At 37.0% G+C, this 72,089-nt stretch overlaps 2 protein-coding genes and 2 pseudogenes across 2 annotated transcripts; 3 read left to right on the top strand and 1 right to left on the bottom strand.

Moving 5' to 3' along the window:
- The first annotated feature begins 4,127 nt into the window (after positions 1-4,127).
- On the top strand, positions 4,128-5,509 carry LOC133243898 (olfactory receptor 4C3D-like). The gene is made up of 2 exons (XM_061410623.1): positions 4,128-5,046; positions 5,463-5,509. Exons 1-2 carry the CDS (start codon positions 4,128-4,130, stop codon positions 5,507-5,509), a joined length of 966 nt encoding a protein of 321 aa, XP_061266607.1.
- Positions 5,510-20,121: 14,612 nt separating this feature from the next.
- LOC133243926 (olfactory receptor 4A15-like) lies at positions 20,122-21,045 on the top strand. The gene has a single exon (XM_061410635.1). It carries the CDS (start codon positions 20,128-20,130, stop codon positions 21,043-21,045), a length of 918 nt encoding a protein of 305 aa, XP_061266619.1. The 5' UTR covers positions 20,122-20,127.
- A 17,311-nt stretch (positions 21,046-38,356) lies between these two features.
- On the bottom strand, positions 38,357-39,293 carry LOC133243929 (olfactory receptor 4C46-like; annotated as a pseudogene).
- Positions 39,294-57,961: 18,668 nt separating this feature from the next.
- Positions 57,962-58,880, top strand: LOC133243897 (olfactory receptor 4A47-like; annotated as a pseudogene).
- The last annotated feature ends 13,209 nt before the right edge of the window (positions 58,881-72,089 follow it).

Genomic DNA, 72,089 nt, shown 5'->3' with positions numbered 1-72,089 from the left:
ACCTATGTCAAGTTCATAGGTAAGTATTTTTTTTATTTTCCCCCCAAGAAATCTCATAATTAGAGACTCTCAGGTATAAATGGACCTTAAAATCTTATAATCACCACTCATCCACACTGATATGACATTTAAATCACTTTTTCAGCTTACAAAACATTAAGAAAGATAGACTCAAATAATACTATCAATTTATAAGTAAAAATATTTTGAGTCCTTATTTCTTATGACATATTTACATTAGAATAATAATACAGTTAGAATTAAATTAGAATAATTATGCAATTCAAATTTGCATCAAAATTTTTCTCCATTTATGTTACAACTCATGTATGTTTCAATGATACTGCACAAGTTTTAAAAATATCTTTTAAAACCTATATATTATAAACAGTGATGCAGCAATGAACATTATGTATAATATCATATATGAAACGAGTCGCCAGTCCAGGTTTGATGCACGATACTGGATGCTTGGGGCTGGTGCACTGGGACAACCCAGAGGGATGGTATGTGGAGGGAGGAGGGAGGAGGGTTCAGGATGGGGAACACATGTATACCTGTGGCAGATTCATTTTGATATATGGCAAAACCAATACAATATTGTAAAGTTAAATAAAATAAAATAAAACCTATATATTAATCAAAGAGACACACTATATTTTAATTATCCATTTCTCCACTGTTGAACATTCTATTTTATTCTCGTTTCCCACAGCTCTGAAAATTTGTGTAGAATATAACTGTAAACAACTATTTTTATCTGTTAAAAATATTTTCCATTAGAGTGTCTTCCTAGAAAGAGTATTGTTGAACCAAATAAAAGTCAAAAAGTTATTTTTTTGTCATTATTTCTAAACCTTATTAATAACATCTAACTCTTGCTTCTTTACTCTATAACTTTTTTTGCTCTGTTGTGGGGTCTCACTTTAGAATAAGGAAATAAGGTGAAGCCATTGCACTTTGTTTCCACACAGGTATGAATTCTTCATCTTGGATAACTAAAAAATGAAGATATTCATCCATTTGTTTTTGAAAACAAAAATATATTTTCACAGAATACATTTTATTATATTTATGTTTTCTCTTGTCTTTTCTTTGCAAAATTTCTGGCAAGTTTCCCATCCCATTAGTCATCCAGTAGACTGTAACCAGGAAGGATGGATGACTGACCCTATAGTAAGATGGGAGAAGGAGGCGTAGGAATCATGTAGCAGAAACATAAAGGAGTGAGAAGGTCAGCATATCATGGATGGATGAACTGCGGCTATTTGGTAATGAACCCTCAGACAGCAAGTGTAATGAACAGAGAAACACCTCGTGACAGTGTGTGGGAAAACGTATGTTTATATACACTGTTTTGTTCCAAGAAATATTTGTTGAACATGTGAGCTTGTAAATAGATACTCCCTGAAATCTCAGTTGGTAAGGAATCTGCCTGGAATGCAGGAGACCACGGTTGGATTCCTGGGTCAGGAAGGTCCGCTGGAGAAGGGATATGTTACCCACTCCAGTATTCTTGGGCTCCAGTATCCCTTGTGGCTCAGATGGTAAAGAATCTGCCTGCAATGCAGGAGACCTGGGTTCGATCCCTGGGTTGGGAAGATCCCCTCGAGAAGGGAAAGGCTACCCCGGTATTCTGGCCTGGAGCATTCCGTGGACTGCATAGGTATGGCCTAGAGAATTCAATGGACTGTGTAGTCCATGGGGTTGCAAAGAGTCAGACACGACTGAACAACTTTCACTTTCACTTTTTTTTTCCCACTTCTTAAGTAAATACTTTATACGTTTGTGTTAGCCTCTGTATACAATAATATATGTGTAGTTCTTTATCTATCTTATCTAGCAATATATTATTTCTTTCTCTTCCATACATTATTTTATTTTTTTTTAGAACTTTGAAAATAAGGATTTCCTTTGCTTGAAAGATCCTTGTGTACTGAACACGCCTAAAAGAGCTTTTATATCCAAGTCTATAGAAGTTGTAAATTTACTGAATATGATTATATTAAATTATATCATAATAGAATTTTGAAAAATAGAAGTATCAAATAATGAACACACTATCTTGAAAATAAATTAATCCAGGAAATATTATTTCCTATAGGCAATTAAAATTTTCATACTAACATGATACAATGTGTCAGAAACTAAATTTCAGGAGTTCACCTTCCTTTCAAATGTTTATTTCTGTTTCTTATCAGTTCATTTCAGTTCAGGTGCTCAATCATGTCTGATTCTTTGCAACCCCATGAACTGCAGCACGCCAGGCCTCCCTGTCCATCACTATCTCCCGGAGTTTACCCAAACTCATGTCCATTGAGTCAGTGATGCCATCCGACCAACCCATCCTCTGTCGTCCCCTTCTCCTCCTGCCCTCAATCTTTCCCAGCATCAGTCTTTTCCAATGAGTCAGCTCTTCACGTAATGTGGCCAAAGTATTGGAGCTTCACCTTCAACATCAGTCCTTCCAGTGAACATCCAGGACTGATCTCCTTTAGAATGGACTGACTGGATCTCCTTGCAGTCCAAGGGACTCTCAAGAGTCTTTTCCAGCACCACAATTCAAAAGCATCAATTCTTCAGCGCTCAGCTTTCTTTTATAGTCCAGTTCTCACATCCATACATGAATACTGGAAAAATCATATCCTTGACTAGATGGACCTTTGTTGGCAAAGTAATGTCGTGGCTTTTTAATATACTGTCTAGGTTGGTCATAACTTTCCTTCCAAGGAAAGTCTTTTAATTTCATGGCTGCAGTCACCATCTGCAGAGATTTTGGAGCCCCCCAAAATAAAGTCAGCCACTGTTTCCACTGTTTCCCCATATATTTGCCTTGAAGTGATGGGACCGGATGCCATGATCTTAGTTTCTGAATATTGAGCTTTAAGCCAACTTTTTCACTCTCCAGCAGGAAGAAAAGAACACTTGGAATCCTTCTAGGTTTATGGTCATGGGAAGCAGTCATAATTTCCCCATGCATGTTAGTCTCTCAGTCATGTCCCATTCTTTACAGCCCCATGACTATAGACCACCAGGCTCTTCTGTCCATGGGATTCTCCAGGCAAGAATACTAGAGGGGGTTGTCATTTTCTCCTCTAGAGGATCCTCCTGACCCAGGGATTGAACCCAGGTCTTCTGCATTTCAGGGAGATCCTTTACCAGCTAAGCCACCAAGGAAGCCCTATTTGCCTATGGTGAATGGCAACTTATCCAACATTTGCTCATCACCTAATAGGTTTCAGACACTGAAGCCATAGTAGCAGATTCTATGGTAAGAGCCCCAAGTGGTGCTAGTGATAAAGAACCCTCCTGCCAATTCAGAAGACATAAGAGATATGGGTTCAGTCCCTGAGCTGGGAAGATCTCCTGGAGAAGGGCATGTCAACCCATTCTAGTATTCTTGCCTGGAGAATCCCATGGACAGAGGAGCCCGGCGAGCTATAGTCCATACAGTCACAAAGAGTTAGACACAACAGAAGTGACTTAGCATGCAGGCGCACATGGTAAGAGCGGAAACAGTGCTGAAAACTTTTGTGTTTTGAATGGTTCCAAGCATAGTGTCATCAGTGACATATGTGTTTCCTTATGTTCCCTGCTTGCAATACATACTTGTTGATGGTATATTTCTTTCCACAGTAAGAGGTGACAGTTCAAATGTAAATTCACATGGAATAGAAAATAACTCTTATCTGTGTATAGAACTTCTCAACTTACAAGATACATCTGAGAATTATTATTTGTAAGCTGAAGGACAGAGAGAAGGGCTCATGAGGCACTGAGATGACTTTGCAGAATCGCTTTGAGCTGAAATAATAGAAGAATCTAGATTTCGTGTAGACAGAACACTGATTTCTCAATACATTACACACCAAACATTGCTCTATGGGTGTTTAACAGGTGACAGGCACTAGGTGTCTGTAGAGATGGAAATTATCTTGGAAAAAAATTTAAAAAAGGCTTGAAACAAGAACTGAGACAAAAGTGACAAGGACATGCTCCACAGTAAAATAATCATTCTTTCTTTGTTGTAAGAAATTCAGATCAAATTAATTTTGTGGTTAATGGATATCATTATTTTTAAACTTATTTGTAGATAATTCAGGACATAGGAACGTATTACTTCCTAAATGGATGTCCTCACACCTCCCAACAACGTGACTGAATTTGCTCTCTTGGGGCTCACACAGAATCCACATTTGCAGAAAATGCTGTTTATTGTTTTTTTGCTCATTTTCCTATTTACTGTGCTGGCCAACCTGCTCATTGTCATCACCATCTCCCTCAGCCCCACACTTTCAGCTCCCATGTACTTCTTTCTCATTCATTTGTCCTTCATAGATGGCATCTTCACCTCTGTCACCACCCCCAAACTGATAACTGACCTGCTGTACCAGAGGAAAACCATCTCCTGGAGTGGCTGCCTGATTCAAATCTTTCTGGAACACATAATGGGAGGTTCAGAGATCATTCTTCTCATTTCCATATCCTATGACCGCTATGTGGCCATCTTCAAGCCTCTGCACTACACGACCATCATGAGACAGGGGCTCTGCCAGCTCCTGGTGGTGGTGGCCTGGCTCGGGGGCATCGTGCATGCCACCGTGCAGATTCTTTTCATTGTTAACTTGACCTTCTGTGGTCCCAACGTCATTGATCACTTCATGTGTGATTTCTTCTCACTGCTGGAACTCGCCTGCAGTGACACCTACAGGCTTGGCATCATGGTGGCAGCTAACACTGCAGGAATGTGCTTAGTGTTTTTTATCATGCTCCTCATCTCCTACACAGTCATCCTGCACTCTCTGAAATCCCACAGCTCTGAAGCACGGCACAAAGCCCTCTCTATATGTGGCTCCCATTTCACGGTAGTGGTGCTCTTTTTTGGTCCCTGTATATTCACCTATATGCGTCCTGTGGTCACCTACCCTGTGGACAAATTTGTGGCTATGTTCTTTGCAATCCTCACTCCCATGTTAAATCCCATCATTTACACAGTGAGAAACACAGAGGTGAAAAATGCCATCAGGAGTTTGTTGAAGAGGAGAGTGATTTAGGCTGTTCATGCTGCCAAGAAAGTGATTGTTTATATACATTCAGAGGGTAAATGTATACATACATACATTTACCTGTTGTAAAGTGTGAAAGAAAATTAAGAAATTTTGTAGATCATTAAAAGAAAGAGAGAGAGAGAGAGAGAGAGATCCAGGAACTAACACTTGTTGATTTTTAATCTTGGCTAGGCATTATTTTAAGCATACTGATATGTTAATGTACACTGCCAAAGTTTCAGTGTTCATAGGTTCAAAATGGGCAATGAAAAGAACATTAAATCCACAGTTTGATGATTGTAGAGTAAGAAGTTTTTCTCCAGTCTTACTGCTGCTTTTTCAGATTATTTATATATGTTACTTTGATGAAATTGGCTTTTCCATAGGACCTTAACCTCATTTTTCCCCCCATTTTTACTTACCCTGTGGTAAAGCAAACATTGGATAGAAATATTGGGTAAATGCATGGTGAAGAGGGAGTTGAATGAAGAAATAATAGCTAAATTTTCCCCTGCACTATGGATTTATCAAAAGCAAAATGAGTGTCACTGACAAAAGAAGGAAAGAATATTTTACAATCTATCTCTAATTCTCTTTTTAATAGAGAAGTTAAAGCAGAAATTTTGAAATTACTCTTAATTTGCTCTCTTTTTCTTAAATATCCCTATGGCTCACATTTTTTATTGAATATAAAGAAAACATTTTCATTTTTTTACACCAAGACTTGAGGAACCAGTAAACATCTCTTGCAAATCTCAACAGAAAAGCATATGGTCAATTTCCAAACCTGTTGCTCTGTAGATCTGATTCATATAAGTACATTATATGAACCCTTTATTATCTACCAGGTACATTCACTTCAGTTGATTTATCCACAGCCAAAACTGGTAGTTTCATTATCATTGTTCCCAATTTACAGATAAGCAAATTGAAGCCAAGACAGGTTTACTGATTTACTTGCCTCACATCACACATGCTTCTCCCGTAAATTATGTCCAGAACCTATAACTCTAGAATGAAGTTTCCTTACAAACTTTCAACCTAGGCCTTCTAACTCAATTTCTTTCAAAGGAGTTGTCTGTGGTATGTTTTTTCACATGGATAAGAAAATTATCTGTGATCTTAATGATTTACCTCTTTTGTGACGATGGTGTTAATGTGTTGTAGCTTTGTCTCACATGTTATGATATACCTCAGCAGTACAAGTTTATTCATTTTTTGAACGTTCAAGTTATACCACTTCACTTTTACAAAGAAACATTAGTATGGTAATGGTAATCTAAAATGGAAAATAATCTCAAATAGAATATATATATATATATATATATATATGTATTATACATATATAGATATGTATATTTATAAATAAATTGCCTTGCTGTGCACTTGAAGCTAACCCAACATTGCAAATTAACTGTGCTTCAATAAAAAAAGAAATATTTAAAACCTCACCAACATTTGTATGATTATGGAGTCTTGTGTTGTTGGATTTTGTAAAAACAAAAATCCCATTTTTTTAAATTCGTAAAATCAAGTACTAATGTTGTTCTTCATAAAAACCAAGTGCTTAAAGTTAACTTCAGAAAACTAGGAATACCTGTAATGCTCCTCTATATACATGGTGAATACCAGGTCATCCTACATTATTAATAACTATAAACCTAAGTTTCTCTGACTACATCACAGAAACCCATTTTACTTATCACAGATGTCACTTTCTTAGACTCAATTATGAACTGGAGCTATTTATTCCATAATTTAAAAATACACTAATGCTTGAACATGGTACTGGTGTAATGGTATTTAGTAAATTGTGCATAATTATCTCAAATTCATAGGAAACAACACTTTTTTTCACAATGTCTAGGCCTGGAAGGTGATAGAATCAGCATTTAATCTATTAAATGGTCGTTTGAAATTTCTGGTGAGAATTAAACCTTTCAACAAATCAAGACTAAATGATATGTGGTTTATTATGAGGAGGAGATAAGAAAAGATGAGACTAAACCAAGGGCAGTGAATAGAAAAGTCTTGAGTAAATGTTTCTACTCTAAGACCAAAAGAAAGATTTGAAGATGGAAAATAAGACCAATGATTGTGTTTTAGGGGGCTATATCAGAGGCTCAATGGAGGAATGAGAAAATTAATGCTGCATGAATTAATATTTTTCAACAGAAAACTTGGAAGGTGTCAGAACTGATGAAGGATGTGTAGGCTATATGGAATCTCAGTGGGTGAAGTTTTGCTGGTTGTAAGTTTAAATCTCATTTTGAAATTCCTTTTCACTCATTCCTGATAATATCTCCTGAGGAGCAACTACTGTGTGACTACTTTTGATTCCTTAAATATATATATATATATCAGTCATAGTTATGTTTCTCCTAAAAAGTTAATGAGACAGAATGTCTGGATCTGGTGTATAAGGATACTTTGTTTTAATATGGAAGTTTTATTTGGTGAAAATTTTAGGAGGCATTAAGTGAGTGAAGTGAGTTCACTATTGTTGAAGGCCAACTATGAGACATACATTTTGACAGGTTCTTTACAAACTTAAACTCTCTTATCATAGGGACAGGTATTAGTTGATCGAGTTTCACTCCATTGTATGCAAGAGGGAAATGAAACTCAATAAAGTTAAGCAAGCATATGAAGTCTCTTAGAGTTGGATTCCTGTATTCACCCCACTTCACAGAACTCCTCCTGTCATGATGTGAAAAAGTCAAAACATGGATCTGACCACTGGCCACATTGTGAAGACTGTCATTGAGGCATTACTCTCTTCTGGGGGGTGGTGCGGGGATTCAGTTTCACTTTATTATTCTCTCTGCTGACCTTCAATTACCAGGCTACTCTCTTGACCCTTCTCTCTTGCTGGTATTCATGCTCAGTCACTAAGGTGTGACCCCTCCAGTGTCAAGGAAAAGTCATCTGATGATCTCTTTTCTGAAGACATATTACCTTCATGGGCATCATGAAAAATGGACTCAATAAATGGAATTCAAATGTCTGAGTTTCAAAGGAAGTGCCACTTGGGTGAAAGAAACACTTAGTTGAAAACAAGCAACTCAGTCATTGAGGAGACTGACATTCTGTTTGAGCATGAGATTATCACCTTGAATAGTTAAGTAAGTACTGTGTCCATAGGGCTTCTCACATTGCTATGCCATAGTGTTAACATGTATTACTGATAAAAAAAAAAGGGGGGGGGCCTCATGAGAAATTCACTTTCAGAAATTTTGATTATTTAGTTTATCCACACATAATTGTTCTGTTTATTCAGTGAGACAGAGAGTTATGGGACCTGCGTATACATGTTGAAGATAAAGGGTTATTTTTATGTGAAAATAAGATCCCAGAGGAATAGATGGATAATAATAATGTAAAATAAGCAGAGTGACAATATACAGCCTTGACGTACTCCTTTTCCTATTTGGATGTCCAGTTCTAACTGTTGCTTCCTGACCTGCATATAGGTTTCTCAAGAGGCAGGCCAGGTGGTCTGGCATTTCCATCTCTTTCAGAATTTTCCAGTTTATTGTGGTACACACAGTCAAAGGCTTTGGCATAGTCAATAAGGCAGAAATAGATGTTTTTTCTGGAACTCTCTTGCTTTTTTGATGATCCAGTGGATGTTGGCAATTTGAACTCTGGTTCCTCTACCTTTTCTAAAACCAGCTTGAACATCTGGAACTTCATGGTTCACATATTGCTGAAGCCTGGCTTGGATAATTTTTAGCATTACTTTACTAGCATGTGAGATGAGTGCAATTGTGCGGTAGTTTGAGCATTCTTTGGCATTGCCTTTCTTTGGGATTGGAATGAAAACTGACCTTTTCCAGTCCTGTTGCCACTGCCGAGCTTTCCAAAATGCTGGCATGTTGAGTGCAACACTTTCACAGCATCATCTTTCAGGATTTGAAATAGCTCAACTGGAATTCCATCACCTCTGCTAACTTTGTTCGTAGTGATGCTTTCTAAGGCCCACTTGACTTCACATTCCAGGATGTCTGGCTCTAGGTGAGTGATCACACCATCGTGATTATCTGGGTCATGAATATCTTTTTTGTACTGGAAGAATCACAAACTAGAATCAAGATTGCCGGGAGAAATATCAATAACCTCAGATATGCAGATGACACCACCCTTATGGCAGAAAGTGAAAAGGAACTCAAAAGCCTCTTGATGAAAATGAAAGTGGAGAGTGAAAAAGTTGGCTTAAAGCTCAACATTTAGAAAACGAAGATCATGGCATCTGGTCCCATCACTTCATGGCAAATAGATGGGGAAACAGTGTCAGACTTTATTTTTTGGGCTCCAAAATCACTGCAGATGGTGACTACAGCCATGAAATTAAAAGACACTTACTCCTTGGAAGGAAAGTTATGACTAACCTAGATAGCATATTCAAAAGCAGAGACATTACGTTGCTAACAAAAGTCAAGGCTATCATTTTTTCAATAGTCATGTATGGATGTGAGAGTTGGACTGTGAAGAAAGCTGAGCACTGAAGAATTGATGCTTTTGAACTGTGGTGTTGGAGAAGACTCTTGAGAGTCCTTTGGACTGCAAGGAGATCCAACCAGTCCATTCTAAAGGAGATCAGTCCTGGGTGTTCTTTGGAAGGAATGATGCTAAAGCTGAAACTCCAGTACTTTGGCCACCTATTCAAAGAGTTGATTCATTGGAAAAGACTGATGCTGGGAGGGATTGGGGGAAGGAGTAGAAGGGGATGACATAGGATGAGATGGCTGGATGGCATCACCAACTCAATGGATGTGAGTCTCAGTGAACTCCGGGAGTTGGTGATGGACAGGGAGGCCTGGCGTGCTGCAGTTCATGAAGTAGTGAAGAGTCAGACACGACTGAGAAACTGGACTGAACTGAATAATGTAAAAATATAATATTGTTAGTAACAGGTAAGATGAAAAATATTTTTAAAGAGTGTGATAAGGTAAGACTAGCTGGATATAGATCTGTGTATTTGTTTGCAGCACAGCAAGAGTTTTGGTTTGGTCTGGGTTTAAATAACCACATTATGCCCCTTTCTTTTATTTATTTATTTATTTTTTTTTCCCTAATGCGTATTTGAAATGTAGGCACTATCTATTACCACAAGATAAAAATAATTTCTTTTGGGGTGAACATTTCTTTCTGTTTTTTATACATAATGCATGAATACACGTAAACACATACATAGGTAGTATATTTGTGGTATTGCTATTTTAAATGAGGAGGTACTTAAGAAAACAGAATTTTGAAGAAAGGAAATTTAAGGGACAATAGTGGAAAAAAAAAAAAAAACATTGAGGAATACTGTCTTAACTTATATCTAAACCTTTAGGTAAGACCGCAGATTAACTTTAGAATGCTAGCAAAGGTCATCCAAACATAGAGGTTCGAGCATCACCGGTGATGATAGTATTCAGTAAAACTGAACATCTGTCCTCAGACTTCCCAGTAGCATGTGTTCAGCTACATTAACGAAACAGCTTGAATCCATGAAGTGTGTTGTAAATGCAGGGTACTGATTTTTATTTATTTTATTTACTATTAAAGGTAGAAAAAGAATGAAGACTATAACCCCAGCATTTCTAACCTGAAAACATGTCTTTTGAGAATACTAATTGCTATGCAGTGAGAAAGAATTTAGTTCTTAGTTTTATGTTTGAGGAACATTTTAAAATCCTTTGCAACATCAACTCTCCTGAGGATAGATATGACATAATGGTATTAACTGTCTTGAGAAATGTAAAGATCACCAGATTAGGAGACAGAAATATTTAACTCTGAAAAATAGGGAAGAAAGGATGCAGGGCTGTTGCTGGCCATGTGATGGGTGGGTCCCAGGTCCACTATGGGCTCAAGGTGTCCTAGCCAGCCTGATGGCAAGTGGGTGGGGCTGTGTCCTTGCCCAGCTAGCTGCTTGGTCTGGAGTTTTTCAAGACTGATGCCACCTAGGTGGTGAGTGGGACTGGGTTCCACCACTGAAATCCTAGGTGAGGGTTACAATACGATGCTCGTCAGCACCATGTCCTTGTCATGGGATAGCTGGCTAAAATGTTTGTTACTAGTATTTATGTTTCAAGGTGAATTGTAATTTTTCCCCACCTCTCTGGGAGGCTCTGCCCAATATCAACAAGCTGTCTGACTCAGGTTCCTCTCAGAGGTCTATTTCTTCTTGGACTATATGTGATTTTGTGTGTGACCCATAAGAAATCTTTGTTTTCTACAGGCCTTAGGTTCTCTGAAAAATAATCCTTATTGTCTTTCAAAGTCCTACAATTTAGGGGGCGTCTAGTTTTCCCCTGTGGCACAGATAGTAAAGAATATGCCTGTAATACAGGAGACCAAGTTTGGTCCCTGGGTCAGGAAGCTCCCCTGGAGAAGGAAATGGCCACCCACTCCAGTATTCTTGCCTGGAGAATCCCATGGTCAGAGTAGCCTGGTGGGTTATGGTCCATGGGGTCGCAAAGAGTTGGACACAACTGACCAATTAACAGTTTCATTTTTTTCACTTTCCATGTGTAGGAACCCTGGGCTGAATAGTACTATGTGGGGCTCAGATGCATATGCTCCTTTGGGAGAAGCTCTATAACCGGATTGCACCCCTTAGGTGTGTTGCCTGCCTGAGGTATGAGACTTAACTCTAGCCTGTATATCCAAGTCCTATTGGTCTTTGTGTAGTTACTGCTTTATGCCTTTAGTAACAGAATACCGGCTAGTCTTCAGGATGTTCTCATCAACAGTGGCTTCAAAAATAGTTGCAATTTTAGGGTTTCTATGGGAGGACATGAATTCAGTGTCTTTCTATTCCACCATCACAGCCACTTCAACTTCTCTGTCTGTCTTGGTGCCAGTGTCACATGCTTCAGATTACCATAATTTTATAGTATGTTTTAGAATGAAGACCTGTGATCATTTTGGTTATCTCGAGTCCCTTGACATTTCATATGAATTTTAAGATGTATTTTTTTATTTTTGCCAACAAAAATTTTGGGGACTTTTCACAGAGATTGTATTGAATCTGTAGATCTTTAGGTCATCTTGTTATCTTAATAATATGAAATATTCTAGTTCTTGAACATTTTTTCATCTATGTATACCTTCTCTAACATCTTTTGGTGATGTTTTGGAGTTCTTAGTGTGCAAGGCTTTTGCATCCCTGCTTATGTTTACTCAATTATAATAGTTTTTATCAATGCTGTTATAAATGGAATTTTTTCTTAATTTTTTTCCTTCTTTGTATTATTCAATGTAGAAATTCAACATCCTTTCATGGTAAAAATAATTTTTTTCATCAAATTTGAAGGAGAAAAAAGTACTTCAACATATTAATATAATAATTAAGATTGTGCAAGACAGACACACAGCTCACATCATACTCAATATCGAAAGTTTGACAAGCTTTCCATTAAAATCAGGAACAAGGCAAGAACTTACACTCTGACTACAACTTTGCAGCATAGTATTGGAATAAAAATTCTTGTTAAGTGTTTAGTGTTTTTACATATAAACCAGTTCATCTCTGAAATAAGATAATTTCACTTAATTACCGTTTACTTAGTTTTCCTGCCTGTAAGAGTGCTTCTAATGGAAGCCATTTTCTATCTTTTGGATATCATCTGAAGCACAACTTTTAGGTTTGGCCATGATTGATTACATTGCTCATGGTAGAATGGATGCCTCTTATTTCTATCACAGAACTCCATGTCTAGTCTTAGAAACACTGAAAAAGACATGCTGATTAAAAAAAAAAAAATTGCTTTGGGTAGTATACTCATTTTCACTATATTGATTCTTCCAATCCATGAACATGGTATATTTCTCCATCTATTAGTGTCCTCTTTGATTTCTTTCACCAGTATTTTATAGTTTTCTATATATAGGTCTTTAGTTTCTTTAGGTAGATATATTCCTAAGTATTTTATTCTTTCCGTTGCAATGGTGAATGGAATTGTTTCCTTAATTTCTCTTCCTGTTTTCTCATTATTAGTGTATAGGAATGCAAGGGATTTCTGTGTGTTGATTGTATATCCTGCAACTTTACTATATTCATTGATTAGTTCTAGTAATTTTCTAGTGGAGTCTTTAGGGTTTTCTATGTAGAGGATCATGTCATCTGCAAATAGTGAGAGTTTTACTTCTTCTTTTCCAATTTGGATTCCTTTTATTTCTTTTTCTGCTCTGATTGCTGTGGCCAAAACTTCCAAAACTATGTTGAATAGTAATGGTGAAAGTGGGCACCCTTGTCTTGTTCCTGACTTTAGAGGAAATGCTTTCAATTTTTCACCATTGAGGATAATGTTTGCTGTGGGTTTGTCATATATAGCTTTTATTGTGTTGAGGTATGTTCCTTCTATTCCTGCTTTCTGGAGAGTTTTTATCATAAATGGGTGTTGAATTTTGTCAAAGGCTTTCTCTGCATCTATTGAGATAATCATATGGTTTTTATTTTTCAATTTGTTAATGTGGTGTATTACATTGATTGATTTGCGGATATTGAAGAATCCTTGCATCCCTGGGATAAAGCCCACTTGGTCATGGTGTATGATCTTTTTAATGTGTTGTTGGATTCTGATTGCTAGAAATTTGTTAAGGATTTTTGCATCTATGTTCATCAGTGATATTGGCCTGTAGTTTTCTTTTTTTGTGGGATCTTTGTCAGGTTTTGGTATTAGGGTGATGGTGGCCTCATAGAATGAGTTTGGAAGTTTACCTTCCTCTGTAATTTTCTGGAAGAGCTTGAGCAGGATAGGTGTTAGCTCTTCTCTAAATTTTTGGTAGAATTCAGCTGTGAAGCCGTCTGGACCGGGGCTTTTGTTTGCTGGAAGATTTTTGATTACAGTTTCAATTTCTGTGCTTGTGATGGGTCTGTTAAGATTTTCTATTTCTTCCTGGTACATATACACAATGGAGTATTACTCAGCCATTAAAAAGAAAACATTTGAATCAGTTCTAATGAGGTGGATGAAACTGGAGCCTATTATACAGAGTGAAGTAAGCCAGAAGGAAAAACACCAATACAGTATAATAACAATATATATGGAATTTAGAAAGATGGTAACAATAACCCTGTGTACGAGACAGCAAAAGAGACACTGATGTATAGAACAGTCTTATAGACTCTCTGGGAGAGGGAGAGGGTGGGAAGATTTGGGAGAATGGCATTGAAACATGTAAAATATCATGTATGAAACGAGATGCCAGTCCAGGTTCAATGCAGGATACCGGATGCTTGGGGCTGGTGCACTGGGACGACCCAGAGGGATGGTATGGGGAGGGAGGAGGGAGGAGGGTTCAGGATGGGGAACACATGTATACCTGTGGCGGATTCATTTTGATAATTGGCAAAACTAATACAATTATGTAAAGTTTAAAAAGAAAATAAATTTAAAAAAAAGAAAGGAAAAAGAAAAAAAAGCACAATTTGAGGGTTGCAAGTGTTATTTGGAGCATAATGAGAACTTCAGCCTGAGACAGCACCTCCGATAGCTGAGAAGCTGCTCCAAAGAAATGGGAAGGGATGGTCATTATACATATGATTTAGGTGAAAGGGAGTTCATGCAACCAAGCATGTATTTTTGCAGAAGGTTTCTGCTAGTCACAAGGACCAGATCTCACCATGAAGGAACTTAGTGCTTTTCTAGATATGAGGAAAATTTGACTCATAAAATCAGTTCCTGAAAGTATCTAACCATCTGAAAACCTATTCTCAGTTTTCTCCTGAGGACAGAGTGCCTCACTCTCCATCCTGAACTCCCTTCAGAGTGTGTTGAAGGCAGAAGCATGTGATTTAATCCTTGTGGAAGTAAATGACAAATGTCCACCACAAGTACCAATTTGTAGTTGATAAGACTGCAACTACTTTATTAAGCTGTCTCCTTCTTTGTTGTCAAATCTATTGTAATAATATAAAATCCCTGCAAGGGAAAACTTTTATATGATTTCACCCATTTTATTAATTGCCATGACCTCACACATAGCATGGTGTGTGTGAGATTTAGTCACTAAGTCGTGTCTGACAACTTGCAATCCCATGGAATGTAGCCTGCCAGGCTCCTCTGTCCATAGGATTTCCCAGGCTCCTTTTCCAGGGTATCTTTCCAACCCAGGGATGGAACCTGGTCTCCTGCATTGCAGGCAAATTCTTTATCCACTGATCTACCAGGGAAGCCCCACCCATAGCATAGTTTACGTACTGAAATAGGCACACTAAATTCAATTTAATAATTGGTTACACATTTATATATCTATCTGAACTGATAGCAAATGCTTATATACTCAACCAAACACCAACGCAGAATGAATTGAGTACTAAAGAAAAAGAAAAAAAGGCTTCCCTAGGGGCTCAGATGGTAAAGAATCTTCCTGCATTGAGAGAGACCTGGGTTCGATTCCTGGATTGGGAAGATCCCCTGGAGGAGAGGATGGCAATCCACTCCAGTATTCTTGCCTGGAGAATCCCCATGTACAGAAGAACTTGGCAAGCAGCAGTCCATGGGGTCACAAAGAGGTGGACACGAGCGACTAAGCATGCAGGCAAAAAGAAAGAAAATCTTGCTATGGCAAGTGGGAAAATACATGATAAATTATTCTCCAATGGAATAAAATGTTCAGGCTGATATTTTGCTGTTGATGTCAGTAATCTGAAAATGTAACCATTTTTTTTTTTACCCTTGTCACATTTTTTAACATCAATGTGTGATGTGGTTTGTAGTATCTTTACATACAGATTTATTTTTTAAATTTAGTTAAAAATCCTAGTGATTTTAATTAATAAAGAATCAATCTTAAACATATTACAGTTTGTTCTATGATTTAATGTTAAATATTGTAAATGAATTTCCAGTGATCTTCAACTCTATTGGGAAAAAGATGATATCCTTTTAAGAACTGATATAAATTTTTAAGTAGGTCTTTTGTAAGGCTTAAAGCAGACATGGAATAAAGACAGCACAAGAATATCTTTCAAACTCTCAAGTCAACTTGTCTGTCTACACCAACTTGAGAGGATGAGAGGGACTAAAAAAATGACGGGTATTTTCTATTTTAAAGTTAGTAGGAGAAGAAATTACTTGAGATAAATTTCCCTTAGAAATAGCTGGTTTCTTAGTATGGAAACACAGAATTGGCTGGTCTTTCCAATAAATTATCTTAACATGATAAGTATTTTTTTTCTCCCCTGTGCACTGTGGAATTTCTTTTTAATTATCTATAGTATAAATAAAAACAATTTTTGAACAATCAGAAGACTCTTTGGAGAAAATGCACAGATAGTTGAAGGAAATAAAATACTTCTTTAAGTAATAACACAGCTTTCAACTTCTAGATGAAAGAATTCCAAGATTTATGAATAACTTAAAAAATCTTTCTTCAGACTGTGAACAAGCCTCCACAATATAAGACTAACTAACGTGAATCAGGCTTCACAGTTGTATAATTTTCATTATTAGTTAAGGAATTAAATTGTTTTGAAAGAAAACAGATTCAGATTCTAGTTTTATCACTTAAAAATTTGTGACCTTACTTGAAATTAATGAGATGTTCTGAATCTTATTTTCTTCAAATGGAAAATGGGGATTCCTATTCTTGTTACTGTGAATGTTAAAAGTGATACATTGAACTGTGAGTATATGACTGGAATCCACTGTAGGAGTTTCAAGCAATGCAGGGATATAATGGAACAAGAATTAAAGAGAACCATTGGACTGCTTTAGGATAACAAGTTGTCAGAAGCCAGAATTTTCATGGACATACTTGAAGGAGGCTGCCAAAGTGACCAGGAAGGAAATGGGGTAGGGACAATCAAATCTATGATACATTTTGAAAGCAGAGACAACAAGCTTTGCTAAAGGTAAGGATAAGTCATGGGAGATCAATAAATGAATAAATAACACAGTGAGCTTTCTTGTCTGAGCAGTGACATTGAACAAATGCAGTAGCATTTAATGAGATGGAGAACACCTTTTTACTGTGCAACCCTTTAAATTATGTATCTAAAGTGATGCCCAACTGCAGATGTCCAAAATTGGAGATGCTGCTGCTGCTTCTAAGTCACTTCAGTCGTGTCTGACTCTGTGTGACCTCATAGATGGCAGCCCACCAGGTTCCCCCATCCCTGGGATTCTCCAGGAAAGCATCCTGGATGGGTTGCTATTTCCTTCTCCAGTGCATGAAAGTGAAAAGGGAAAGTGAAGTCACTCAGACGTGTCTGACTCCTAGTGACCCCATGGACTGCAGCCTATGAGGCTCCTCTGTCCATGGGATTTTCCAGTCAAGAGTACAAGAGTGGGTTGCCATTGCCTTCTCTGAAAATTGGAGATATTGCATACAAAATTTTTACAATTATTATAGAGATGAGAACAATATTGGACTGCATCAGTATTTATTGGTCAGGAAATGGGAACATCCAAATAAAGATTTTCAGAAAGAAGTCTCAGTGAGTTCTGAGATAATCTAGGGGAGTGATCTTCTAAATTCATAGTTTGATCTTTTCACAGTGAATCCTTCTGTTAGTGCAGGAAATCTGGGTTTTATTCTTGGGTTGGGAAGATGTCCTGGAGCAGGAAATGACAACCCACTCCAGTATTCTTTCCTGGGAAATTCGTTGAACAGAGGAGCTTTGAGGCCTACAGTTCATAGGGTTACAAAGAGTTGGACTTGACTAAGCAGCTAACACACACACACACACACACACACACACACACACACGTATTAAACCCTTTGTGACTTTATAAATGATGTACCTTTTCATGGAATTCCTTTGCCATCTTTTCTTGTTCTATCAATTTTACTTTAAAACTCAACCAAAGTGTTGCTTATTTTTGGAAGACTTCTCTGATTCTGTCAACTTGCCTGTCTGAAATTATGTGACAAATTATGGGGCACACTTTATCTGCATTTGAAATAAGCTTTAAATGACTTATTCTGAAATTTTCATTCATCATATCTGGAAATCAGTTCAGATATCATCTTCAAAGACAAAGCTTAAACTGAAAGATCTGCCATCCTTGAAAGACATGATTTAAATAGGAAAATGTTTACGTATTACATTCCTGCCCAGACTGGACTTTTCCCTTTTGTTGATATGATCCAAGTTGTTTCTTAAGATTTTCTCTCAGAGGACAGGGTTTGATAACTCCTGTTCTACACAGTGATTATCCTGGTGGTATCCCTGGAGATAAAGAGTCTACCTCAAAATTATGATTAAGGTCCCAGTGAATTTAATTAGACAGAAATCACCCTTGGAGATGCACCCATTGAATGACTCAGTCATACATGATGTAGTTAAATGTAGACAAAGTGTTTATGGTGCTTTGTGCTTACCTCATAGAGTGTTTGTAGCAGTAATCACATGACAGTTTCCTCCTGAATTGAAATCAAAATGTAATAAAGTTTATATGTGAAATTATTCTCCATCCTTTACAAACTCAAAGTTGAACAATGCTGTAAGAAGACAGGAAAGCAGAACTGATTGAGACTCAAAATCTTGTGAAGGCTATTTCACTTTCACTGGTATAAGAACAAATAGCAAAATTTTATGTGAAGCAATACATCACGGTTTGATGCTTTCTCTCTCTCTGATTAAAGTGTTGCTTTAACATGTTTGTTACCAAGACAAATTCCCACAACTGAGAAAATTCTGAGTTTCTTTTTATAATCAAGATTCAGAGCATTCAAGTAAGAGTGCATTTATATTAATTTTGAAAACCTCAACAACTTGAAAAGTAATACTTCTCTGACTGACTGAGATGAAGTAGGCTTTCTACAGGCGTGGAGTTGGTCACATGGAGCCAGTTCAGGCCCGGTGATGGTGCGTGTATCTCGCTGTCTGTTTCCAGAGGGGGCATCAGTGCGTGAAGGATGAAGAGAAGGCAAGAGAGCCTAGAACGTGGGCTGAACACCATTCTCCTTATGCAGGTAGCCCAGAAAGTGCATTGAAACACAAAATGCTGAACAAAGCTTTATGTTTTCCAAGGGTACATTGGTGATATAAGAATTAACTTTTTAAGAGTTTTCCTTTGTGATTTTCATGTCAGGAATCATTTGTGAGTATTAAATATGTGAAGATTGATTCTATTCTGTAACACTCTTTCTGGATACTTTTATATTCTAATGATCTGAAATCAGTTTACCTTTGCGAGGACATTCTTAAAGATTAATTTCAGGTGTAATTATTTGAGGATATTATCATGGGCAGATATTTGTAAGTCAAAAGATAGATTCAATTAATATGTTATCTAAATGCTGTTTGTTCATCTGTCAAAAAAAAAAAAAAATAGATAGCACCTGTAGACCTGATTGAATAATTTTCAAGAACCTAAGCTAATGCTCTAATAAGCAAGCCATTTCTTCAGTTTCTACTTTTCTGTTCACAAGTGAGCTTCAGCATTTGATCATATGTTTTTTTGCCCATTTAGGGATAGTCTTTACTTACTTGTTTATATATTTATAATTTTATTTCATTTATTAGCTAATTGTTTAGAAGTATTTATTCAATTTAGATATAACTTTTTGTATATCAGTTAAAATTTAAATAATTTCCACAAGCTATTTTTGTCTATTGTTGTGGTATCTTTTCCTAAGTCCTTAGACAAATTTGAAATTGTCAAGTATATCTATTTGGGATTTTGATGATTGATTAAGAAGATTCTTCCACACCAAAATGTAGAGAGTAACATCCTTTATTATATGGAAAGTAAATATGAGGTAAACTTTGCTTTGTTTTTCCATTAAACCTTTAATTTGTGTTTATTTTTATATAAGTTTTCTCTATATGTACAATTAGCTTCCATATGAAAAGCTAGTTTTGGCACCTGATTTATTTAATAATATGTCATTTTCCCACATATGTCTCTAGTCACTTTCTTCTGAATTAGTCTGTAAGTTTGTTGATGTTAGGAATAATGCTTTAACAAGCTGTGTGTTGTAATATCTGAAAGTATTGGTGCTTAATAATCCATACTGCCTAATTCTTGAAACAACAAATCAGTTCACGATTTCAGGAAGCCACTATCAATAATGTGTACATCCAGGGGATTATGAGCTGAGATCTGCAATAAGACAAACAGAAGTGCCCATGGAACAAAGTAACAATGTGACTGAGTTTGTCCTCTTGGGGCTCACTCAGAGCCCCTGGGGTCAGAAGATTTTATTTGCTGCATTCTTGCTCATTTACATTGCCACAATGATGGGCAATGTACTCATAGTCATCACTGTGGTGGCCAGTCCAACCCTGGATTTCCCTATGTACTTCTTCCTTGGAAATTTATCATTTCTGGATGCTGTTTATTCTACTAACTTCATTCCGAGTATGATTAAAAGCTTCATTTCTGAGAAGAAAACCATTTCCTTCCAAGCTTGCATGGCCCAGCTTTTTATGGAGCACTTATTTGGTGGTGCTGAGATTTTACTCCTGGTGGTCATGGCCTATGACCGCTATGTGGCCATCTGCAAACCCTTGCATTATTTGACAATCATGAATCAGCGAGTGTGTGTTCTGCTACTGCTCTTGGCCTGGGTTGGTGGGTTTTTGCATGCTGTCCTTCATCCTCTTTTTGTTTACAACCTTCCATTCTGTGGCCCAAATGTCATGGACCACTTTTTGTGTGACATGTACCCTTTGTTAAAACTAGCCTGCACTGACACTCATATCATTGCCCTCACAGTGCTGGCCAATGATGGGGCCATCTCTGTGGTCATCTTCATGCTCTTACTCATCTCCTATGGGGTCATTCTATGCTCCCTGAAGAATCTTAGTCAGGAAGGGAGGCTCAAAGCCTTGTCCACATGTGGCTCCCACATCACTGTGGTGTTCCTCTTCTTTGTGCCCTGTATTTTTATGTATGTGAGAACTCCTTCCACTTTACCTATTGACAAATTCTTGACTGTGTTTTACACTGTTGTCACCCCTATGCTGAATCCTCTAATCTATACTCTGAGAAATGGAGAAATGAAAAATACTATGAAAAAGCTCTGGACCATAAAAAGAAAATGAGGCACATGGGAAATGTATCACATATTTTCAATCAAGACTTCCTCTTCCCAGGACAGACATGTGTGATTATTTAATTTAGTAAATGTATCCTCATGTTTAATAACTTGGGCATGATGAATGTATTTATTATAAGAATGCTTCCAATGATTAAAATATGCTTTTAAATATTTCATAATTTTCTAGTTCAATGGATATATTTTGTTGAAAATATTTTTAAGATATCCACAATTTCTTTGGGAAAGATGTATTGTTTGGGTTAAAATGTCTCTTTTGAGACTACAGGTTTATATTCTATATGATGAGTTAAGCTATAATTAATACCATACATTTATTTAATTAGGGGAAGATTTTCACATGTTTATCTCTTAAATACTGTAATCTTATTCAAAATTAATAGAGTTCATTACAAATAGTGACAGACTCTATTTCTTGGGCTCAAAAATCACTGCTGATGGTGACTGCAGCCATGAAATTAAAAGATGTTTGAGGAGGAGCCAAGATGGAGGAGGAGTAGGACGGGGAGAACACTTTCTCCCCCACAAATTCATCAAAAGAGCATTTAAACGTTGAGTAAATTCCACAAAACAACTTCTGAATGCCGGCAGAGGACATCAGGCACCCAGAAAAGCAACCCAACTTTTTGAAAGGAGGTAGGAAAAAATATTAAAGACAAAAAAAAGAGACAAAAGAGGGAGGGACGGAGCTCCGTCCCAGGAAGGGAATCTTAAAAAGAGAGAAGTTTCCAAACACCAGGAAACCTTCACACTGCCGAATCTGTGCCGAGCTTTGGAAGCACAGAGGGCAACATAACAGGGAGAAAAAATAAATAAACAATTAAAACTTGCAGATTGCGAGCCCTACGGTAACTCCCCCAGTGGAGAAGCAGCGCAGACGCCTGCACACGCCATTAGCAAGTGGGGGCTGGGCAGGGAGGCGCGGCGCGGGCTGCATCACTGAGAGTAAGAATCTGGCCTGAATACCCTGAGCGCTATCTGAGCGAAATAATTTGGGCTAGCAAACCAGACTGTGGGATATCTACCACGCGAAAAGCCAGTCCTAACCTAAGACCGCCAGGCCCGCACACGGAACAAAGGACTGAACAGAGAGAGCCGGCTGCAGACCTTCCCCCTCCGGTGACAGGCAGCCAGAGCCAGAAGGGGGCAATCGCAGCCCCAGAGAGACATTATCTATAAAACTGTAAGCAGGCTTCTTTGCTAACTAAAACTTCTTGGGGGTCTGGATGGTCAAAATCTGCCTGAGAAGGTGTGCCGGTTTTACACCCAGATAACCGAGTGGCGGGGAGGCGTTAAGTCGCAGCATTGGCGCTCGCCAAACACCTCATCACCTGAGCTGCTCGGACCTGGGAAGAGCACAAAACGCAGGCCCAACTGAGTCTGCGCCTCTGAGGACTACCCGAGTGCCTGAGTCTGAGCGGCTTGGACCTGGGAGGTGCATGCAACCCAGGGCCGGCCTCGGATTGTTCCCAGCAGAACAACCTAGAGCCCGAGCAGTGTGGGCAGGGTGGCTACATGCGCTGTGAGTGGGGGCAGACCCAGGGTGGCTGAGGCACTGCGAGCCCACACCAGTGTTATTTGTTTGCAGCATTCCTCCCTCCCTCCCCACAGCGCGACTGAACAAGTAAGCCTAAAAAAAAAAAAAAAAAAGTGTCCTCCACCGTCCCCTTTGTGTCATGGCGGAAACCAGATACTGAAGAGACTAGCAAACAGAAGAAGATATAACAGAGGGAAACGCCTTGGAAGCTACAGGCAATAGACCAAAACCCTGTGGTTACTACTGACTACATAGGAAGGGGCCTATAGATCTTGAGAAATATAAGTCTGACCAAGGAACTAGCCAAAAATTAACTGAACCCACAACAACACCAAGAAAGTCCTAGATATATTTTTATTATTTTTACGATCATTCTTTTTTTTTAATAAAAAAAAAATTAAGTCCTCTATTGTTCCTTTAATTTTCACTTTTATAACCTATTACTTTGCAAAAAAAAAAAAAAAAAAAAAGACCTTATTTTTTTCTTCTTCAGCAAACTTCATATATATATATTTTATAATTTTTTGACCTTGTTTTTTTTTTCTTCTTTTCTTTAACATTGTATTTTTGAAATTCCAAACTCTACTCTAGACTTTTAATTTTTGCTTTTTGGTATTTGTTATCAATTTTGTACCTATAGTTATTTTTTATATAATTTCTGTGACTTCTTTTTTTCTTCTCTGTTTCTTTCTCTTCTTCTTCTATATAACATTGTATATCTGAATAATATCAATTTTGTACCTGTATTTTCTTTATAATTTTTGTGACATTGTTTGTTTTTGTTTGTCTGTTTTCTCTCTTTATTTTTCTTCTTCTTCTTTTTTTTTTAACATTGTATTTTTGAAATTCCAAACTCTACTCTAGATTTTTAATTTTTGCTTTTTGGTATTAGTTATCAATTTTGAACCTGTACTTTCTTTACAATTTTCGCGACCTTGTTTGATTTTGTTTGTTCGTTTTTTCTCTCTTTCTTTTCCTTCTTCTTTTCTTTAACATCGTATTTTTGAAATTCCAAACTCTACTCTGGATTTTTAATTTTTGCTTTTATGTATTTGTTACCAATTTTGTACCTTTAAGAACCCAATCTTCAGGACCCATTTTTCACTAGGGAGCAAGAATACTGGCTTGACTGCTCTCTCTCCCTTTAGACTCTCCTTTTTCTCCACCAGGTCGCCTGTGTCTCCTCCCTAACCCCTCTACTCTACCCAACTCTGTGAATTTCTGTGTGCTCCAGACGGTGGAGAACACTTAGGGAACTGATTACTGGCTGGATCTGTCTCCCTCCTTTTCATTCCCCCCTTTTATCCTTCTGGCCACCTCTGTCACCTTCCTCCTCCTTCTCTTCTCTGTATAACTCCGTGAACATCTCTGAGTGGTCCAGTTGTGGAGTGCACATAAAGAAGTGACTACTGGCTAGCCCACTCGCTCCATTATTGATTCATCTCATCTCATTTGGGTCACCTCTAACTCCCTCCTCCCTCTTCTCTTCTCCATGTAACCCTGTGAACCTCTCTGAGTGACCCTCATCGTAGAGAAACTTTTCATCTTTAATGTAGATGTTTTATCAATGGTGCTGTATAGAAGGAGAAGTTTTGAAACTACTGTAAAAATAAGACTGATAACCGGAAGCAGGAGACTTAAGTCCAAACCCTGACTTCAGGGAACTCCTGACTCCAAGGAACATTAATTGACAGGAGCTCATCAAATGCCTCCATAGCGACACTGAAACCAAGCACCACACAAGGGCCAATAACTTCCAGGGCAAGACATACCAAGCAAATTCTCCAGCAACAAAGGAACACAGCCCTGAGCTTCAAGATACAGGCTGCCCAAAGTCACCCCAAAACTATAGACATCTCATAACTCACTACTGGACATTTCATTGCACTCCAGAGAGAAGAAATACAGCTCCACCCACCAGAACACCGACACAAGCTTCCCTAACCAGGAAACCTTGACAAGCCACCTGTACAAACCCACAGCGAGGAAACGCCACAATAAAGAGAACTCCACAAACTGCCAGAATACATAAAGGACACCCCAAACTCAGCAATTTAAACAAGATGAAGAGACAGAGGAATACTCAGCAGATAAAGGAACAGGATAAATGCCCACCAAACCAAAAAAAGGAGGAAGAGATAGGGAATCTACCTGATAAAGAATTCCGAATAATGATAGTGAAATTGATCCAAAATCTTGAAACTAAAATGGAATCACAGATAAATAGCCTGGAGATAAGGATTGAAAAGATGCAAGAAAGGTTTAACAAGGACCTAGAAGAAATAAAAAAGAGTCAATATATAATGAATAATGCAATAAATGAAATTAAAAACACTCTGGACGCAACAAATAGTAGAATAACAGAGGCAGAAGATAGGATTAGTGAATTAGAAGATAGAATGGCAGAAATAAATGAATCAGAGAGGATAAAAGAAAAACGAATTAAAAGAAATGAGGACAATCTCAGAGACCTCCAGGACAATACTAAACGCTACAACATTCGAATAATAGGGGTTCCAGAAGAAGAAGACAAAAAGAAAGACCATGAGAAAATACTTGAGGAGATAATAGTGGAAAACTTCCCTAAAATGGGGAAGGAAATAATCACCCAAGTCCAAGAAACCCAGAGAGTCCCAAACAGGATAAACCCAAGGAGAAACACCCCAAGACACATATTAATCAAATTAACAAAGATCAAACACAAAGAACAAATATTAAAAGCAGCAAGGGAAAAACAACAAATAACACACAAGGGAATTCCCATAAGGATAACAGCTGATCTCTCAATAGAAACTCTTCAAGCCAGGAGGGAATGGCAAGACATACTTAAAATGATGAAAGAAAATAACCTACAGCCCAGATTATTGTACCCAGCAAGGATCTCATTCAAGTATGAAGGAGAAATCAAAAGCTTTTCAGACAAGCAAAAGCTGAGAGAATTCTGCACCACCAAACCAGCTCTCCAACAAATACTAAAGGATATTCTCTAGACAGGAAACACAAAAACAGTGTATAAACTCAAACCCAAAACAATAAAATAAATGGCAACAGGATCATACTTATCAGTAATTACCTTAAACGTAAATGGGTTGAATGCCCCAACCAAAAGACAAAGACTGGCTGAATGGATACAAAAACAAGACCCCTACATATTTTGTCTACAAGAGACCCACCTCAAAACAGGGGACACATACAGACTGAAAGTGAAGGGCTGGAAAAAGATTTTCCATGCAAATAGGGACCAAAAGAAATCAGGAGTAGCAATACTCATATCAGATAAAATAGGCTTTAAAACAAAGGCTGTGAAAAGAGACAAAGAAGGTCACTACATAATGATCAAAGGATCAATCCAAGAAGAAGATATAACAATTATAAATATATATGCACCCAACACGGGAGCACCACAGTACGTAAGACAAATGCTAACAAGTATGAAAGGAGAAATTAACAATAACACAATAATAGTGGGAGACTTTAACACCCCACTCACACCTATGGATAGATCAACTAAACAGAAAATTAACAAGGAAACACAAACTTTAAACGATACAATAGACCAGTTAGACCTAATTGATATCTATAGGACATTTCATCCCAAAACAATGAATTTCACCTTTTTCTCAAGTGCACATGGAACCTTCTCCAGGATAGATCACATCCTGGGCCATAAAGCTAGCCTTGGTAAATTCAAAAAAATAGAAATCATCCCAAGCATTTTTTCTGACCACAATGCAGTAAGATTAGATCTCAATTACAGGAGAAAAACTATTAAAAATTCCAACATATGGAGGCTGAACAACACGCTGCTGAATAACCAACAAATCACAGAAGAAATCAAAAAAGAAATCAAAATTTGCATAGAAACGAATGAAAATGAAAACACAACAACCCAAAACCTGTGGGACACGGTAAAAGCAGTCCTAAGGGGAAAGTTCATAGCAATACAGGTACACCTCAAGAAACAAGAAAAAAGTCAAATAAATAACCTAACTGTACACCTAAAGCAACTGGAAAAGGAAGAAATGAAGAACCCCAGGGTTAGTAGAAGGAAAGACATCTTAAAAATTAGAGCAGAAATAAATGCAAAAGAAACAAAAGAGACCATAGCAGAAATCAACAAAGCCAAAAGCTGGTTCTTTGAAAGGATAAATAAAATAGACAAGCCATTAGCCAGACTCATCAAGAAACAAAGGGAGAAAAATCAAATCAACAAAATTAGAAACGAAAATGGAGAGATCACAACAGACAACACAGAAATACAAAGGATCATAAGAGACTACTATCAACAATTATATGCCAATAAAATGGACAACGTGGAAGAAATGGACAAATTCTTAGAAAATTACAACTTTCCAAAACTCGACCAGGAAGAAGTAGAAAATCTTAACAGACCCATCACAAGCATGGAAATTGAAACTGTAATCAAAAATCTTCCAGCAAACAAAAGCCCCGGTCCAGACGGCTTCACAGCTGAATTCTACCAAAAATTTAGAGAAGAGCTGACACCTATCCTGCTCAAACTCTTCCAGAAATTTGCAGAGGAAGGTAAACTTCCAAACTCATTCTATGAGGCCACCGTCACCCTAATACCAAAACCTGACAAAGATCCCACAAAAAAAGAAAACTACAGGCCAATATCACTGATGAACATAGATGCAAAAATCCTTAACAAATTTCTAGCAATCAGAATCCAACAACACATTAAAAAGATCATACACCATGATCAAGTGGGCTTTATCCCAGGGATGCAAGGATTCTTCAATATCCGCAAATCAATCAATGTAATACACCACATTAACAAATTGAAAAATAAAAACCATATGATTATCTCAATAGATGCAGAGAAAGCCTTTGACAAAATTCAATGCCCATTTATGATAAAAACTCTCCAGAAAGCAGGAATAGAAGGAACATACCTCAACATAATAAAAGCTATATATGACAAACCCACAGCAAACATTATCCTCAATGGTGAAAAATTGAAAGCATTTCCTCTAAAGTCAGGAACAAGACAAGGGTGCCCACTTTCACCATTACTATTCAACATAGTTTTGGAAGTTTTGGCCACAGCAATCAGAGCAGAAAAAGAAATAAAAGGAATCCAAATTGGAAAAGAAGAAGTAAAACTCTCACTGTTTGCAGATGACATGATCCTCTACATAGAAAACCCTAAAGACTCCACCAGAAAATTACTAGAACTAATCAATGACTATAGTAAAGTTGCAGGATATACAATCAACACACAGAAATCCCTTGCATTCCTATACACTAATGATGAGAAAACAGAGAGAGAAATTAAGGAAACAATTCCATTCACCATTGCAACGGAAAGAATAAAATACTTAGGAATATATCTACCTAAAGAAACAAAGACCTCTATATAGAAAACTATAAAACACTGGTGAAAGAAATCAAAGAGGACACTAATAGATGCAGAAATATACCATGTTCATGGATTGGAAGAATCAATATACTGAAAATGAGTATACTACCCAAAGCAATTTATAGATTCAACGCAATCCCTATCAAGCTACCAACAGTATTATTCACAGAGCTAGAACAAATAATTTCACAATTTGTATGGAAAAACAAAACACCTCGAATAGCCAAAGCGATCTTGAGAAAGAAGAATGAAACTGGAGGAATCAACCTACCTGATTTCAGGCTCTACTACAAAGCCGCAGTTATCAAGACAGTATGGTACTGGCACAAAGACAGAAATATAGATCAATGGAATAAAATAGAAAGCCCAGAGATAAATCCACGCATATATGGACACCTTATCTTTGACAAAGGAGGCAAGACTATACAATGGATTAAAGACAATCTCTTTAACAAGTGGTGCTGGGAAATCTGGTCAACCACTTGTAAAAGAATGAAACTAGACCACTTTGTAACACCATACACAAATATAAACTCAAAATGGATTAAATATCTCAACGTAAGACCAGAAACTATAAAACTCCTAGAGGAGAACATAGGCAAAACACTCTCTGACATACATCACAGCAGGATCCTCTATGACCCACCTCCCAGAATATTGGAAATCAAAGCAAAAATAAACAAATGGGACCTAATTAACCTTAAAAGCTTCTGCACATCAAAAGAAACTATTAGCAAGGTGAAAAGACAGCATTCAGAATGGGAGAAAATAAAGGCGAATGAAGCAACTGACAAACAACTAATCTTAAAAATATACAAGCAACTCCTCCAGCTCAACTCCAGAAAAATAAATGACCCAATCAAAAAATGGGCCAAAGAACTAAATAGACATTTCTCCAAAGAAGACATACAGATAGCTAACAAACACATGGAAAGATGCTCAACATCACTCATTATCAGAGAAATGCAAATCAAAACCACTATGAGGTACCATTTCACACCAGTCAGAATGGCTGTGATCCAAAAGTCTACAAATAATAAATGCTGGAGAGGCTGTGGAGAAAAGGGAACCCTCTTCCACTGTTGGTGGGAATGCAAACTAGTACAGCCACTATGGAGAACAGAGTGGAGATTCCTTAAAAAACTGGAAATAGAACTGCCTTATGATCCAGCAATCCCACTGCTGGGCATACACACTGAGGAAACCAGAAGGGAAAGAGACACGTGTACCCCAATGTTCATCGCAGCACTGTTTATAATAGCCAGGACATGGAAGCAACCTAGATGTCCATCAGCAGATGAATGGATAAAGAAAGCTGTGGTACATATGCACAATGGAGTATTACTCAGCCATTAAAAAGAATACATTTGAATCAGTTCTAATGAGGTGGATGAAACTGGAGCCTATTATACAGAGTGAAGTAAGCCAGAAGGAAAAACATAAATACAGTATACTAACGCATATATATGGAATTTAGAAAGATGGTAACAATAACCTGGTGTACGAGACTGCAAAAGAGACACTGATGTATAGAACAGTCCTATGGACTCTGTGGGAGAGGGAGAGGGTTGGAAGATTTGGGAGAGTGACATTGAAACATGTAGAATATCATGTAAGAAACGAGTTGCCAATCCAGGTTCGATGCGCGATACTGAATGCTTGGGGCTGGTGCACTGGGACGACCCAGATGGATGGTGTGGGGAGGAAGGAGGGAGGAGGGTTCAGGATGGGGAACACATGTATGCCTGTGGTGGATTCATTTTGATATTTGGCAAAACTAATTCAAGTATGTAAATTTTAAAAATAAAATAAAAAAAAAATAAACCAACAGCACTGCCTCTGTGAACTATGAGCTTTCCAGCTGGTGAGAACAGGTTTTCTTCCTGCCCCATGTGGGGACCAAGCCCTCTTCTCTCTAATCCATCTGGTAAATCTTTCCCCAGCCTCAGGTATTTTCCTCAAATGCAAGCTCAGATCAGTTCTCTGATAAATACTTGAGGGATATGCTGTTTAGTTCTGAATTCTCTCTCTCTAGCTCTCCAGGTCTTTGGTCAATCTTTCTCTCTTGCTGTCTAACTCCACCCTCCCAACCCCAGGTCTATAGGTCTGCCCTCCGTAGTGTTCTAGCCTAAGAATTCTATGTGCTTTGGTCTCCTCAGACTCTGAAAGTCATGTCCTCAACTCAGTGAATCCACCAGGATCTTTCTGAGATATCCCTCTCTGCACCACAACATGGAAACTTTTTAAAGGTAAAATGGGAAAATCCTAGAACTCAATTGGTTTCTCATCTCTTATTGATCATTGTTTCTTATTTCTCCCTACTAGTGTCTTAAAAATAATTAATGCATATTGTTTCTGGTTAGTTTGCTTTTCTCACAAACTCTATGTAAATATTTAGAGCAGTTTTAATCATAATTGCAAATAGCTGGAAACAGTCAAAATGTATCTTAGTTTAGAAAAAAGAGAATGATGATACATCCATAAAATGGGATATTATTCATCAATAAAATGAATAAACTCCTGATTAACACATTAATATGCATAAACGTGATGTGTATGATACTAAGAACAAGAAACCATATTTAAAAGAGTGCAGAGTAGACCTAATCTTAAGTGGCAACCTACTCCAGTATTCTTGCTTGGAGAATCCCATGGATGGAGGAGCCTGGTAGGCCACAGCCCATGGGATCACAAAGAGCTGGACATGACTGAGCAACTTCACTTTCACTTTCTTTCACTTTTACATATATAAAAAGCAAATAATCACACCAAAACTCTTATAACTACAAAACACATCCAACAACTTTTTAGGGTATAAAATCAACATATTGAAATGTCATATCTATATATATTTACAATGAACTACCCAAAACAGAAATTAATGAATTATTAAATTAAATAATCCCATTTACAATAGCAACAACAAGAATAAAATACATAGGAATAAATGTATCCAAGGAATGGAGATTCATACACTGAAAACTAGATGACATTGATGAAAGAAATTAAAGGCACAAGGATGTCCCATGTCTATGAATTGAAAGAATAAATATTGTCAAAGTGAACATACCATCAAAATCAGTATGGAAAAGATTAGCAATCCAAGAAAACATATAAAACTAATTCATAAGCCATTCATGGAAAAGAAATACAAATCAGTTAAAACCTAGGAATAGATGCTCAAATGGATTGGCATGTTGGCAATAACTATGAACATCAAAATTTTAGATACATCAAAAGTTGACTCAGTGCTAATTCTAGGAACTTATATGTACAAAATTTCAAAAACTTCAATGCAAAATAATTTGACATTGAAAAACAGTGGGGAAAACATGAAGATAAACATATTCATCCATTGTCATGCAGACTCATAACAAAGTTAAGCAGTATAAGAGAAATAGAATGAGTTAGATCTATGTAAATTGGCATGTAAAGATCACCAGGAGGCTGGGGCAATAAAAATCAAAATTTATATACTGAAACATAAACCAAACACAGGTGAAAATATGCTTAAATTTATGATTATTACTTGAAGAATCTTAAGAAAAGAATACAGTGACTGCATCTGGAAGGACTGAGAGAATCCGAATTGGGATGGGAGATGGTTTATTCTATGTTATTTCACTTTGCATGGATTTTTGTTTAGTATTTATTACTAACCATCATACCTGCAATGCTTATTTAACAAATTAAAATATTACACTAAAATTTCATATGTAAGACAAATTAGATAGAATAAAATGAATACAGCACTAAATAGTTTAACTAGTATATAGAATGAAGGTAAAGATAAGAATCTGATTAAAAATTAAAAAAAAAAAAAGAATGAGAAGGTAATAAAATAAGCTAAGCTAAGTCACTTCAGCCGTGTCCAACTCTGTGCGACCCCATAGACGGCAGCCTACCAGGCTCCCCTGTCCCTGGGATTCTCCAGGCAAGAACACTGGAGTGAGAAGTGGATAGTAATTTGAAACTAGCAACTCTATAAAAATTTCATTTGTCATTGCTATTGTTCAATTGCTAAGTCATGTCTGACTCTCTGTGACTTCATGAATGGCAGCATGCCAGGCTCCTCTGTCCACCACTATTTCCTGGAGTTAGTTCAGATTCATGTCCACTGACTCTGCGATGTTATCTAAACTTCTCATCCTCTGCCACCCCCTTCTCCTTTTGCCATCAATCTTTACCAGCATCAGGGTCTTTTCCAATGAATCGGCTCTTCACATCAGGTGGCCAAAGTATTGGAGCTTCACCTTCAGCATCAGTTTTTCCAATGAATATTCAGACTTAATTTCCTTTAGGATTGACTGGTTTGATATCCTTTCTGTCCAAGGGGCTCTCAAGAATGTTCTCCAGCACCACAGTTCAAAAGCATTAGTTCTTCTGTGCTTAGCTTTCTTTATGGTCTACCTCTAACATCAATACATGATGCCTGGAAAAACCATAGCTTTGACTATACAGACCATTGGTGGCAAAGTGATGTCTCTGCTTTTTAATACACGAAGTTTTCATATTTTTCCTTCCAAGAAGCAAGCTTCTTTTAATTTCATAACTGCAGTCACAATCTGCAATGAATTTGGAGTACAAGAAAATAAAGTCTGTCACTGCTTCTATTTTTTCCCCTTCTATTTGCCATGAAATGATGGGACTGGATGCTGTGATTCTAGATTTTTGAATGTTGAGTTTCAAGCCAACTTTTTCACTCTCTTTTTTTCATCCTTATCAAGAAGATTTTTAAATTCCTCTTCACTTTCTGCCATTAGAGTCTTATCATCTGCATATCTGAGGTTGTTGATATTTTTGTCAGCAATATTGATTCCAGTTTGTGAGCCATCCAGCCTGACATTCTGCATTATATATTCTGCATACAAAAGTTAAATAAGCAGGGAAACAATATACAGCCTTGTTGTGCCCCTTTCCCAATTTTGAACCAATAAGTTGTTTCATGTCCAGGCTAACTGTTGCTTCTTGACCCACAGGTAGGTGTCTCAGGAGACAGGTAAGGTCATCTGGTATTTCTGTCTCTTTAAGAATCTTCCACAATTTGTTGTGATCCACACAGTGAAAGGCTTTAGCGTAGTCAGTGAAGTAGATGTTTTCCTGAACTCCCTTGCTTTCTCCATAATCCAACAAATGTTGGCAGTTTAATCTCTGGTTCCTTTGCCTCTTCAAAACTCATCATGTGGATCTGGAAGTTCTTGGTTCATGTACTGCTGTAGCCTAGCTTGAAGGATTTTGAACATCCTGTTCTCAAAATTTGGGGTGCAATGGTAGCGTAACTTGAACATTCTTTGGCTTCCCCTTCTTTGGGATTGGAATGAAAACTGACCTTTTTCCAGACCTGTGGCTACTATTGAGTTTTCCAAATTTGCTGGCATATTGAGTTCAGCACTTTAACAGCATCATCTTTTAAGATTTTAGATAGCTCAGCTAGAATTCAATCACCTCCACTAGCTTTGTTCATAGTAATGCTTCCTAAATAAGAAAAGGAATACATTAGATCTAAAAATTATTAGCCAACAAAAATGTACTTTGCTGAGTTCAGGGTCCTGTTGATGGTTATAATCATGACAATGAGTAGGTTGCCCACCACGGTCAAAATATAGAAGAGCAAGACATCATAAAAGGATTTTCTGCTCCTTCAGATTCTGCATGAGGCCCAAGAGGATAAAATGACTTATTTTGTTCCTTGCATCTGGCAAGTCTGTACAGGAGCTGAGTTCACATGTTAGAATCAGTTTTCCTACAGAACAAAAGGGGAAACTTTTAGGTGAATGATAAGTTAAACTTTTTTATTCAGCTTTTAAATTAAAACAGTTTATAGAGTATTGATTTGTGTCCAATGTGGTACAGACATTGTGATGACCAAGTTAAAAAGGCATAGTTTCGTATCTCCAGTGATATGATACACAATGACACATAAAACTATCCCAAACTAATGTAAAAAATCACATTATTAGAACATTGACAAAAGGGTCACAAGATAGGAATATAACTGGAATCAGTGAAGTCTTCCAAACAAAAGCAATGTTTAGTTGAGTTTTAAAGGAAAAGTGACAGAACAAGAAAAGATGCCAAAGGAATTCGTGAAAAGTTACACCATTTATAAATTCGCCAAGCTCTAATACTTGAGACAAACAGATACACAGGGTGAAGTGACCACGATGAAGTAGAAGGACAATGAATCCATGTAACTCTCAAAGAAAACAATAAATGTACAGGTATTTACAGAATCATTATTGAGTAGAATGACCTGATACTAAATAATATACAACAGGATTCACAACAAGGTGATAGGAGTGATAGATACAGTGTATAGTCATGCCCCATACCTCAGTAGGCAACAGACAAAACAAGAGATGATCCAGTTGAAGAGAGTCTCCCAAAGGAGTCAATGGATCTGAGAACCAAAGAGAGCTACTCAGTTCAGGGGCCCTGAACTGGGAAGGTAATCCCCTGTACATACATGACTTTAAAATCAGTGAGAATTCCTTTCCAGGGAGCTAGGGGGCTGAATAAAACAGAGACTCCAGCCTTAAAGATTACACATGAAATCACTGTCTGAGAAGAAATAGAATGATGCTGGATGCTTGGGGCTGGTGCACTGGGACGGCCCAGAGGGATGGTATGGGGAGGGAGGAGGGAGGAGGGTTCGCGATGGGGAACACATGTATACCTGTGGCGGATTCATTTTGATATTTGGCAAAACTAATACAATTATGTACAGTTTAAAAATAAAATAAAATTGGAAGAATAAAAAAAAATAAATCATTTGAGCCTTTGTCAAGAAAAAAAAAAAAAAAAAAGAAATAGAAACCTGAAAGGAGCCTGAGTCAGACCAAGTTGCTGATATTGGACAGAGCCACTCAGGGTAGAAGGAGAAAACTCAAACTCACATTGGGATGTAGACACTTTTAGCAAACACTTTGGGTAGCTACTACTGCTCCCATTTCAAATACACATTTTTAAATAACCTATTCTTTAAAAAGGTGAGGTGGGCTAATATGGCTATTTATTTATTTATTTTTAATTTTATTTTATTTTTAAACTTTACAAATTGTATTAGTTTTGCCAAACATCAAAATGAATCCGCCACAGGTATACATGTGTTCCCCATCCTGAACCCTCCTCCCTCCTCCCTCCCCATACCATCCCTCTGGGTCGTCCCAGTGCACTAGCCCCAAGCATCCGGTATCATGCATCGAACCTGGACTGGTAACTCATTTCATACATGATATTATACATGTTTCAATGCCATTCTCCCAAATCTTCCCACCCTCTCCCTCTCCCACAGAGTCCATAAGACTGTTCTATACATCAGTGTCTCTTTTGCTGTCTCGTACACAGGGTTATTGTTACCATCTTTCTAAATTCCATATAAATTCAGACCAAACTGAAATTCTTTCCATGCTTCCAACAACTACACAAATCCCTATCCAATGCTCACCTCTATCCTGTTCTTATAAAATGTTTCTCATCTTCCCTATTACCAACAAAATGATATGTATATATATCATATACATATATATATACATATATATATATATATATATATATATATTTGCTTCTTTCTTTGTTCACTCACTATCCATCTATTTCCCACTGGAATCTTAATTCCACTTATAAACCATCCTGTTGTTGTTGTTGTTGTTTTTAATTATTAAAATTTTTATATCCAGCTCTCATAACTCTCTAACCCACTGTAAACACAGAAGAGTATCATTTGGATAAATTAAATAACTGAAAAATTTCTAAAATGAATCGATTATGGAACCACTTTGCCCAGAAATGAGTGAACACTACAGGATGACAATGTGAAAAGCCATATGGAAAATAGCACCTATTTAGCTCTTCAAGGTGCTACTTTCATGTTCTAATGAATTATCAATTTCCTCCATATCAGAGTTGCTCTGTTTTCTTGTAGATGTCTCTTTCACCCAAGTGTCATTTTCTTTGAAATTCAACATTTGAATTTCATTTCTTGAGCCCCCTATACCCCATTTTCCATGATCCTCATGAAGGGTAATATATCTGCCCAAAAGAGATCATCAGATGACTTTTTTTTTTTTTTTGGACACAACAGAAATCCATATAGTGTAAGTAACCTGGGAAAAGGAGACCAACAGGGAGATGAAGGGAAGAAAGTGCTTCCCCTCCACAAATGAAATAAGAGAAGGATGCCTCAGTGGCAGTCCTCACAATGTGGCCAATGAGCAGACCTGCGTTTTGATATTTTCACATCATGACAACAAGGAGTATTGTGAAGTGAAGAAGTAGAGGTAGTCAAACCTAAAAACCTTCCTATTGTTGCTGAACTTTATTGAGTCACATTTTCCTCTAGTATAAAATGGGAAAAAAATGTTTCTACTGATACTTATTCCTCCAGTAAGAGAGTTAAAGTCTGTAAAGAACCTGTGGAAATGTACCTCATAGTTTGTCTGCAACAGTAATGAGCTCACTCCCTTCACTTAATGCCTAATATTTTCATCAAATGAAGATTCCAGATTAAACCAAAGCTTCCTTACACAACAGATCCAAATATTCTGCCCCACTGATTTTTAGGAGAAATACACATTGCTACACCAGTTCAATGTGTGTTACTTTACACAACTGTCACTTTCTCAAATTCAATGATCACTGGAGCTATTTCATTCATAATTTGAACATTCAGTAATATCTGAGCATGGAGGTATTGTTCACCTGCACAGAGGAGCATTGCAGTTATCCCCCACTTTCTGAAGGTTCACCTTAGCCATTTGGCTTTTATGATGACCTATATTAGGACTTATTTCCACAAATGAAAATAAATAGAAAGGGATTTTTCATTTTAAAAGACAACGACAGTCTATATTCACATTAATGTTAGGGAGTTTTTTAAGATATTTTTCCATTTTTCTTTCATTGAAGTACAGTTAATTCACAATGTTGTATTAATTTTGAGTGCACAGCAAAGGGATATACACATATACAGAATATGTGCTCATACATTATACACGTGTGTGGTCTTTCTCATATTCTCTTCATTTATAGGTGGCATTACTGTACTGATGCTGGTCTTTGTAAAGTGAAGTGGCATAATTTGAACTTGAAAAAAAGAAATATACTTGTGCTGCTGAAATATATTGCCACATGTGAAGGAAGGACACAACATGTTTGACAACACTGGCTCCAAGGAAAAATTGAATCATTAAGACTGCAGATAGATTTCTATCTATAGGGTTCAGTATATTATGGACAACTGTATTTCATCTGAAAGGAAGTAAAACTGAGTTTTAAGGACCTGGATCGCAAGTTTTTAGGTTAAACTTTTGAAAGGAAGCTGATTTCCAGTGTAATAGTTCCTGACACATTTTGTAGGGGAAACATATATAAATTGAGTCAAGCAAATTAGTAAAACTCTCTTGGTTTCTATTTGTTTCTCTGAAAAAAACTGGGATAATAATAATGGAACTATCAGTTTAATATTTAGAAAACTGAACTGATGTGAAAATGCCTGATAGATAATAAAGTGTTAATTTGATGTACATGTATGTGGCAGACATACAGATCAAATGCTTTGGAACCTATGCTTTGAAATTTGGAATCTAAGCTTTTTGAAATTTGCAAAAGATACCTAACCTTGTTTCAAATGGTTCATTAAATTTTCAAATGGAAAATGTTTATATCTATACATATTTATATTATTTATACTAAAAATGTGATCCATGAAAATAGTTAAGAAAATCAAGCAAATTAAGACTAATTTCAAAATGTGTCCTTTATTTTTTAAGGAGAGAATTAGAAATAGATTGTGAATTATTCTGTTCTCCTTTTGTGGGTGTCTCTGGTTTTGCTTTTGGTACATTCACAGTAAAAAAAAAAAAAAAAGAAAATGGCTGTTACTCCTTCACTCAACTGTCCTTCCACCGTGTATCTGTCTAAGAATTTCTATCTCTGTGCTTGCTTTGACACTGGCTAACCAAATATAGAAGAAGTTCTGAAGTCAAGATCCTATGGAAAATCCAATTTCATCCAAGTAACATATATGAAGAATTTGGTAACAAAGCAATGATTCTAGAGAAAAACTTACTCTAATAATCAAAATGTGGTTTACAGATATTCTTTCCATTGCTTACTCTGCAGTTTAAACATGAACATTGAAGCCATGGTAAAGTACATTAAAGTCATCAAAGTGCCTAAAAAATGCCTACAGTTTGCCATACCCTTGAGTCATGGGACAGGTTCTAGTCTCTGTTCCTCCAGGCTGCAACAAAATGTTGGTTTCTGTCCCTTCTTTTCTACTCAATGATCTGAAAAGTTTCTTAAATTTAACATTTTACAACAGATATAATCCTCCCTTTGTATATAAATCATCACTTTCATGGCATTGTGAACAGCCTAAGTTACTTTCCTCTTCAACAAACTCCTCACAGCATTTTTCACCTCTGTGTTTCTCACTGTGTAAATGATAGAATTTAACAAGGGAGTAAGGATTGCAAAGAGCACAGCCATCCACTTATCCACAGGGTAAGTGACCACAGGACGCATGTAGGTGAATATACAAGGACCAAAAAATATACCACTACTGCAAAGTGGGAGCCACGTGTAGAGAGGGCTCTGTGCCATCCTTCAGAGCTATGAGATTTCAGGGAGCTCAGGATGACTATGTAAAAGACAAATAGTATGGGAAAAAAATAAGCAAGCACATGCCCCCTGTGTTAGCTGCCACCACCATTCCAAGTCTATAGGTGTCACTGTAGGCAACTTTCATCAGTGGGAAGAAATTACATATTAAGAGGTCAATGACATTGGGACCACAGAAGGTCAGTTCAGACATGAACATGAAAAGAATCTGCACGGTGGCATGCAAGATTCCCCTGACCCAGGCCACCACCACCAGGAGCTGGCAGAGCCCCTGTCACATGATGGTCGTGTAGTGCAGAGGCTTGCAGATGGCCACGTAGAGGTCATAGGCCATGACAATAAGGACGATGACGTCTGATGCTCCCAGGAAGTGTTCTAAAAAAAGCTGAGTCAGGCAGCCACTCCAGGAGATGGATTTCCTCTGGTACAGAAGGTCAATGGTAATTTTAGGGGTGGTGACAGAGGTCAAGGTGGCATATATGAAGGACAAGTGAGTGAGAAAGAAGTACATGAGAGTTTTTGAAAGTGTGGAGCTGAGTGAGATGGTGATGGCAATGAGCAGACTGGACATCACAGTGAACAGGAAAATGAACAAAAAGACAATGAAGAATATCCTCTGCAGGCGTGTATTCTGTGTGAGCCTTAAGAGAACAAATTCAGTCATATTTTTGGGAGGCACTGAGACATCCATTTAGGAAGTGACACTCTCCTAGGGACTGAATTTCCTACAAAGGATTCCATTCACCATTGCAATGGAAAGAATAAAATACTTAGGAATATATCTACCTAAAGAAACTAAAGACCTATATATAGAAAACTATAAAATACTGGTGAAAGAAATCAAAGAGGACACTAATAGATGGAGAAATATACCATGTTCATGGATTGGAAGAATCAACATAGTGAAAACGAGTATACTACCCAAAGCAATTTATAGATTCAATGCAATCCCTATCAAGCTACCAACAGTATTCTTCACAGAGCTAGAACAAATAATTTCACAGTTTGTATGGAAATACAAAAAACCTCAAAGAGCCAAAGCTATCTTGAGAAAGAAGAGTGGAACTGGAGGAATCAACCTACCTGACTTCAGGCTCCACTACAAAGCCACAGTCATCAAGACAGTATGGTACTGGCACAAAGACAGAAATATAGATCAATGGAACAAAATAGAAAGCCCAGAGATAAATCCACGCACATATGGACACCTTATCTTTGACAAAGGAGGCAAGAATATACAATGGATTAAAGAAAATCTCTTTAACAAGTGGTGCTGGGAAAACTGGTCAACCACTTGTAAAAGAATGAAACTAGAACACTTTCTAACACCATACACAAAAATAAACTCAAAATGGATTAAATATCTAAATGTAAGACCAGAAACTATAAAACTTCTAGACAAGAACATAGGCAAAACACTCTCCGACATACATCACAGCAGGATCCTCTATGACCCACCTCCCAGAATATTGGAAATAAAAGCAAAAATAAACAAATGGGACCTAATTAAACTTAAAAGCTTCTGCACAACAAAGGAAACTATTAGCAAGGTGAAAAGACAGCCTTCAGAATGGGAGAAAATAATAGCAAATGAAGCAACTGACAAACAACTAATCTCAAAATATACAAGCAACTCCTACAGCTCAATTCCAGAAAAATAAACGACCCAATCAAAAAATGGGCCAAAGATCTAAATAGACATTTCTCCAAAGAAGACATACAGATGGCTAACAAACACATGACAAGATGCTCAACATCACTCATTATCAGAGAAATGCAAATCAAAACCACTATGAGGTACCATTTCACTCCAGTCAGAACAGCTGCGATCCCAAAGTCTACAAGCAATAAATGCTGAAGAGGGTGTGGAGAAAAGGGAACCCTCTTACACTGTTGGTGGGAATGCAAACTAGTACAGCCACTATGGAGAACAGTGTGGAGATTCCTTAAAAAGCTGGAAATAGAACTGCCTTGTGACCCAGTATTCCCACTGCTGGGCATAGACACTGAGGAAACCAGAAGGGAAAGAGACACGTGTACCCCAATGTTCATCGCAGCACTGTTTATCATAGCCAGGACATGGAAGCAACCTAGATGTCCATCAGCAGACGAATGGATAAGAAAACTGTGGTACTTATACACAATGGAGTATTACTCAGCCATTAAAAAGAATACATTTGAATCAGTTCTAATGAGGTGGATGAAACTGAAGCCTATTATACAGAGTGAAGTAAGCCAGAAAGAAAAACACCAATAAAGTATACTAATGCATATATATGGAATTTAGAAAGATGGTAACAATAACCCTGTATACGAGACAGCAAAAGAGACACTGATGTATAGAACAGTCTTATGGACTCTGTGGGAGAGGGAGAGGGTGGGAAGATTTGGCAGAACGACAGTGAAACATGTATAATATCATGTATGGAATGAGTTGCCAGTCCAGGTTCGATGCATGATACTGGATGCTTGGGGCTGGTGCACTGGGACGACCCAGAGGAATGGTATGGGGAGGGAGGAGGTAGGAGGGTTCAGGATGGGGAACACATGTACACCTGTGGCAGATTCATTTCAATATTTGGCAAAACCAATACAATATTGTAAAGTTTAAAAATAAAATAAAATTAAAAAATAAAAGAATGATATATATTAATCATGAAAGAATTTAAGTGGAATTTCTTAGGGAAAACAAAAGTTCAGCCACTGTAACTGTGGAACCTGTCCTTGGCATTTGCCCCAGTACTTGTTTCAAGTCTTTTTTATTTTCTCCATGATGCTTTCCATCTCTTCAGAAACCCATCACCTGTCACTGTAAAACATATAGAGGCCAATAGCTGATGTGCAATTTACTGAGCAAATACTGGGCTGTCTACATAAGATGTGAACTCTTATTCTGGTTCCAACTCCATGTGATTCTGCTAAGTCATCTTAGTGTTCCTTGTTTTCAGTCCTCCTTTTTCATCTGTGAGTTAACAAATTGTAATTTCAGATATATCTGATAAGTTTATACTTGTATCAAAGAGATAATAATTATTTCATCCTCCATGACAGTTTACATGTGAACTTTTAGCTGTAACTATAGAAAGAAAGATACTATCAGTAACTGTCTGTATTAAGTAGGGAGTTTAGAGAAATGTATATATCATTGCCAATACACTCTACCTGGTACCAAGCAGACCACGTAAGTTATTCAGCTGTGTTTCCTCACTTACTATATAACACCTGGCATGATATTGACAGTGTCTGAAGCCTATTAGGTGATGAGTAAGTGCTTGAATAGCCATTTTCCATGGGTAAAGTATGCGTGCTTCCTGAGACCATAATCATAGGAGGATTTCCAATGTTGTTTTCTCCTGATGTGATTATCATTACTCTCTACTTTATGAGTAACAAAAATAAACATGAAGCTTCACCTTAGCTTAATAGTTTCTAAAACCCTTTATGGGCTAAGTATGAGAATATTTAATTGCCTGTAGGAAATAGTATGCTACAGGGTAATTTTGCTTTCAAGATAGATCAGTTGGTAAAGAATCCGCCTGCAATGCAGAAGACCCCTGTTTGATTCCTGGGTCGGGAAGATCCCCTGGAGAAGGGATAGGCTACCCACTCCAGTATTTTTGTGCTTCCCTTGTGGCTCAGCTGGTAAAGATAATTATGGCATTTGTTAAATTACACTTTTTATTACTCAAAATTCCATCCCACGTACAATATAATGTAGTCATTTTCAATAAGTTTATATCTTCTGTGATTTCCTGAGACAATATTGTGCTGTGTACATGCATTCTTTTTCTCCTCTTGATTCCAATTCTATTTGACTCTGCTAAGTCATCTCAGTGTCCCATTCTTTTTTTTTTTTTTTTAATTGGAGGCTAATTACTTTACAATATTGTATTGGTTTTGCCATACATCAACATGAATCCTCCATGGGTGTAAACGTGTTCCCAAACCTGAACACCCCTCCTTAGCAGCCTTCCTCTACACCTGTGAGTCTGAAAATTGTAATTCTCAGATGTATCTTGTAAACTGAAAGGTGCCTAACAGAGGTAAGTGCTACTCTCTCATCCATGAAATTTTACATTTAAACCCTTAATTATAACTATGGAAAGATGTTAAGTATCTATAATAAGCAGAAAGCTTAGGTAAATGTCTATGAGTCACTGGAAATGAAGGTGAAAGTGTTAGTCTCTTAGTTTGTCTGACTCTGTGTGCCCCCTGGACTGTATCTCACCAGGCTTCTCTGTTTATGGGGTTCTCCAGGCAAGAATACTGGAATGAATAGCCATTCCCTCTCCCGGGAGATCTCCCCAACCCAGGGATTGAACTTGAGTTTCCAAAATTGTAGGCAGATTATTTACCATCTAAGCCACCAGAGAGGCCCAAACTGGTGCTCATTATTTGATATTTTTTATCCTTCAAAATCCTATTCCACATTCAATTTAAACATAGTCATATTCAATCAACTTATAGTTTCTATTGGAGAAGGAAATGGCATCCCACTCCACTATTCTTGCCTGGAGAATTCCATGGACAGAAGGGCCTGGTGGGCTACAGTCCTTGGGGTTGCCAAGAGTCTGACATGACTGAGCAATTAACACATAGTTTCTATAGACTTGGATAAAAAAAAATTTGGATAGCAGTTGAGGATCTTTCATCAAAGGAAGTATTTATTTTCAAAGTTCTAAAAATAAAAATTTAATGTGGATATTAGAAAGAAATAGTCAGCTAGGTGAGATAGATAGATAATGCACTATACATACATACTTACATTCACAGACTAATGCAAACACATATAAAGTCTATTACTTATGATTGACACATACTACAAGTCCATTCATTCAACAAATATCTATTAGACACTTGTTATGTATATGATTTTTTTCCCACAAAGTCGTGAAGAGTGTCCCTTTTAAATGCCCATAATAACTGAAATCTCATTACCAAAGAGCAGCAATGCATTCATTTATGATAAGAATAACATTTCTACTCCTTTGTGTTTATGCTACATGCATTTTCATGTTTTCCTTCCACATCTTCACATAGCAAACATCATCCATCATTCCTGGCTACAGGATACTGACTTACTAATAGAATGAGAAATTTGGGGACATAAAGAGGAGACAAATATAGTAAAATATATTCTGCAAATATATATATATATATATATCTTTCAAAAATAAATAAACATAGCTTTTTTTTTCTGCTAAGATGAAAATTGTATACTTCTGTAGAAACAAAGTATAGCAATTTCACTGCATTTCCTTTTCTAGGAATAAACCTTAATGGAAAATTTTATTAAAAGAAAAAAAAATCAACATTTACAAACACAATTCACAATTCACACAATTGTGTTCAACACAATTATTAAAAACTATGGAAAAATTTAGAAATCACATGGAATGTTCAGCATTGGAGAAATGGATAAATTATTCTACATCCATTTGATTAATATGTAGATTTTATAGAGTTTTTTTTTTAAGTTGTGCAATATCAGATGGACAATCTTAAATTGTAATACATAATGGAGAAAATTTTGAATGCAAATATGAATTCTAATTTAATTCAAACTAATTTACATATTCATGTATATGTGTATATATTATATATATATATAAGAAAAAGACTCAAAACATTTTCACTTCTAAACTGATAGTATTGTATTTGAGTCTTTCTTAACACTTTGTATACTGCAAAATGGATTTAAATGTCAGATAAGTGTGGGTGAGGAGTGACTGTATGATTTGTAGGATCCATTTAACAAAGTCTGTTGTATGCTTTGTAAGATCCATTTAAAAGAGTCCATGACAATATGATTTCCTGGAAAAAAAGAAATTCTCAGCTATGAACTTAGCTGACTTAGCTCCATGGTCAGGGCCTCAGGCAGCTGTTAGTTCACCAAGAAAGAAAAGTTGTAAGATTTAAAAATGACAACTAGTTCTGCTACAATAAGTGACTTTGCCTATTTATAAATGGCACCTCTGGATAAACCTTAAAAATACTACCACATTTCCTGTTGCAGCAAAATCTGTAAAGTTACTTAGCTGTGGGTAAAAAGACCTCAGGGGTGTTTCACCGTCATTAGCAGATCCTGGCAATATCCAATTATTTCATGTAAGTTAACTAAACAGCAGAGGAAAATTTTATAGCACTCATCTTTAATTTTGAACTCTTTTGAGTCAACATGAAGACAAAACACTATGACAAGAGAAAAAGAGGTGACAACTTACACATTTATGTATTTGATAAAAAGAGTGTATTATAAAATCCTAACATTTAGCATTGTGTAAATTAAACATTTAGGTAGGTAACTATCTGATTTTTAAATGTTAATTACAATAATTGTTTTTTTAATTGATCTACCATTTACAAAAGCATGATTTTTAAATACTGTTTTCACATGTGCACTAATTTAAAATTATGTATCCTGTTATAGTACTGGTACTTCACATACCTGTGTCTCCCACACTGCAGGTTGATTCTTTACCTCCTGAGCCATTGGGGAGGCCCTGTAGTCTCCTATATATCTCATATGGCCATCCTAACAGATGTGAAGTGTCATCTCACTTTGGTTTTGATTTGCATTTCCTCCTGATCAGTGATGTTGAGCACATTCTCATGTTCCTCTTGGCATCTGTATGATTTCTTTGGAAAGATATCCATTCAGGTTCTTGGCCCATTTTACATGGGGTTATTTGTTTTTATGTTATTTAGTTGAAGTTATTTATATATTTAGATATTAATTCAACATGAATTCATGATTTGCAAAATTTTTCTCCCATCCTAGAGGTTACCTTTTCATTTTGCTTCCTTCCATGTATAGACGCAGTCTGGATTTAAAACTTGAGATCCAGGACTTCAGGCTGATATAATGATGAGATGAAGCTTACCTGACTTGATAGTTCTGGCTTCCTCCCTCTGAGAGTCCTAAACTGCTCTTTTACAAGTCTGACAACCTCTCTTCTAAGACATGGTTCACATAGTCCTGTATCCATGAAGGAAGAGATCCAGAAGAACCTGATTTTCTAGCCATCCCTGCCAAAGCATCATTCATGTAATTGCAGTCATCTTTGCCCTCCTTTAAAGACCAGCACTATGCCGATTACTAGACAATGACCTCTGCCCAGCCCATATGGAAGTGAAGAATTGTTTAATCAAGCTTTGCCTGAATTCATTATGATCATATGCAGGGCAGTGAATAGAAAAATACACCACGTGTGTATAACAGATACAGGCCTGTAGTGATCACATCAAATACATATGCGTATACAAACTCATCCCTCAGTTCAGTTCAGTTCAGTTCAGCTGCTCAGTCATGTCCAACTCTTTGCAACCCCATGAATTGCAGCATCCCAGGCCTGCCTGTCCATCACTAACTCCAGAGTTCACTCAAACTCATGTCCATCAAGTCGGTGATGCCATCCAGCCATCTCATCCTCTGTCGTCCCCTTCTCCTCCTGCCCCCAATCCCTCCCAGCATCAGGGTTCTTTCCAGTCAGTCAATTCTTCACATGAGGTGGCCAAAGTATTGGAGTTTCAGCTTCAGCATCAGTCCTTCCAACTGGCCATGTGTTGTCAGATACAGAATCTGGGTGTGTTCACATATAGGCACATACCTGCAATTTGTTATAAACCTATATAAGATTGAACATTTAAGTGCAAATAGTTATAAGGATTAACATGAGGTTGTATACAATCTGAGTGTGTGGTGGGATATATGCATGTGTGTTGTTGGATTAGGCCTATGGATGTTTGGATACAGATTTATGCTCATGGCTTTGGAGACTAACCTGTAATTCATGCCAGCAAGAGACATTGACCCTTTCTGAACAGCTCATTGAAAATGTGTTAAACCCAAATGCTTGCTTTTATTTGATGAATAGTAGTGTGTTTGAGCAGAGAAGGCAATGGCAACCCACTCCAGTACTCTTGCCTGGAAAATCCCATGGACAGAGGAGCCTGGTAGGCTGCAGTCCATGGGGTCCCTAGGAGTCAGACACGACTGAGTGACTTCACTTTCCCTTTTCACTTTCATGCATTGGAGAAGGAAATGGCAACCCACTCCAGTGTTCTTATCTGGAGAATCCCAGGGATGGGGGAGCCTGGTGGACTGCCATTTATGGGGTCACACAGAGTAGGACACAACTGAAGCAACTTAGCAGCAGCAGCAGCAATGTGTTTGAGAAGACTTTGAGATAACGTCATAAAATCTCCAGGTAAAGGGATAAAAATCAGGATATAAGGTTTCTCATACAGTGTGATTTACTAGTGGGGAAAAAACAAAACAAAAACTATTGTCCCATAGACTTAACCTTTCATAAATTGAGACTGAGTAAGGTATGCATTGTATAATAAGCTTCTTTGACCACATGCTTCCAAATATATTAGAGCCAGATTATATCTTCCATCAATATTGATTCAGAGACAGAGGGAGAATATTAGGAATGAAATATCTGTCAAAAAAGAAAAATATATTCTGGCCTCTTTACTATATCTTTATTTCATTAAAAAGAGCAAAAGCATGCCCAACTCATGCATCTTTCTTGGGAAGAGCCTCCATGGTTGCATTCCTAGCATGTTTGTGTCCAGTAATTTTTGGCCACCATCTCACAGCTTCGTGAACATCTGATCCAAGCTAATCTAGTTAAATTCTTTCCCTCCTCAGTACTGGGATCAAAAGACAAAATCTGAACAAAAGATTCTGGGTGGGGGCCTGTAAGACCGTGGCAGATTCAGAGGTGACAACCATTGTCTGTCACAGGTAACTAAGGGGAGAAAGTCAGTCTGCAGAGGAAAGGTACCAGTGAAGCAGAGATGGAGAGAGGCGGGGGTGAAAAACAGGGGTCTCCCATCCCCCCAACATACAAGATGTGTGAGGTTCACAAAAAGTTGTGAGACCTGAGTTCCCGCTATGTTGCCTGATACTGTGGTCTACAAGCTTCCCCTGTACTTTTCCAATAAACCTCTTTTGTTTATGGTTGTAAAAAAAAAAAAAAAAAGAGCAACAAGAATTATATATATAGTCAACATTCTTCTTAACAATGGTATCACCCAAAATATCTGGTGAGCAGCTTCTGTAGTGTATATTTGAAGCTCATGGATTATTATTCTAAATTCACGCATAAACAGCAAAACCTATATTTGTATAGAAATGTATAGAAATACTGTAAGCAAATAAAGGAGACATTAAACTTAAACTGTAACATGCTAAGCTGTATAAACAAAAAAAATACATGTAAAACTCACGGTATAAACAAAAAAATACATGTAAAGTTCTAATAGACACAAAAGTAACATGTGAAATATAAATATGTGCTGTCTTTATGTGAAGAGCAATGAACCGAGTTTTACATCATATTTCTAGTTCTTTTCAATATCCGTGTTGTTGTTCAGTCACTCTGTCATGTCCGACTCTTTGTGACCCCATGGACTGCAGCATGCCAGGCTTCCCTGTCCTTCACCACCCTGGGGCTTGCTCAAACTCACGTCCATTGAGTCAGTAATACCATCCAACCATCGCGTCCTCTATCATCCCTTTCTCCTCCTGCCTTCTGTCTTTTCGAGTATCAGTGTCTTTTCCAATGACTTGGCCCTTTGCATCAGGTGACTATAAAGTATGGAGTTTCAGCTTCAGCATCAGTCCTTCCAATGAATATTCAAGAATGATTTCCTTTAGAATTGATTGGTTTGATCTACTGGCTGTCCAAGTGACTCTCAAGAGTCTTCTCCAACACCACAGTTCAAAAGCATCAATTCTTCAGTGCTAAGCCTTATTTATGGTCCAACTCTCACATCCATACATGATTATTGGAAAAACCATAGCTTTGACTATATAAACTTTTCTTGGTAAAGTAATGTATTTGCCTTTTAATATGCTGTCTAGGTTGTTCATAGCTTTTCTTCCAAGGAACAAACATCTTTTTTTTTTTAATTTTATTTTTAAACTTTACATAATTGTATTAGTTTTGCCAAATATCAAAATGAATTCGCCACAGGCATACATGTGTTCCCCATCCTGAACCCTCCTCCCACCTCCCTCCTCCCTCCTCACACCATCCCTCTGGGTCGTCCCAGTGCACCAGCCCCAAGCATCCAGTATCACGCATCGAACCTGGACTGGCAACTCGTTCCTTACATGATATTCTACATGTTTCAATGTCACTCTCCAAATCTTCCCACCCTCTCCCTCTCCCACAGAGTCCATAAGACTGTTCTATACATCAGTGTCTCTTTTGCTGTCTCGTACACCAGGTTATTGTTACCATCTTTCTAAATTCCATATATATGCGTTAGTATACTGTATTTATGTTTTTCCTTCTGGCTTACTTCACTCTGTATAATAGGCTCCAGTTTCATCCACCTCATTATAACTGATTCAAATGCATTCTTTTTAATGGCTGAGTAATACTCCATTGTGCATATGTACCACAGCTTTCTTATCCATTCATCTGCTGATGGACATCTAGGTTGCTTCCATGTCCTGGCTATTATAAACAGTGCTGCGATGAACATTGGGGTACACGTGTCTCTTTCCCTTCTGGTTTCCTCAGTGTGTATGCCCAGCAGTGGGATTGCTGGATCATAAGGCAGTTCTATTTCCAGTTTTTTAAGGAATCTCCACACTGTTCTCCATAGTGGCTGTACTAGTTTGCATTCCCACCAACAGTGTAAGAGGGTTCCCTTTTCTCCACACCCTCTCCAGCATTTATTGCTTGTAGACTTTTGGATCACAGCCATTCTGACTGGTGTGAAATGGTACCTCATAGTGGTTTTGATTTGCATTTCTCTGATAATGAGTGATGTTGAGCATCTTTCCATGTGTTTGTTAGCCATCTGTATGTCTTCTTTGGAGAAATGTCTATTTAGTTCTTTGGCCCATTTTTTGATTGGGTCATTTATTTTTCTGGAGTTGAACTGTAGGAGTTGCTTGTATATTTTTGAGATTAGTTGTTTGTCAGTTGCTTCATTTGCTATTATTTTCTCCCATTCTGAAGGCTGTCTTTTCACCTTGCTAATAGTTTCCTTTGATGTGCAGAAGCTTTTAAGGTTAATTAGGTCCCATTTGTTTATTTTTGATTTTATTTCCAATATTCTGGGAGGTGGGTCATAGAGGATCCTGCTGTGATGTATGTCAGAGAGTGTTTTGCCTATGTTCTCCTCTAGGAGTTTTATAGTTTCTGTTCTTACATTTAGATCTTTAATCCATTTTGAATTTACTTTTGTGTATGGTGTTAGAAAGTGTTCTAGTTTCATTCTTTTACAAGTGGTTGACCAGATTTCCCAGCACCACTTGTTAAAGAGATTGTCTTTAATCTATTGTATATTCTTGCCTCCTTTGTCAAAGATAAGGTGTCCATATGTGCGTGGATTTATCTCTGGGCTTTCTATTTTATTCCATTGATCTATATTTCTGTCTTTGTGCCAGTACCATACTGTCTTGATAACTGCGGCTTTGTAGTAGAGCCTGAGGTCAGGTAGGTTGATTCCTCCAGTTCCATTCTTCTTTCTCCAGATCGCTTTGGCTATTCGAGGTTTTTTGTTTTTCCATACAAATTGTGAAGTTATTTGTTCTAGCTCTGTGAAGAATACTGTTGGTAGCTTGATAGGGATTGCGTTGAATCTATAAATTGCTTTGGGTAGTATACTCATTTTCAGTATATTGATTCTTCCAATCCATGAACATGGTATATTTCTGCATCTATTAGTGTCCTCTTTGATTTCTTTCACCAGTGTTTTATAGTTTTCTATATAGAGGTCTTTAGTTTCTTTAGGTAGATATATTCCTAAGTATTTTATTCTTTCCGTTGCAATGGTGAATGGAATTGTTTCCTTAATTTCTCTCTCTGTTTTCTCATCATTAGTGTATAGGAATGCAAGGGATTTCTGTGTGTTGATTTTGTATCCTGCAACTTTACTATAGTCATTGATTAGTTCTAGTAATTTTCTGGTGGAATCTTTAGGGTTTTCTATGTAGAGGATCATGTCATCTGCAAATAGTGAGAGTTTTACTTCTTATTTTCCAATTTGGATTCCTTTTTTTTCTTTTTCTGCTCTGATTGCTGTGGCCAAAACTTCCAAAACTATGTTGAATAGTAATGGTGAAAGTGGGCACCCTTGTCTTGTTCCTGACTTTAGAGGAAATGCTTTCAATTTTTCACCATTGAGGATAATGTTTGCTGTGGGTTTGTCATATATAGCTTTTATTATGTTGAGGTATGTTCCTTCTATTCCTGCTTTCTGGAGAGTTTTTATCATAAATGGGCATTGAATTTTGTCAAAGGCTTTCTCTGCATCTATTGAGATAATCATATGGTTTTTATTTTTCAATTTGTTAATGTGGTGTATTACATTGATTGATTTGCGGATATTGAAGAATCCTTGCATCCCTGGGATAAAGCCCACTTGATCATGGTGTATGATCTTTTTAATGTGTTGTTGGATTCTGATTGTTAGAATTTTGTTAAGGATTTTTGCATCTGTGTTCATCAGTGATATTGGCCTGTAGTTTTCTTTTTTTGTGGGATCTTTGTCCGGTTTTGGTATTAGGGTGATGGTGGCCTCATAGAATGAGTTTGGAAGTTTACCTTCCTCTGCAAATTTCTGGAAGAGTTTGAGCAGGATAGGTGTCAGCTCTTCTCTAAATTTTTGGTAGAATTCAGGACCGGGGCTTTTGTTTGCTGGAAGACTTTTGATTACAGTTTCAATTTCCATGCTTGTGATGGGTCTGTTAAGATTTTCTATTTCTTCCTGGTCGAATTTTGGAAAGTTGTACTTTTGTAAGAATTTGTCAATTTCTTCCACGTTGTCCATTTTATTGGCATATAATTGTTGATAGTAGTCTCTTATGATCCTTTGTATTTCTGTGTTGTCTGTTGTGATCTCTCCATTTTCGTTTCTAATTTTGTTGATTTGATTTTTCTCCCTTTGTTTCTTGATGAGTCTGGCTAATGGCTTGTCTATTTTATTTATCCTTTCAAAGAACCAGCTTTTGGCTTTGTTGATTTCTGCTATGGTCTCTTTTGTTTCTTTTGCATTTATTTCTGCTCTAATTTTTAAGATTTCTTTCCTTCTACTAACCCTGGGGTTCTTCATTTCTTCCTTTTCTAGTTGCTTTAGGTGTACAGTTAGGTTATTTATTTGACTTTTTTCTTGTTTCTTGAGGTGTACCTGTATTGCTATGAACTTTCCCCTTAGGACTGCTTTTACCGTGTCCCACAGGTTTTGGGTTGTTGTGTTTTCATTTTCATTCGTTTCTATGCAAATTTTGATTTCTTTTTTGATTTCTTCTGTGATTTGTTGGTTATTCAGCAGCGTGTTGTTCAGCCTCCATATGTTGGAATTTTTAATAGTTTTTCTCCTGTAATTGAGATCTAATCTTACTGCATTGTGGTCAGAAAAAATGCTTGGGATGATTTCTATTTTTTTGAATTTACCAAGGCTAGCTTTATGGCCCAGGATGTGATCTATCCTGGAGAAGGTTCCATGTGCACTTGAGAAAAAGGTGAAATTCATTGTTTTGGGATGAAATGTCCTATAGATATCAATTAGGTCTAACTGGTCTATTGTATCATTTAAAGTTTGTGTTTCCTTGTTAATTTTCTGTTTAGTTGATCTATCCATAGGTGTGAGTGGGGTATTAAAGTCTCCCACTATTATTGTGTTATTGTTAATTTCTCCTTTCATACTTGTTAGCATTTGTCTTACGTACTGTGGTGCTCCCGTGTTGGGTGCATATATATTTATAATTGTTATATCTTCTTCTTGGATTGATCCTTTGATCATTATGTAGTGACCTTCTTTGTCTCTTTTCACAGCCTTTGTTTTAAAGCCTATTTTATCTGATATGAGTATTGCTACTCCTGATTTCTTTTGGTCCCTATTTGCATGGAAAATCTTTTTCCAGCCCTTCACTTTCAGTCTGTATGTGTCCCCTGTTTTGAAGTGGGTCTCTTGTAGACAAAATATGTAGGGGTCTTGTTTTTGTATCCATTCAGCCAGTCTTTGTCTTTTGGTTGGGGCATTCAACCCATTTACGTTTAAGGTAATTACTGATAAGTATGATCCTGTTGCCATTTATTTTATTGTTTTGGGTTTGAGTTTATACACTGTTTTTGTGTTTCCTGTCTAGAGAATATCCTTTAGTATTTGTTGGAGAGCTGGTTTGGTGGTGCAGAATTCTCTCAGCTTTTGCTTGTCTGAAAAGCTTTTGATTTCTCCTTCATACTTGAATGAGATCCTTGCTGGGTACAATAATCTGGGCTGTAGGTTATTTTCTTTCATCATTTTAAGTATGTCTTGCCATTCCCTCCTGGCTTGAAGAGTTTCTATTGAGAGATCAGCTGTTATCCTTATGGGAATTCCCTTGTGTGTTATTTGTTGTTTTTCCCTTGCTGCTTTTAATATTTGTTCTTTGTGTTTGATCTTTGTTAATTTGATTAATATGTGTCTTGGGGTGTTTCTCCTTGGGTTTATCCTGTTTGGGACTCTCTGGGTTTCTTGGACTTGGGTGATTATTTCCTTCCCCATTTTAGGGAAGTTTTCAACTATTATCTCCTCAAGTATTTTCTCATGGTCTTTCTTTTTGTCTTCTTCTTCTGGAACCCCTATTATTCGAATGTTGTAGCGTTTAGTATTGTCCTGGAGGTCTCTGAGATTGTCCTCATTTCTTTTAATTCGTTTTTCTTTTATCCTCTCTGATTCATTTATTTCTGCCATTCTATCTTCTAATTCACTAATCCTATCTTCTGCCTCTGTTATTCTACTATTTGTTGCGTCCAGAGTGTTTTTAATTTCATTTATTGCATTATTCATTATATATTGACTCTTTTTTATTTCTTCTAGGTCCTTGTTAAACCTTTCTTGCATCTTCTCAATCCTTATCTCCAGGCTATTTATCTGTGATTCCATTTTAGTTTCAAGATTTTGGATCAATTTCACTATCATTATTCGGAATTCTTTATCAGGTAGATTCCCTATCTCTTCCTCTTTTGTTTGTTTTGGTGGGCATTTATCCTGTTCCTTTGTCTGCTGAGTATTCCTCTGTGTCTTCATCTTGTTTAAATTGCTGAGTTTGGGGTGTCCTTTATGTATTCTGGCAGTTTGTGGAGTTCTCTTTATTGTGGCGTTTCCTCGCTGTGTGCGGGTTTGTACAGCTGGCTTGTCGAGGTTTCCTGGTTAGGGAAGTCGGTGTTCTGGTGGGTGGAGCTGTATTTCTTCTCTCTCCTTTCGAAGAGTTGGGTTGCTTTTCTCGGTGCCTGATGTCCTCTGCCGGCATTCAGAATTTGTTTTGTGGAATTTACTCGATGTTTAAATGCTCTTTTGATGAATTTGTGGGGGAGAAAGTGTTCTCCCCGTCCTACTCCTCCGCCATCTTGGCTCCTCCCCCTGCTGTTGGTTTAATATTTAGAAAGACTTTGCATCAGTAGTATTCATGATTAGTGCTCACCTGAGCACTTCTGCCGACCTGGCTTGAAACTATATCAAACAGAATTTTTAAAAAATCATAAAGAGAACATCCAAAAATATCAAAATAACTAACATGTTCAGAACTTTGTATCTGCCATTGTGAGATATTAATCTTTATTTTCCTTTTGATGCCCTTGTTTAATTCTAAGAGTTATATTTGGTGCATAAAATGCATTAGGATGCATATTAATTTTCTCCTTTCTTTAAAGGTATTTATGTGAGATTGATACTATTCCTGGATTAGTTGTTATGCAAAATTGATTGATTACATTTACAAACAATGAATTTTGGGGGAGAAGAAAGGTAGGATTATAAGCTACTTAGGTATTATATTATTCCAGTTTTTAATTACTTTTCTGTTTGTGTTTAGAAAGTTGTCTTTTCCGTTACAGAGGTCCATTTTCTTTCATTTGGCAATTATGCTGTCATAAATTCATTTAAAATATAATTGCATTAACTTTCTATAATCTGTGAAATCTGAAGTGAGGATCTGCTTTTCAATATTGATCCTGATAATTTTTTTTATTGCTTTCCCTTGGTCCATTTTCTAGAAACTTATCAATTTATTTCATGTTCAAAGAGTCAATTTCTAGTTTTAAATAGATTTGTTATTTTCAATCATTTTTTCAATGAAGTTTGTATTCTCAATACTGTTTCCATACTACAGTGTTTTCTGGGTTTATTTTTATTTTTTCTTTTCTAACATCATAAGACAGAAACTCAGTTTATTCCTGAAAATATTTATTTATTGTTTTTTTATATTTTCATTCAAAGCTATAAATTTGTCTTTACACACTCCTTTAGCTGCATACAGTTAATTTATATATACCATATTATATTGTTATATTTAGCCCTTCATATATACGTGTATATATGTGTATATTTCATAGATGCCTTTCATATTTATTTTAATACATGTATATCACACTCTTTCTGTTGAAAATATACCTGAAAATGTTCATGATTAATTTCCTGCCTTTGTTTATTAAGTAATTAGAAAATATTATACTTTTGTTATCAATTTCTAATTGAACTACATTATATATATATATATATAAAATGTATGATATTGCACCTTGTGTCATGGTCTAGTGTATTTTCTACTTTGGTGAATGCCCCATGAGCATTCTGAGATGAATGAAATAGCCCCACAAATGTTTTCTCTTTCCAGACTTTGATGAACAGATTCTATCAACTTACCTGTCTGAAATTATGTGACAATTTTATCTGCATTTAAAATAAACTTTAAATTACTTGTTCTGAAATTAGTATTCATTGTTTTTGGAAATCAGTTCAGAAATAATCTTTAAAGGCAGTTTAAACTTAAAGAGATTTGCCAATTTTGAAGGTCATAATTTAAATAAGAAGGTTTTTGCATGTATCATTTCTGCTTGTACTGGACTTTTCTGTTTTAGTGAAATGACATCAAGTTATTTTTTATTATTTTCCCCCAGAGGACAGAGTTCTGTAAATTCTTTTCTACACAGTGATTATCCTGGCATCTCTGGAGATAAAGTGTATACCCTCAGAATTATGATTACAGTCTCAAAGAATTTAATTAGAAAAGAATTACCATTAGAGATGCACTAATTGAATGATTCAATAGTAGGTTCTTCAGTTAAATGTAGATAAAGTAAATTTAGATAAAGTTTAGAATCCTTTGCCCTTACCACAGAGACAATGTGTCTATAGTAGTAATCACATGATAGACTTCTTCTCAAATCAAAGTGACAGAATCAAAACACAATAATGTAAGTATATGAAATTATTTTCCTTCTTTCAGGAAATCCAAAGAACAATGCTGTATAAAAATAGGGCAGTATAACTGATTGAGAATCAAAATGTCACAAAGGCTATTTCACCATTTCACTTTCATTGGTATAAATGCAAACAGCAAAAATTTTATTGAGAACAAATCTTACATAATTTGGATTTTTTCCTCCATCAAAATGTTGATTTAATATGTGTTTGTTATCAGGACACATCACCCAATGGTGAGCATTTTGAGCTCCTCTTCACAATCAAGATTCAGAGTTTTTTAGGTAATAAGACTTTGATATTCACTTTGAAAATCCAAACAATTTGAGAGTATTTTTTTCCTTGAATGTCTGAGATGGATTGGATTTCCTGCAAGCATGGAAAGTGTTGGTCACTTGGAACCAGTTCAAAGTCCAGTGATGCTGCATGTATCTTGTTCACAGTGTTTCCAGAGATGGCATCAGTGAACAAAAGTTTATGCTCTGAGAAGGCACTAGAGCCCAGAACGTGAGTTGAATGGCTTTCTCCATTTGCTGGTAAACCTGGAAATATATTTAGACACAAATTCTGAACTAGGCTCACGATTTTGCTCTAGTACATTGATGTTCTGAGAATTCAGTCATTTAAGAGTTTTATTTTGTGATTTTCATAGTCAGCCATGTTATGAATCCTCTGTGATTCCTAAAATATGTGAAGACCGATTCAATTCTTTTATACTTTTTTTTCCTTTTTTTTTTTTTTTTTAATCATGTGGGTGGTTTCTCAAAAATGTCAAAGATTCAATGGATTGCTTTGTTCAAAACACTGAGATAAAAACACAGTTTCCCCTGTAATTCTTTCTCTTATTATCTTCCTATCACTTGAAAAGAAAGAAAATATAATAGTAAAAATTAATTAAAGATAAAAGTTTCAAAGCAGTGTGCTTCATTTTGTTCCACCAGTACACAGAGCATGAGGTATTTCACTGGGTGGACCAGTGTGAGAAAATGGAGATATTTTTATATTTTAATGATATGGAATAAATTTGCCTTCTGGAAAACATTCTTAGAAATTAATTTCAACTTTAATAATTTGGGGATATTTTCATGGGCAGATATTTGTAAATCTGAAGATAGATTCAATTAATATGTTCTCTAAACATAGCTTATTAACCTGTTAAAATTTAAAAAGATGAAGCAGCCTCTGTACACCTTGATTCAGTGATGTTTAAGAAAACAAGTTAATGCTATAGTAATCAAGCTGTGACTTCAATTTCTACTTTTTATGTTCACAGATGAGCTTCAGCATCATATCACATGTTTGCTCACCATTTAGAGGTATTCTTCCTTTAACTTTCATTTATAATTTTATTTTTATTAGTTAATTGCTTATGCATATTTGTCAATTTTAGATATTAACTCTATGTGGTGGTTCAGCTGGTAAAGAATTTGCCTGCAATGCGGGAAACCTGGGTTCAATCCCTGGACTGGGGAGATCTCCTGGAGAAGGGAACCCACTCCAGTATTCTGTCCTGGAGAATTCCATGGGCTAGTCCATGGGGTTGCAAAGAGTCAGACAGACTGGGTGACTTTCACTTTCATTTAATATTCTTATTCATGTAAATTTTTCTCCAAGCTACTTTTGTCTATTGGTGTTGTGTTATCATTTCCTAAATTCTGAAAAAAATTTAAATCATCAGATATGTCTATTTTGTATTCAAAAATTCATTAAAAAGATTCTTCCACTTCTAGAATGTAATAAGTCACATACTTTATTAAATGGAAAGTAAATATAAAGGTAAACTTTGCTTTCCTTTTTTATTAAATGTTTAATCTTTTTTATTTTTATATGTTATTAGCTTATGTACAATTTAATTAGCATCTACATGGAGAGCTAATTGTGGCAACTCATTTATTTAATACTGTGTCTTTTGCCCAGAAATGTCTCTAATCACTTGCTTCTCCATGAGTCTATAAGATTGTTAAGTTTAGGACAATGTTTTAATCAGTCTGTATTATAATATCTGAAAGCATCAGAACATAATAAAGCATATTTGTCAAATGAATAAACATATTATTGAAAGACTTCAGTAACTCACTTCTAATAATTATATTCATAGGTAACTTGGTCCTGAACTCTGAACTAAGACATAAAGGAGCACCTATGGAACATAGAAATAATGTAACTGAGTTTGTCCTCTTAGGGCTCACTCAGAGCTCCCAGGGTCAGAAAATATTATTTGTCATGTTCTTGCTCATCTACATTGTGACAATGTTGGGCAACTTGCTTGCTGTCCTGACTGTGGTATTAAGCCCAACCCTGGATGACCCTATGTACTAGTTTTTTGGAAATTTGTCACTTCTTGATGCTCTTTATTCTATATCCTTCATCCCAAATATGATTAAAAACTTCCTCTGTGAGAAGAAAACCATTTCCTTCCAAGCTTGCATGGCCCAGCTTTTTATGGAGCACTTATTTGGTGGTGCTGAGATTTTACTCCTGGTGGTCATGGCCTATGACTGCTACATGGCCATCTGCAAACCCTTGCATTATTTGACAATCATGAATCAGCGAATGTGTGTTCTGCTACTGCTCTTTGCCTGGGTTGGTGGAATTTTACATGCTATCCTTCATCCAATATTTGTTTACAACCTTCCCTTCTGTGGCCCCAATGTCATTGACCATTTCATCTGTGACTTGTACCCCTTGTTAAAACTTGCCTGCACTGACACCCACATTACTGCCCTCTCAGTAGTTGCCAATGATGGCACAATGTCAGTGGTCATCTTTACACTCTTAACTCATTTCCTATGGGGTCATCCTGCACTTCCTGAAGAATCTTAGTCAGAAAGGAAGGCACAAAGCTTTCTCCACCTGTGGTTCCCACATCACTGTGGTGCTCCTCTTCTTTGTGCCCTGTATTTTTCTGTATGTGAGACCACCTTCTACTTTACCTGTTGATACATCTTTGGCTGTGTTTTATACCACTGTCACCCCTATATTGAACTCTCTAATCTACACTCTGAGAAATGGAGAGATGCAAAATGCCATGAAAAAGCTCTGGATCAGAAAAAGAAATTGAAGCACCAGGGAAAAGCATCACTTATTTTCGCTGAAGAATTGCTTTTCCCAGGAAAGTCATATGTGACTACTTAACTGTAGTAAATCGAACCCAGATCTCCTACAATGCAAGAAATCTGCGTTTGATTCCTGGGTTGGGAAGATTTGCTGGAGAAGGGAATGGCAACCCACTCCAGTATTCTTGCCTGGAGAATCCCATAAACAGAGGAGCCTGGCGGGATACAGTTCATGAGGTAGCAGAAAGTTGAACATAACTGAACAACTAACACACACACACACAACAACAACAACAACAATAACAAATATATCCTCATGTTTAATAACTTTGTCAAGATGAAAAAAATATTATTATGTGAATAATTCCAGTGATCAAAAATATTTAAGATTTTCCTTCTTCAAAGTATATATTTTGTTTAAAATACATTTGTAAGATTTCTGCAATTAAAGATGTCAAAAAAATATCTTTATTGAGACTTCCCTTGTGGCTCAGTTGGTAAAGAATCTTCCTGCAATGTGGGAGACCTGGGTTCAATTCCTGGGTTGGGAAGATCCCTTGGAGGAGGGAAAGGCTACCCACTCCAGTATTCTGGCCTAGAGAATTCCATAGACTGTATAGTCCATGGGGTCACAAAGAGTCGGACACAAGTGAGCAACTTTCACTTTCACTTTCATTGAGACTGTAGATTTATGATCTATGTAATGATTTAAGCTATAGGTAATAATGTAAATTTATTTAATTAGTGGAAGATTTCCTCATGTTTCTGTCTTAAATAATATAATCTTTTTCAGAATTAACGACTCATTACACATAGTGAAAAAATAGTATAGAAATATGACAGAAAACCTTTGTTCACTCATACCCACACAGAGACAACCTATATTAATATTTGAAGTATATGTCTTATTTTTGTCTGCAAGATAATATATATATACATATATTTGTTCTTTGTATGTCTTAGCATGCTGAGGTTGAAGGTGAATATTTCAGAGCTGTAATATTAAACATAAGGAGACTATCTTTATAAATAAATCTGATTGAACAAGGTGAAGTGAAGTCGCGCAGTCGTGCCTGACTCTCTGCAACCCCATGGATAGTAGCCTGCACCAAGCTCCTCCATCCATGGGATTTTCAAGGCAAGAGTACTGGAGTGGGTTGCCATTTCCTTCTCCAGGGATTGATTGAACAAGGTACATATGCATAAAAATACCCAAATCTTACTTATTTTCCCAATTGGGCAATCACATTATTTCCTCAAGTTTACCAGCATTGTTTGGAGTTATATTTTCATAAAGGTGACCAATCTTTCTTCTCAGATAGTTTGGAATATCTGGTAAAGCTTCCACTATTATTCAATATCCCAATCTATTCTTTTGCTTATATGTTTTATAGCCTTCTATAAAGATCCAACCTCTGCCCTTTACATGTAAATTTTTTAGCATAATCCATGATCCACGAGCATTTAATATGCATGATGGAGCTTGACACCAGATATTTTGGGTGATATCATTGTTAAAAAAGATGTTAACTTCATATGCCATGACTTTGTATGCCATGCTCATCTCTCATTAATATTACACAAATTGCTAGTGATAAAAAAGTCAAAATATACTGTTTTATCTCTCAGAGACATCATTCATAAAATTATCTCCCTCTCTGAATCAGGCTTGAAACAACATAATATCTTCCTTTAATTTGTTTGGAAGCATATGATCAAAGAAGCCTATTTGTATGTTTCCCATATAGCTCAGCTGGTAAAGAATCCACCTGCAATATAGGAGACCCCAGTTTAATTCCTGGGTTGGAAAGATCCCCTGGAGAAGGGAACAGCCACCCATTCCAGTTTTCTTGCCTGGAGAGTCACAAAAAGTCAGACAAGACTGAGTGACTTTCACTTTTCACTTTCATATTTAGTCTGGATCCATGACAGGGCAAGGCTATGGGGTGATGGGTGCTTTTTGCCAGTAAATCACCGTGTGTGGGAAACCTCATATCCTGATTATTTTTATCCTGTTACATGGAGATTTCTTATATCATTTTTTGTCTTTCCAAACTCAATAGCATTTACAAATTATAGCAAGCATTTTGTTTGTCAGATATTATATAATTTGTTCTTCTGCTTTTGGATGCTATTATAGACTGAGAGTTTGTGTCCCTATCTAAAATCATAAATTAAATTATTTCTAATGTGGTGGTATTTGGAGGACTTCGATTGGAAATTGATTAGTTCATGAAGGTGGTGCCCTGATGAGTGGGATTAATCCCCTAATAAAAAGACATCTTGAGCTTTCCAGCTGCCTCAGTTGTCAAGAATCTGCTTGCCAATGCAGGAGCCACTGGAGATTCTACAGAGCCATAAAAAAGAATAAAAGAATGCTATTTCTGTCAACATGGAAGGACCTAGAGATTATCATACTTAAGGCAGTCAGAAAGAAAAAGACATATAACATGTCACTCATATGGGGAATCTAAAATATGACACAAATAAATTTATCGATGAAACAGACTTATAGACACAGATAACAGATTTGTGGTTGCTGAGGGGGAGGTGTGTGGGGAGCAAAGGATTGGGAGTTTGGGATGAGCACATGGATGCTGCTATGTATAGAACGTATAAACAACAAGGCCCCACTCCAAAGAGCAGGGAACTATGTCCAATACCTTGTGATAAATCATCCCAGAAATCTTTTCAGCCGTAAGTCTGTTTTCTGTGTCTATGAGTCTGTCATAGATAAATTTATTTGTGTCATATTTCAGATACCTTGTAAGGTTGGCATGTTATCTGTCTTTCTCTTTCTGACTGCCTTTAGTATGAAAATCTCTAGGTCCCTCCCCTGGAGAAGGGGTAGGCTACCCCACTCTAGTATTCTTGGGATTCCCTGGTGGCTCAGACTGTAAAGAATCTTCCTGTAATGCGGGAGACCTGGGTTCAATCGTTGGGTTGGGAAGATCCCTTGGAGAAGGGCATGGCAACCCACTCCAGTATTCTTGCCTGGAGAATCCCATGGACAGAAGATCCTGGTGGACTACAGTCCCTGGGATTTCAAAGAGTCAGACACGACTGAGTGACCAAGGACATACACAAATATATAACTGAATAATTTTGCTGTGGTATTAACAGAAGAAATTAACATTGTAAATCAACTATGCTTCAATAAAATAAATTTTAAAAAATACTTTATTTACCCATCTAGAATTTATTTTTGTCTGGGTAAGTAAAATATGAAACCCTATTTTGCCTAACAGTTAAAATAATATGTCAATATAATTATTAATTTCAGCTAATTTCACAATTTTCTACTTACTATGTCAGGTTTTGCAATATCTAGAAGTTTGAATTCTGAGGCACTTTCTCCTCCTCCTCCCTTTCCTTCTCTTCTTCCTTTAAACAGAGTCAGTAGGCAAGGTTTGAAAACTTCCCATAAAAATTTATTTAGAATGCCACAATACTATATATTTATTTTGAGGAGAATAACCTGTTTTTGTATTGTGTTTTCCCATCCAGAACAGGACACATATTGTGAAGGATTTACTGATGTCTCAATAAAAATCTGTAATTATCTCCATGGAGTGTACATATGACTGACCTTTTGGTTTTGTTAAAAAAATAAAAGAAGAGGATGCTATTTATATTTGATTTGCATTTTCAGTGAGCTTCTCAGAAAGGGCTCAGTGACTTTTGCTGTCATGAATTACAGTTCAGTCCTCAAGGCCACAAATATTTGTTAAATCCAAACACCCATATCCCTGAACCAACAACATACAAGTATATTGGTACCCCTTGTACCTACATATTAAATGTTATGTAGGTTTCCACCCAATTGAACCTTTTGTCTAAATGTGAACACACACAGGTCTGTAGCTGATATGGGTTAGTATTTGACTATCTATATGGATGCATTTGTCTATGTATATGCATATATAATTGATATATAACACACAGGTTTATCTATTTCTATAAAGAAGTTTGTATATTGTCATACACAGGTCTATGTTTAATCACACACATGGCTATATCTGTCCACACACAGGGCTATATCTTTACATTCATCACTTTGCTTTGTATCTGACCATAATGAATTTAGGGAGAACTTGGTTGTTCTCCCTAAAAATGGAATGATTATTCCATTCCATGTGATATGGACTGAGGTCATTCTCTGGTAAACAACACATTGCTGGACTTTTATTGTGAGTCCAAGATAACTGCACTGATATGAATGGTGCATTGGCAGAGATGGCTAGAAAACCAGACTCTTTTAGCTCTTTTTCCTTCTCCACGTAGACACAGAGCTATGTAGATGAAGTTTATCCGGTGAGGTGGTCAGGCTTGTAAAAGGCCAGCTCAGGGCTCCCAGATGCAAAAGCTATCAGATAAGTTAAGCTTTACCCTATCATGACATCAGTCTGAAGTCTAGGATCTCAAGTTCTAAATCTAGACTGCTTCTACACATCGAAGGAAACAAACAACATGAAAATGTAACCTATAGAATGGAAAAACAAAACAAAACAAAACTATCAAATCATATGCTCATAAGGAGTTAATATGTAAGGGACTTCTATAACCAAATAACATAAGATCAAATAACTCAATTTAAAAATGGCCAAAAAACCTGAATAGATATTTTTCCAAGGAAAATATAAAAATGCCAATAGGAACATGGGAAGGTGCTCAACCTCATTAATCAAGGAGGAAATGCAAATCAAAACCAAAAGATAAATCACCTCAAATCTTTAGGATGACTAACTTTGTGAGAACATAGAGAAAATGAAGTCCTAATAAAACTCACTGCTGGTGATACAAAGCCAGGTTCTGTGGGGCTCCTGAGCACAAAAGCTTTGTGTCTCCCACTTCCTCAATTACAGGAAATAGGCTTCATTCAGTCTCCCTGACTTTCTCTGAGTTCCAAGGGACAGGTTTGCAGTTCTTAATTAGGAAAGAAAGGAGATGTGAAGCAAAGGAGAAACAAATACCCAACAGAAACAATATTGCAGCCTTGGAGCAAGTTTCTGGCTTCCCATCAAAGGATACAGACACTCTCTTTAAGTTGTTTAGTAGATAACTGAAGCAGGGACATATTTTATTTTCCTGAGCTTCAAAATCAATGCCACCATGACATTAAAAGATATTTGCTCCTTGGAGGGAAAGCTGTGACAAACCTAGCAGTATATTCAAAAGCAGAGATATTACTTTGCTGAAAAAGGTTCTTATAGTCAAAGCTTTTTTTTTTTTTTCAATAGGCATGTACAGATGCTAGAGTTGGACCATAAAGAATTCTGAGAGACAAGAATCGATGCTTGTGAATTATGGTGCTGGAGAAGACTCTCGAGAGATCCTTGGACTGCAAGGAGATCAAACCAGTCCATCCTAGAGGAAATCAGCTGTGAATAGTCATTGAAAGGACTGCTCCTGAAGCTGAAGCTCCAACACTTTGGCCATCTGGTGCAAAGAGCAGACTCGTTGAAAAAGATCTTCATGCTGGGAAAGTTTGAAGGCCAAAGAAGAGGGTGGCAGAGGATGAGATGGTTAAATAGCATCACCAACTCAGTGGACATGAATCTGAGCAAACTCCAGGAGATAGTGAAGGGGAGCCTGGTGTGCTGTGGTCCATGGAGTCAAAAAATGTCAGACCCAACTTAGCAACTGAACAACAAAAACAACATTGATGAATGAAAAGTGTCAATGATAACTGCCAATTTGTAGTTGACGAGTAATGTCCTGTTAATTAAGAAAGTAAAGAAAATGACTAAAATTATAAATTCTCCTAAGAGAGGAAATGAAAAATTCTCAGAGGAAGAAGGTAATATCTTTCAAATTCCCAATTTTCCAATCCATTTTTAATGCCTCCATGAATTAGGGGAAGAAACAGTGTTCAGAAAGACTTTCTTGATGGATGTTAAAGAAGGTTCCTGCTAACTATTTGGTAAATTTTTACATGGAAAATAATGTGAGTTCACGATCACGACTTGAGGTCAGTCTAGAACTGTACTTCAAGGTCTGCTCCTCACTAACAGTATGTCCTGAGGCACAAAGCTGAACAACTCCTTGTCTTAATTTTTCTATCTTCCAACCACATATAAATCACTTTAAAAATTTTAAAGGAGACAATTTAAAAACAAACAAAAAAAGTTTTTCTACAATATTTGGCATAAATTAAGCAGTCAATATTAGATTTTGGTCATTACTTATCCTAATAATCTCTGATCTATGAAAAAACCTTTTGCAAATTTATCCAAAAATAACATATTAAGAGGAAAATAGTCTTAATTTCCTTAGTCCTTAACCACCTAAGAGCCTGCAATCTTTTGGTAACCACAAAAATAGAAGCAGAGATGAGAAAGTGCTATTGGAACATTTGATTTCTTTATTTTATTTTTATTTTTATTTTTTTACTTTACAATATTGTATTGGTTTTGCCATACATCAACATGCATCCACCATGCGTGTACACATATTCCCCATCCTGAAGCCCCCTCCCACCTCCCTCTGCATACCATCCCTCTGGGTCATCCCAGTGCACCAGCCCCAAGCTTCCTGTGTCCTGCATCAAACCTGGACTGGCAATTCATTTCTTATATGATATTATACATGTTTTAAAGCCATTCTCCCAAATAAACCCCCCCACAGAGTCCAAAAGACTGTTCTATACATCTGTGTCTCTTTTGCTGTCTTGCATAAAGTTGTGGTACATATACACAATGGAGTATTACTCAGCCATTAAAAAGAATACATTAGAAAAAGTTCTAATGAGGTGGATGAAAATGGAACATTTGATTTCAAAATAAGTTTTAAAGGAGATTTTTCTTTTTAAAAATTGATTAAATAGGAGCAAGCCCCCTCTTCCAAATAGAACAGAAAACCTGTGGTAAAGTAACCCACAGGATAAAACTATCTAAATATTTTTTTATTGCATTTTTTATTTTTATTTTTTTTCTAATTTTATTTTATTTTTAAACTTTACATAATTGTATTAGTTTTGCCAAATATCAAAATGAATCCACCACAGGTATACATGTGTTCCCCATCCTGAACCCTCCTCCCTCCTCCCTCCCCATACCATCCCTCTGGGTCGTCCCAGTGCACTAGCCCCAAGCATCCAGTATCGTGCATCGAACCTGGACTGGCAACTCGTTTCTTACATGATATTTTACATGTTTCAATGCCATTCTCCCAAATCTTCCAACCCTCTCCCTCTCCCACAGAGTCCATAAGACTGTTCTATACATCAGTGTCTCTTTTGCTGTCTCGTACACAGGGTTATTGTTACCATCTTTCTAAATTCCATATATATGCGTTAGTATACTATATTTATGTTTTTCCATCTGGCTTACTTCACTCTGTATAATAGGCTCCAGTTTCAGCCACCTCATTAGAACTGATTCAAATGTATTCTTTTTAATGGCTAAGTAATACTCCATTGTGTATATGTACCGCAGCTTTCTTATCCATTCATCTGTTGATGGACATCTAGGTTGCTTCCATGTCCTGGCTATTATAAACAGTGCTGCAATGAAGACTGGGGTACACGTGTCTCTTTCCCTTCTGGTTTCCTCAGTGTGTATCCCCAGCAGTGGGATTGGTGGATCATAAGGCAGTTCTATTTCGAGTTTTTAAAGGAATCTCCACACTGTTCTCCATAGTGGCTGTACTAGTTTGCATTCCCACCAACAGTGTAAGAGGGTTCCCTTTTCTCCACACCCTCTCCAGCATTTATTATTTGTAGACTTTTGGATCACAGCCATTCTGACTGGTGTGAAATGGTACCTCATAGTGGTTTTGATTTGCATTTCTCTGATAATGAGTGATGTTGAGCATCTTTTCATGTGTTTGTTAGCCATCTGTATGTCTTCTTTGGAGAAATCTATTTAGTTCCTTGGCCCATTTTTTGATTGGGTCATTTATTTTAATTGCAGGCTAATTACTTTACAATATTGTGTTGGTTTTGCCATACATCAACATGAATTTATCATGGGTGTACACGTGTTCCCCATCCTGAAACCCCCTCCCACATCCCTCCCCATACCATCCCTCTGGGTCATCCCAGTGTGCCAGCCCCAAGCATCCTGTATCATGCACCAAACCTGGACTGCCAATTCATTTCATATATGATACTTCAATGCCATTTGCCCAAATCATCCCATCCTCTCCCTCTCCCACAGAGTCCAAAAGACTGTTCTATACATCTGTGTCTCTTTTGCTGTTTCGCATGCAGGGTTATTGTTACCATCTTTCTAAATTCCATATGGAAGAAGGCAATGGCACCCTACTCCAGTACTGTTGCCTGGAAAATCTCATGGGTGGAGGAGCCTGGTAGGCTGCAGTCCATGGGGTCGATAAGAGTCGGACACGACTAAGTGACTTCACTTTCACTTCCCACTTTCATGCATTGGAGAAGGAAATGGCAACCCACTCGTATTCTTGTCTGGAGAATCCCATGGACGGAGAAGCCTGGTAGGCTGCAGTCCATGGGGTCGCACAGAGTCGGACACGACTGAAGCGAATTAGCAACAGCAAATTCCATATATATGCGTTAGTATACTGTACTGGTGTTTTTCTTCTGGCTTACTTCACTCGTTATAATAGGCTCCAGTTTCAGCCACCTCATTAGAACTGATTCAAATGTAGTCTTTTTAGTGACGGAGTAATACTCCATTGTGTATATGTACCACAGCTCTCTTATCCATTCATCTGCTGATGGACATCTAGGTTGCTTCCATATCCTGGCTATTATAAACAGTGCTGTGATGAACATTGGGGTACATGTATCTCTTTCAATTCTGGTTTCCTCAGTGTGTAAGCCATCTGTATGTCTTCTTTGGAGAAATTATCTAAATTTATATGAGTCTTTTAGCTTATCTCTCTAAAATGGTCTTTATTTTAATATGTGGAAGAAAATACTTTTAAAAAGTGAAATCACTACTCATACAAATATAAAATGAACACATGACAAAGATTTGATTTAGCTCACTGCATAACAAGGCAAAAAGGAACACATAATAATCAGTCTAAAGGATAATCCTCTCTTGCTTTGTTCCATCAGAGATGTGAAATGGGGCTTCACCAGTGGCTTACTGGTAAAAACTTTTCCCGCAGTGCAGGAGCCCCAGGAGACACGAGTTCAATTCCTGGGTTGGGAAGATGTCATGGAGGAGGGCATAGCAACCCACTCCAGTATTCTAGCCTGGAAAATCCAATGGACAGAGGACCCTGGCTGACTCAAAGAGTCAGACATGATTGAGGTGACTGAGCACACATAAATAAATGAATTTACAAATGAGAGGAAAGCTGTCTTTATCTGTAATGGTCAGGAAAATTGATCAAACTTCCACCAGACAACATTTGTATTTTGCTTAACAAGAATAATTTGAAATTGTATTAATTTTCTCAATGTAAAGACTTACAAACTAGCTAACAGACAGTAAAGTCATAGATCCCTTAGAGTCATAAAACTCCAAAGAGAATGCTATAAATAAAAAACAGATTTCACCATTTAGGATAATGTTTGCTGTGGGTTTGTCATATATAGCTTATTATGTTGAGGTATGTTCCTTCTATTACTGCTTTCTGGAGAGTTATTATCATAAATGGATGTTGAATTTTGTCAAAGGATTTCTCTGCATCTATTGAGATAATCATATGGCTTTTATTTTTCAATTTGTTAATGTGGTGTATTACATTGATTGATTTCTGGATATTGAAGAATCCTTGCATCTCTGGGATAAAGCCCACTTGGTCTTGGTGTATGATATTTTTAATGTGTTGTTGGATTCTGATTGCTAGAATTTTGTTAAGGATTTTTGCATCTATGTTCATCAGTGATATTGGCCTGTAGTTTTCTTTTTTTGTGGGATCTTTGTCAGGTTTTGGTATTAGGGTGATGGTGGCCTCATAGAATGAGTTTGGAAGTTTACCTTCCTCTGCATTTCCCCTAAAGTCAGGAACAAGACAAGGGTGCCCACTCTCACCATTACTATTCAACATAGTTTTGGAAGTTTTGGCCACAGCAATCGGAGCAGAAAAAGAAATAAAAGGAATCCAGATTGGAAAAGAAGTACAACTCTCACTGTTTGCAGATGGCATGATCCTCTACATAGAAAACCCTAAAGACTCCACCAGAAAATTACTAGAGCTAATCAATGAATATAGTAAAGTTGCAGGATATAAAATCAACACACAGAAAGCCCTTGCATTCTATACACTAATAATGAGAAAATAGAAAGAGAAATTAAGGAAACAATTCCATTCACCATTACAATGAAAAGAATGAAATACTTAGGAATATATCTACCTAAAGAAATCACTGGTAAAATAAAACGAAGAGTACACTAATAGATGGAGAAATATACATGTTCATGGATCAGAGGAATCAATATAGAGAAAATGAGAATACTACCCAAAGCAATCTATAGATTCAATGCAATCCCTATCAAGCTACCAACGATATTTTTCACAGAGCTAGAACAAACAATTTCACAATTTGTATTGAAATACAAAAAACATCGAAAAGCCAATGCATTCTTGAGAAAGAATCATGGAAGTGGAGGAATCAATGTGCCTGACTTCAGGCTCTACTACAAAGCCACAGTCATCAAGACAGTATGGTACTGGCACAAAGACAGAAATATAGATCAATGGAACAAAATAGAAAGCTCAGAGATAAATCCAAACAACTATGGACACCTTATCTTTGACAAAGGGGGGAAGAATATACAATGGATTAAAGACAATCTCTTTAACAAGTGGTGCTGGGAAAACTGGTCAACCACTTGTAAAAGAATGAAACTAGAACACTTTCTAATAACATACACAAAAATAAATTCAAAATGGATTAAAGATCTAAATTTAAGATCAGAGGCTACAAACTCCTAGAAGAAAACATAGGCAAAACACTCTCTGACATACATCACAACAGGATCCTCTATGACCCACTTCCCAGAATATTAGAAATAAAAGCAAGACTAAACAAATGGGACCTAATTAAACTTCAAAACTTATGCACAACAAAGGAAACTATCAGCAAGGTGAAAAGACAGCTTTCAGAATGCGAGAAAATAATAGCAAATTAAGCAACTGACAAAGAACTAAGCTTAAAAATATACAAGCAATTCCTACAGCTTATTTCCAGAAACATAAACGAACCAATAAAAAACTACACCAAAGAACTAAATAGACATTTCTTCAAAGAAGACATACAGATGGCTAACAAACACATGAAAAGATACTCCACATCACTCATTATCAGAGAAATGCAAATTAAACCCACAATGAGGTACCATTTCACGCCAGTCAGAATGACTGTGATCCAAAAGTCTACAAGCAATAAATTCTGGAGAGGGTGTGGAGAAAAGCAAACCCTCTTAAACTGTTGGTGGGAACGCAAACTAGTACAGCCACTATGGAAAAGAGTGTGGAGATTCCTTAAAAAACTGGAAATAGAACTGCCTTATGACCCAGCAATCCCACTGCTGGGCATACACACCGAGGAAACCAGAATTGAAAGAGACACGTGTACCCCAATGTTCATCACAGCACTGTTTATAATAGCCAGGATATGGAAGCAACCTAGATGTCCATCAGCAGATGAATGGATAAGAGAGCTGTGGTACATATACACAATGGAGTATTACTCAGCCACTAAAAAGACTACATTTGAATCAGTTCTAATGAGGTGGCTGAAACTGGAGCCTATTATACAGAGTGAAGTAAGCCAGGAAGAAAAACACCAATATAGTATCAGTTCAGTTCAGTTCAGTTGCTCAGTCATGTCCGACTCTTTGCGACACTATGAATCACAGCACTCCAGGCCTCCCTGTCCATCACCAACTCCCTGAGTTCACTCAGCCTCACATCCATCGAGTCAGTGATGCCATCCAGCCATCTCATCCTCTGTTGTCCCCTTCTCCTCCTACCCCCAATCCCTCCCAGCATCACAGTATTTCCCGGTGAGTCAACTCTTCACATCAAGTGACCAAAGTACTGAAATTTCAGCTTTAGCATCATTTCTTCCAAAGAAATCCCAGGGCTGATCTCCTTCAGAATGGACTGGTTGCATCTCCTTGTAGTCCAAGGGACTCTCAAGAGTCTTCTCCAACACTGCACTTCAAAAGCATCAAGTTTTCAGCACTCAGCCTTCTTCACAGTCCAACTCTCACATCCATGCATGACCACTGGAAAAACCGAGCCTTGACTAGAGGGACATTTGTTGGCAAAGTAATGTCTCTGCTTTTGAATATGCTATCTAGGTTGGTCATAATTTTCCTTCCAAAGAGTAAGCGTCTTTTAATTTCATGGCTGCAGTCACCATCTGCAGTGATTTTGGAGCCCCAAAAAAGAAAGTCTGACACTGTTTCCCCATCTATTTCCCATGAAGTGATGGGACCGGATGCCATGATCTTCGTTTTCTGAATGTTGAGCTTTAAGCCAACTTTTTTGCTCTCTTCTTTCACTTTCATCAAGAGGCTTTTTAGTTTCTCTTCACTTTCTGCCATAAAGGTAGTGTCATCTGCATATCTGAGGTTGTTGATATTTCTCCCGGCAATCTTGATTCCAGTTTGTGTTTCTTCCAGTCCAGCATTTCTCATGATGTACTCTGCATATAAGTTAAATAAGCAGGGTGACAATATACAGCCTTGACGTACTCCTTTTCCTATTTGGAAACAGTCTGTTGTTGTCCAGTTCCAACTGTTGCTTCCTGACCTGCACTATAGGTTTCTCAAGAGGCAGGCCAGATGGTCTGGTATTCCCATCTCTTTCAGAATTTTCCAGTTTATTGTGATCCACACAGTCAAAGATTTTGGCATGGTCAATAAAGAAGAAACAGATGTTTTTCTGGGACTCTCTTGCTTTTTCCATGATCCACGGATGTTGGCAATTTGACCTGTGGTTCCTCTGCCTTTTCTAAAGCTAGGTTGAACATCAGGAAGTTCACGGTTCATGTACTGCTGAAGCCTGGCTTGGAGAATTTTGAGCATTACTTTACTAGCATGTGAGATGAGTGCAATTGTGCGGTAGTTTGAGCATTCTTTGGCATTGCCTTTCTTTGGGATTGGAATTAAAACTGACCTTTTCAAGTCCTGTGGCCACTGCTGAGTTTTCCAAATTTGCTGGCATATTGAGTGCCACACTTTCACAGCATCATCTTTCAGCATTTGGAGTAGCTCAACTGGAATTCCATCACCTCCACTAGCTTTGTTCGTAGTGATGCTTCCTAAGGC

Source organism: Bos javanicus, unplaced genomic scaffold (assembly GCF_032452875.1).
Source record: "Bos javanicus breed banteng unplaced genomic scaffold, ARS-OSU_banteng_1.0 tig00002723_1, whole genome shotgun sequence".
NCBI lineage: Eukaryota > Metazoa > Chordata > Mammalia > Artiodactyla > Bovidae > Bos > Bos javanicus.
The sequence above is the reverse complement of the archived record's forward strand: the minus strand, read 5'-3'. Positions and strand labels throughout refer to the sequence as shown.

Bases quoted from the DNA above. Each gene is read 5' to 3' on its own strand.
- LOC133243926 (XM_061410635.1), top strand. From the start codon at position 20,128: ATGGAACAAAGTAACAATGTGACTGAGTTTGTCCTCTTGGGGCTCACT.
- LOC133243898 (XM_061410623.1), top strand. From the start codon at position 4,128: ATGGATGTCCTCACACCTCCCAACAACGTGACTGAATTTGCTCTCTTG. The intron at 5,047-5,462 runs TGATTTAGGCTG...TTCCCCCCATTT, and splicing joins GAGTTTGTTGAAGAGGAGAG to TTACTTACCCTGTGGTAAAG.